General features: G+C 34.8%; 3 protein-coding genes across 7 annotated transcripts; 1 reads left to right on the top strand and 2 right to left on the bottom strand.

The window, feature by feature from the left end:
* Positions 1-4567: 4567 nt before the first annotated feature.
* Positions 4568-5502, bottom strand: LOC131152277 (14 kDa proline-rich protein DC2.15-like). Its single transcript, XM_058104057.1, has one exon. It carries the CDS (start codon positions 5318-5320, stop codon positions 4922-4924), a length of 399 nt encoding a protein of 132 aa, XP_057960040.1. The 5' UTR covers positions 5321-5502; the 3' UTR covers positions 4568-4921.
* Positions 5503-14771: 9269 nt separating this feature from the next.
* Positions 14772-23009, top strand: LOC131150733 (vesicle-associated membrane protein 711). Its single transcript, XM_058101649.1, has 4 exons — positions 14772-15291; positions 17550-17740; positions 20316-20479; positions 22692-23009. The coding sequence occupies exons 1-4, from the start codon at positions 15075-15077 to the stop codon at positions 22780-22782; spliced, it is 663 nt and encodes a 220-aa protein (XP_057957632.1). The 5' UTR covers positions 14772-15074; the 3' UTR covers positions 22783-23009.
* A 569-nt stretch (positions 23010-23578) lies between these two features.
* Positions 23579-53594, bottom strand: LOC131150731 (protein FAR1-RELATED SEQUENCE 6-like). Of its 5 annotated transcripts, none has more exons than XM_058101648.1 (4): positions 53272-53583; positions 47021-47197; positions 46388-46576; positions 23579-25652 (listed from the first exon to the last, which is right to left on the bottom strand). In XM_058101648.1, the coding sequence occupies exon 4, from the start codon at positions 25650-25652 to the stop codon at positions 23643-23645; it is 2010 nt and encodes a 669-aa protein (XP_057957631.1). In that variant the 5' UTR covers positions 46388-46576; positions 47021-47197; positions 53272-53583; the 3' UTR covers positions 23579-23642. The 5 variants fall into 5 exon arrangements, with proteins under 5 accessions (XP_057957631.1, XP_057957630.1, XP_057957628.1 ...); XM_058101647.1 differs by lacking the exons at positions 46388-46576; positions 53272-53583 and adding exons at positions 47316-47502; positions 52717-53176; XM_058101645.1 differs by lacking the exons at positions 46388-46576; positions 53272-53583 and adding exons at positions 47419-47502; positions 52717-53176.
* Positions 53595-72089: the final 18495 nt, after the last annotated feature.

Here is a 72089-nt window from a genome sequence, read left to right as displayed (position 1 = left end):
TTGATTTTGGCTTTCATGGGATATCTGCAGTTGCATCCATGGCCTCGATCCGTTCTCAAATTCTAAAATTTGTTGGCAAAAGTTCAATGTAGTTTTCCTGTCTAGTTTCGATTTCCTTCCTATCCATGGCTTTCTCCTTGCTTTAGTCTGTGCCTTTTTATCCCGAATAAATTCACAATTTAAACCTTTTTACAGTTTGTTTGCAAGATTTTCATGTCTGCTTGCAGGGTTATGGCGATTTTTTACAGTTTGGGAATTATTCCTACGTACTTTTTTTTTGGTATGGTTCTTATCCTCGCCTTTTTTTGTTTGTCCTTTTGGAGTTTCTAAGCTTCTTGCTTGGTGTCTCCTTTGATAATAACATTACCTTTTAAAAAAAATTTATATAGCTATATTTATCAATTGAAATGATTAACACTTAATTGTAGTGTTTCATAATTTTAATATATTTTTTGTGCCTATAGGAGATTAATTGTTACAATTTCTTAAAGCATGATGTATACATAAATCTATTTAAATATTCAATGTTTCTTATCAAAAACTACAACCTGCATATATATATATATATATATATATATATATATATATATAAAACTTTGTTTTCTCTACTATATATGCACTAATACTAGCATTCATCCTTATTGCATGCCCAGATCGATATTTGTTACCAAATAATGAGACCGCAGCTATATATCTAGTTCTTTTGGATCTCATTTATGCATGCCTTTGGTGTATAAATTGGTGCTTTGCATGCTCCAAATACTTGCCATTCAATAATACAACGTTAAGGGGGTTTAAATGACGTAAGATTGTTTTAAAGGAGATCATTGTGTTTTAGTTAGAGCTATATATCTTAGTATATAGTAGATAGGGGTGGCAAAACGGGTTCATGGGCCGGGTCCGAGCGGATCGTAAACAGGTTGGGATTAAATAGGTCGCAACCATGTAAACCCTAATCCGCCCGTTTAATAAATGGATGGATCGTGGGTTACCCGTAAAAAGAATAATTTAATTATTTTAAAATTTTAAAGTAAAGAAATTAAGAATAGATCTCTCTCTTACTCTCTCTCGGTTGAGGAAGAAGAAGAAGAACTACTACGAGAGAGGTGAGATGAGATACTAGGCAAAGGGGTTTGGAAGATGATGTTGGTGACTTGGCGTGCGGTGTACTGGGCAGACGGGCAAGGGACCATCGACCACGACATGTTGGGCATATGACCAGACGGGCAAGGGGACCACAACATGCTGGGCAAACGGCCACCAGACGGGGAGGGGAGTAAATGGACCAGGTCGACCATAGTGTGCTAGGCAGACGGCTAGACGGGCAAGGGCCAAGGGTGCACAACATACTCGGCAGTGGAGTGCAGCTGCAGGAGGACTGGAGTATAGTGGCAGCAGGATACGGGTATATGATTTTATGTGTAAGGAGACTAACAGGGGGCCAAACAAAAAAAATCGGGTGACCCGACCTGAACTCGGGTTGACCCGTTTATAAACAGGCGGTTCACGAATCATCTGTGAAAACCCAAATAAAAGTGGAATTTAAATAATAAAGAGGAAGGGAAATGGAAACAAAAACAGAAAGAGGAAGTAAACTTCATCGACAACATTGCACTTTGGAAGGAATAACAGAGGGGAATCATCAGGGTTTCGTCGACGAATACAGGGGATTCGTCGACGAGGGTTTAAGAGAATTCATCGACGAAGACTGAATTTCGTCGACAAATAGATACCGAGAGAGGTTTTGAGCCGAATGAATTTTGTTGATGAAATTATTAAAGGATTCGTTGACGAATGATGTGGCCCGTCGACGAATCTAGTTCTATAAATATAGAAAAATTTAAATTTTACTTCACAGTTAAGCCATCTTTTATTTTCTCTCTCTCCCCTTCGGTCCTCTCTCTCTCTCTCATTAATTTTGGATCAGATTTACGCCGGTTCGACAATCCGAAGTCACCACGACGCTCCTGGGGAAGTTTTCTCCAAATCTGCCGGAGTGGATCATTGGTGAAAGCAAGTTGGAAATCATCCCTGAGTTGAGGTAAGACTTTTTAAGCCAAATTTGGTCTTGTAGTAGTTATAGGAAATGATATACACACGAAAATACTGAGGTTTAATACTAGAAATTTTCAGTTTCTTGGTATTGATCAGGAAATCTTACGGGGGTTAGACTAGGATATTTTAGGGGCTTTCTCAGTAGTCAGGTAAGGGAATAAACTAAAGCAGTTACTTTTTACACAAATTACTATTATTTATGAGCAAATTGATTTCCTGAAAATATTTACGATATTTGAATATTATGGAATAAATGCACGTTAGAGAAAAATACTGCTACTATGTTGAAATGTATATATATGTATGAGATGCCAGAAATCATGATTTTTAGAATGCAATGTATGGTTTTATACAACAAATGTGTGGCATGAATATTATTTTACATGGAGAAATATTATGATATGATAATGATATGAATGCAGTATGATTTGAGAAAGTTATGGAAGTATACAGTACATTATGATTCTGAAAAATGCATGATAAAATTATTATTTTCAGAATGACGTATTTATGAATGATTTTGACGCGAGGCTGTATTTATGTATGATTTCGGCACGAGACCATATTTAAACGATCGTCACGAAGCCGTATTTATGAATTGTTCGGCACGAGGCCATATTTATGAAATTATGAAAGATGATATATTATTATGTACTATATGTTATCAGAACCAGGATGTTAGTTTAGTTCAGTTCAGGAGCACGGTACCGTAGCTATATAGATCAGATATCTATGCTTAGATTAGTGCTAACCACTCCACGAGGGGGTGAGAGATGAATAGTCGATGTGGCTTTCAGTAGAGTGTGGATGTCCACCTGGCAGTTTGGACCAGGGTGTGGTGAGCCCATCGTACGTACAGACATATTTGACTTGGCAGTGGTCGGCCAGCCATTGTCGGGTCCCACCTTCGGGCTGCACAACCTGTCATAGGGGGTAATACATGACATTAGCTAGCTATTCATCTTGGGTATATTTTCAGTATTATCAGTTATAACAAATGTTTTATGTACGATATGACTTATTAGAAAATATGAAAGCATGTGATTATTTAGTATGATATGATGAACGTTTACGAAAATATGAAATGTATTGTATATGTATAATTGCATTAAATGTTCATGTTGCCACACAACTGTCTTTAGTTTATTTTCCCTTACTCAGAAGTGTCTCACCCCCAAACTAAATATATTTTTCAGGAGACTTGGAGTGATCGACGGGTCGTGGCTGCCATTGAGTTAGTGATATTACCCTGTTAGGAGGGTAAGATTTTGTACTAGGGTCAAAATTATTTGTGTTTGATCCCAGAGTTATTTTGATATTTATGAGGACGTATATAAATACAGTATTATGATGTTGTAGTAAACTCTGGTACTAAGTTTTATGGATGGATGATTTAGATTTTATGTTTACTGCTGCGTAGGTTTCCACTGTGATTGACAGGTGTCCCCGTTACCCACGGGTTCGGGTTGACTTTTCCATTTATTATGTTACATTTTATGTTAAGGAATTTGAGGCCATTACATCATCCGTTGGGTTTTGACCCATTTTGATACCCCTAATGGTAGAGTCGCTGATGGTTATATATATGTTATAAACCTAATTGCCTTTGTTTTCATTCTCTTTAGAGTATCATTAATTATATTAATTCCATCAAAACCCTCATATCAATTTAGCAGTTAGCATCGATTTTTTATTAGAGGCTCACTGAATATGGCCTATCAATAGATGTACCTCATTCTCCAAACTTTATCCTTGTTGGGTCATACATGCACCTCTCTAATTTTGAAGGTTTATATATATATATACTCCCGGGAACTCCAGCCACCATCGCGCCGCTTTGGATATTATGGTGCGGCATCAAACTCGGGAGGATGAAAGTTGTCCGCCCATTGACGTATGCCTAGCAATTCACTGGGGTAAATTCTAAAGGGGGAACCAAATCTGTATTCTTGGGGTCATCAAAGTCACAAATCGCCCTTACCAATTGAGCCAACCCGACCGAGCTCCTTAAATTTGAAGTTATGATCCAATAGTTAGTACGAATGAATTAATAGTGGAATGGGAACAAAATGAAAGGAAAAATTTTATGATGATGAAAATGTGTAATGTAAAATTGTAATCATTAATTTTGTTTCATTTTGTATTATTCTTGTACATCAAATAAATCATAAGCACTTTCGGTCTTTTAAGTTAGAAATCTCATGTTCTAACGTATATAATTAGTAAATTGTTAGGCCTGTTTAGATTTATTTCTTATTTACTTTTGTTTGGATTTGTAGTCCTATTTGGTTGGTTGTTGGTATTGTTTTTGGGAGGCCTTTATTTTTTTTATCTATAATCTCCCAATATTTGTCTTATAACCACGGTATTTTCCCCCCAAAAGTGAGGGCATATCAATAAAGTTTGTATTTTTTTTAAAAAGAAAAAGAAAAAAAAGAATGGACATATTATTCAATCGAAAGGATTGAAGAATGACAAGAAACAATAAAAAATTATTAAATACATCAAGTAATTAAACTTTGGAAAATTACTTGCCAAATTATGAGAACAATTAATTAAATCTTGCACATTACGTACCCACAACTCACTATCTAAATTCCTCACAATCACAAGACATTCCTATAGACTAGTGCTACACTTGACACCCAAACATCACATTTTAATTTATTTACCCATAGTGTACCAGAATATGCACTGTGAGTAAATAAAAGTATGATATTTAAGAGGTAAGCGTGGCATTTTTGTTCCCAACAACTTACAACCCAAATGACAAAACATAACATAATGCAGGACTAATTAACACTACCGACATCCATCGGCTGCCTACTCCAAATCCAAAACGCCATGCCTTACACTATGTTAAAATTTACGTGCATTGGAAGCCCGGTGGCACCGTTTTGCTGCATGCGCTGAGCAGCAAGCTGAGCGCCACTGGGACGTCCAGGTTGATTCCGAGCACATTGGCCTTAATGGCGGTGCAAAGGCAGGCTGCGACCTCCAAGTCCACCAGCCCCGCCACCAGTGCGCAGCACTTGTCGGAGGGTGGGCTTCCGATCGGCAGATTCACGAGGCCGAGGAGGTCGATGCATGCCCCCAGCTTCAGCGCGTCCCTCGGACAAGACAGCGCCGCAGGAGGAAGAGCCGGAGGAGGAGCCTGGGGATGGCATGGGTCACAAGCACTGGAGACTGTGGAGAAGAGGAGAAGAACCAAGATTCTTAGGTACTTAATGAGGCAGCTGCTGCCGTTAGAGTTTGTGGAGGCCATGGTTGTAAGTGTAGTGCACTGGGTGTAGCTAGCTGGGGCTTTAAGTGGTTTTAAGGACTTGGTGCCCTTGTTGTGTAGGGCGGGGCGTGGGGAGCCCTTAGCCTTTTTTCAAGAGGGTTTGTGAGGTGGGCGTTGGGAGTGTGAGTGAGTGGAAGAGAGTGAAAATTGAAGATAATGTGCAAGTTGTAATTTTGTAAGCTTGTGCCCAGAGTAGATGCTTGTTTTGTTTTCTGCTTGGATTTGTTTTCTGTAGTGTCCCTGTAGGCCGTGGGAAGGTAAACAGTGTTACAGTGGTCCGGTGTTTATTTAGTCCATACCCAAAGTATAAATTAACGGTATAAATTCTGGCCCGTAAGCCATAGAGCAATCCCTTTAATCTAAAAATGAGTTTCTGGAATTTGCAATATTGTTGCTTTGAAAATGAAAATAAGAGATCTAGCTAATCGTGTGATGCTCGTGATTGTATAAAACATTTTCTATGATTTTTAATAAATTTATGATATATTTTTAGAACAAATTAATAATAATATATTGTCATAATTTACTTCATAAATATTAAAGAGTGAATGTTCAAAGTTATATATAAATATTGATACTTTATTTACACATTATATATAAATTGCAAACATTGACACAAAATATTGTTGTATCATTGCATAAATGCAAGGACGTGAAACATCTTTTAAAAATATAAGATACGATATAATATAAATACTCTAATTTAAATTATGATAAATATTGATTTTTCATATTTTCATTATTTTTCATTTTATAAAAATCTCAGTATTTGACTTGTTCCCTTAAAAATATTTTTAACTACTATTTTAAAATTGTAATTTGCTATCTAAAATCTTCATTATTATATATATATTTTTGTTCACTTAACAATCATTTAAAAGTTTTTTAATATTTAAATAAATTTAAAGTTTATTATTTGGAAGGTACTGCTAGATCTTCAATTCCGTTTCTAAAATTATTATTTTAGATATTATATTATTATTATTTATTTAAATGATGCTACTAGACACTTCACAATAATTTTAGAAGATATCATATGAAGTTACCTATTTTGTTTTTGAGATGTATATTTTGCTTAACATTTACAATACTATTTCATTTATTTTATTTTTTAAATTAACTAAAATTTTTAGGTTTGAATCTTGACCTATTCAAAATAATTTTTTGAATGTATATTTATTTAATGTTATTGAATTCATTTTTTTTAAAAAATTATTTTACTTCTAAATAATAATAATATTTTTGCCTACAAAATTATTTACACTATTTGTACTTTTATATTAATATCTATATACATTGCCTTTTTTTAGGGCTACATAAAGTTTTGCTTTTAGGCTGAGTCTTTAACATATTGAAAATAAATTTTACAAATACTTTTTTTTTTTTCCGTTTTAGGTTGAGTCTTTAATATATCTAAAATAGATTTTACAAATGCTTTTTTTTTTTAATCTAAAACTGGGTAGAATTTCTTTTTTTTAGGAACATTTTGTACTGCTTTTAAAATATTGGATTTTTTTTATAAAAATAAATTTAATTAAAATTATAAAAATAATTTACGTTAGTCATACTTTTATTTATTTATTATAGTATAAATCTAGATGAAGATATATAATATTAGTTTTTATTAATATTTTTTATTTTTTAGCTAACTATGTTTTTTCGTTTAAATTTAAACATTAACTTTTAGGCATTCTAAATATAATTTTATTTAGATTTAATTTAATTTATTATATATATATATATTATAAAAATTTATCTACTTTAAAATTATTTGGCTATATTTTTAAAAGATAAAAATATTTTTATCAATAAAATGATGAATACTACTTGATTAGTTAGGCGCGTGCACAATGAAACCGTGAAGTGTAAAATGGGCCGAAGGTGGCAAGGGCCCAAGCCTAACAACAGAAAAGCAAATGGACCGATACGTTGGCTAAGTGGTGGGCCACGTGGGCGAGGCGTGCCAGCTTGTCAAATGTCAGAAGTGGACCTTGAGTACAGTACGCCTTTTTCATTTATGTCTGGCGTTTTGTCCTGAGTACTATCTTTTTTCATCCAATTATTGAGAAGAAGGCCCATACTGCAATACTGAAATGTAAATTATAAGCTCCTGTCCTGTGTGTTAATTTTGTACCCTTTACTTTCAATCACATTACTATTATGTGGAAGTTTCATTCTAGGGCTTTAGTGGAAAGGGAATGATTAGAATACAAGTGCATGCAAGTTAAAATGGCATGATGTATGTAAACCAATAAATGAAGGTGGTCTTAGGATAACGTTGTTATCTAAATGAAAGACAAGTGATGTAATTAGGCTTATTTGGCATATTGGCACCCCTAATTTTTTTCTTTCGGTAGTTGGACCCGCACTTACAAATTGAAAGATAGGAGTTTCTAGGCTATTAAAGAAACACATGGATTTGAAAGAAAATTTTCAAATTCAAAGTTTTCGCCTATCCTTTTATCAAATTAATATGTTGATGGATTTGACAAAGTTATTATTGGGTCACACATGTGGTTGCAATAAATGAGAAGATTGTATCCTCATAATCAAGGATTTGTAGCTTGCAAATCTTGGTTCAATAAATGCTATGCATGCTTTTGCCTCAATAAATACTACGTTATCTCCATGTCTTTTCTTCTCCCCTATAAAATGAGTTGTGTTGTAGAGAAAGATAGACACAAGTAAAATCGATGGTGTAAGCAAGTGAGCTATGTGTTGTAAACTGTGATTGAGAAGTAGAGAAGTTGAGTTTAGAGTTGAGTTTGAGTGTGTTACTCCTCCTCCACCGCATTTCCTATTAATATAGTGAAACTCCCTCTCTCCCGTGAACGTAGATCGAGTTTGGTTGAGCCACGTAACTCCGGTGTTCCTTGTGATTGCTTGCTTGTATTTATATTCTAGACCATCTCCAATCCCTAACAACTGGTATCAGAGCAAAAGGAGAGGGTAAGGAGTATTCAAAGTGGTTTTTTGCGCAAAATCCAAATATTGCCAATGAAGGTCCAAATTTTCAAAGTGCTCTGATAGCAAATTTGAGAATACCATAAGGTCAGGGACGATGAGACAGAGTTGGGACAACAAACCACATCGCAAAACTCATCCCGAGAAGTTTACAAGCGCCTAACAGAGGCTGAACGTCATCTTCACGCGCCATGCCATTAATTCTTCTCACTTGCTAGCTCACTCTTATATACCCAAAGGTTGAAGAGAAGCAAGTTTTTGACACGTCTTTGTTCTTTTCAAATCAGACATAAATTTTGCTTTTCTGCACCAATTATTGCATTAAGTGTCTCCCTGTCTAATGCGCCACATCACTTAACACGTGGAGGCATATGATTTGTCCATGTCATTTAGTGGGGCCCATACGCCACATCATCAGTGGGGTTCACATTTGCCAAGTCAGCATTAATGGCGTTATAATGCTGCCAGTTCGAAGGATTACTCTGTTATTGAGTTAACTTGTTCTAGAACAGATTTTCATCAAGTCATACCCATTCCTAGATTTTTTTTTTTGTAGTTACAAACGCACTGGTGCGATCGATTTTGCCAAAATTGGTCTCCAAGTTGTTATTTTATAATGGATAATAATTTATCCCCGTTTGACATGGAGAAATTTGACAGCCAAAATAATTTCAATTTATAGCAAAACACAGTCAAGTAACAATTAAAAAAAGTTGATTAAAACAATAATAATTAAAGAGAATATAAATTTAAAAAATATTATAATAAATGTTATAATAATCAAACTGTTTTTATTGAAGATTGGAATATTCATAATAGTCTTCTATTGGAAGTCGTTTTAATGAAGGATTTTGATTCTATGCATTCAAACTCTATATTTTGTTTAAGATCATGTATTAGGACTCTTGAAAATTTGATGACTAAAAAAATGCATTTCTACTTCTTATTACTCTTATCAATGGTTCTTCTAAGGGGTTTTCCAAAGGCAAAAGGGGTATAAGGCAAGATGATTCTATTTGTCCTTGTATTTTTATAATGATGATGGAGATTTTTACTAGGTTCTGAAGCATTTAACTTCACATGGCAGACTATAATTTCGCTCTAAAATGTAAGAAAGTTAACTTGTAAAATTTTTGTTATGTTAATGACTTGTTGATTTTAGCTCGTGGAGATATTCCCTCGGCTATAAGGATAAGAAATGTTCTTTCTATCTTCTATTCTATGACTTGTTGGGATATGAATTCCGCCCAAGATCAAATAATACACACACAAATAATACACAAGATTTACGTGGTTCGACCATTTTAGCCTACATCCATGGGAGAGGAGTAACTAATATATATATATACAGTAAAGGAGGAGGAAGATTACAACACACTCAACTCACTCACTTTAGTACACACTCACAGTTCCCTCACACTTATTGTGTCTTCACTCACTCTCACTCTCTCTGTATATATAATGGAGGGGAAACACTCCTTTTATAGGAGAGAATGAGGAGACTACCGCAACCTAATTCTCTCCAAAAGTCAGCATCAATTGTCCTTCTTTTTCAAAAAGGTGGGTGGAGTTGCTGCACCAAACAACAGCCAATTTTTGACCACTGAATTGCAACCCATCTTCCTTTTCCATGTGAGGCCACCGAATTGCAGCCATCAATATCCTTGCCTCCTTTTCAATAAATGAAGCGGGTCCAACAAATCTTCCCCGCTCGACTCATGCAGAGAGTTCCGCCAAACCTACTGCGGTTCTACAAGCTTCGAGCTTTGACTTAAACGTTATCTTAGTCATCATGTCTGATGCATTGTCATCAGTATGGATCTTCTCTATGTTTAACTGTTTTGACTCCAATGCTTCACGAATCCAGTGGTATCGAACATTATTATGCTTTGACTTTAAATGAAAACTTGGATTCTTGCTAAGATGAATAACGTTCTGATTGTCACAATAGAGAACATACTTGTAACGATAAAAAAAAAATATTTATACAAGATTAGTGTAGTCATCCTGAAAAAAAAAATTTATTATATTAATTAAAATAAATAATATTATAATAATAATATAAAACTTATTTGTATAAAGATATGTATGTATAATATATATGTATATATAAAATAATAATAATAATAAATTAATAAAATAATATATGATAAGATGAGAAATCAATCCTCATCTTCTCCTTCATTCTCCTGCTTTCTGGAGACCCCCACCCCCTAAACTCATCTCTTTTTCACCCTGTGCAATCCGTTCTCTCTCTCTCTCTCTCTCTCTCTCTCTCTCTCTCTCTTTCTCTCTCTTCTTCTCAATCCTTCTCTTCTTAATTTTCTCTGCAAATCTATGAAATTTGAAGAACGAACATCATTCCTAGGTCCTAACTCCACTCTTCAACAATTTAACCGAAAAAATTTCATCATCCGCATGCTGTAGACAGTAGACACCACTCCAGGATTGGGGCATGTAGACTAGATTATGTTAGGTTTTATTTTAAAATATTCATGATTAAATTTGAGTATGTGAATTTAATTATATTTATGTTATTTAAAGATATGTCTGTGTTAGATTAAATCACAAGGATTTGATCATATCAAGTTATTTTGGAATATATTAGAGTTAAATTGAACATGTGGATTATTATATATTTTCTCTGGAAATTTATTAAAATTATAATTATTATACAAATCGTGTGACATGAGTTCATTTTATATTATTGTATAATTGAGCAAATTTTGGATTTTTGCGATGTTATGTTTATTACTTGATTTATTGTGAATAATGATGATATTTATGTACAAATTTTATATTGGAAAAAGTAGTGAGTTTATTTTATTATGAATTTTATGTTGGGAAAATGTTTAGATTATTATATGGTTTAATTGCATAAATTGTATTATATGTTTTAAGAACCCTAATGGTTGTAGTTACAGATTAATATTAGTGCAACCACACTATTATAAGTATGAGGATGTGACAGGAAAATTGATCTTACATGTTGGCCTAACAAGACTTAGAACCTTATTTTGATGATACCAAACTAAATGAACTTAACATGTTTTGCTAAGACAAGTTTCAGGGCTCAAATGATTGGCGAAAGAGATTAAGCTCAAAAGTTCTTACAAAAAGACCAAGTTCTTAAAAAGATCAAGTTCAAGTCTTTTTAGAGATGCCCACATGAAGAATATACTTAAAGACTTGGCCCATAATAAAGCAAAAGATAATTGAAGAAAGGAAGCTCAAAAGAATGGAAACCACTACATGAAGACTTAGTGTTTTAAAAAGTTTATAATACTAAGAGTCTCAAGTAAGTACTTCATATTTTCAGTATAAATGTTTTAAACTCTTTAGGAATGATTATAGACTTGGAGACCCATTTTTAAGACCTTGGAAAATACATTTTTGAAGTTTCAAATCAAAAATTCCAAGATTAAAAGCTAAAAGAGTTTTTAGAAAATTCTTAAATAAAGTGATTTGCATGCTTAGGCGACTCACCTTTTATATGATTTTTAAGAAATGCAAACAGAACTGAGACGAGCGCTTCACAGATCCTTCTCAGGCGACTGACTGGTTTTTTAGGTTGAGTTAGGTGACTGATTAAACACACTCAGGCGGCTGACACAGTACTAACTTTTAAAATATGCTGAATTGTTAAAGTGAAAGGCACCTAACACTTTTCGACAGGCGATTGACTTTCGTAAAATTTGAAATAAAGCAGTTTGATTATTATCAGGTTTAGTAGTATAGAACTGCTTCCCTTTGAGTTTGCATACATTGCTATAGTATCAGGTTTAGTAGTATAGGATCCTCCATGTCCAGCATTCTTGTGAGACTCTTCTTGAAGAACTAATGCATAAACCTTGTTAATTGAAGGAAGAGGCTCATACATCAGAATTTGAGTCCTAATGGTTTCAAAATTTTCATTTAATCCTATAAGAAACCTCATGACATAGGCTTTGTCATGATTAATACTTAAGGTATTGTTCGCACCACATGTAAACTCTGGTAATGGTTCCAGATTTAGCAATTGATCCCATAACCTTTCGAATTTCGTAAAATACTCAGTTACTGACATCTGATTTTGAGTAATATAACAAAGTTTCTTTTGAAGATTGTATATTTTGGGACCATTGCCTTAAGAAAAAACATTTTGCAATTCCAGCCACATCTCTTTAGCAGTTTTACAATACATCACACTGCCATATACATCTGCGTGCATTGAATTAATCAACCAAGAAATTACCATCGTGTTGCAGCTCTACCAATCTTCATAGAGAGGAGACTCTGGATCAGGTACAATAATTTTTCCATTGATAAAACCTATCTTTTTATTGGCAGTGAGAGCAAAAAATCATGGCTCTTGACTAAGAATGATAGTTTTTCATGCCAAGCAGTGGTTGTGTAACCAAAATGCTACTTGGATTTTCGTTCGAATGGAGGAAGAATGGATTTGAGAGATTCGGTTGTGAGGATGGATCAGATTGATTGCTTGAATCTGGAGATGCCATAAATATACCTTCAGACTCTGATACCATATAAAACTTCACGGACGGAAGATCTAAATAAAACTCTGAATCTTATTTCTTGAATTCAATGAAGCTTACAAGCATAAGTAACTAAATTCAATCATTAAATCTCCTTATATACAAAATTTGTTGAGGTAACTAATAACTAACTTCCTAAAGAAAAGAAATAATTACAAAGTCCAACTAATCATAACCAACAACTAACTCTTCCAAGTCACATGGCAATAACTGTTCACAATTGTGTATGAATGAGTCCTTACAGGGCTTATCAATTTTAACACTTTCTGACTTAACTTATTTTGCCTTCTCCAGTCCTACATTATGCAATACCAGAGCAGTTAATTTTTTGCTGCTTTGCATTACTACACTTGTAAGCAAAGGCCCATGTTTTTCCCTTTCTAGTATATAGTAATCAGATGTCAACCCAACTGTCACATGGAAGGTTGAGTTGAGTTACCCAAATATCGCAAGCAATTTCCTCGTATTTGGTCCTTCATGAAATTCTAAAATTCACTTTTAGATTCAAGCTTGCATAGACCACCATGTTATATTGCGTTTGAGAGCATTGAATTGAGTCTTAAATTTTGCCATGACGTGAAATTTGATAAGCATTTTAAACAAATTTTGTATTGTATTTTATGGAAGAGAATTTTGTATTTTGACTCTAAATGGAATGGCTACGTCTAGAGACCTTTGATGCGTGTCCTACAAAATTACTTCAATACATAATTTCACAACATCCTACATTATGTAATTTCTTGAAATTTTATTATTGAATGATACAACGTTACATGATTATATCATCATTTCTTTCTTTTGGCCAAGGCATATATGTTCTTTGATAAGTTTTCTTTATATTTAAAATATTTAACATTGGGTTTGCAATATCAACTATAGCTTACTTTTATGCAATTAATCGGGATTAATTTCAATAGTATTAACAATCATTTTTCATACTTTTCTCAACAGGCTAAGCTAAAGGCTTCTTAGTTTCGACATGCACCAATTAAAAAGATTAACTTACTGGATGAAATATTTGGGAAAGATAGCTATTGGAAGTCATGCAACTGGTTCAAAACAAAGGCTACTTTAGTGGGTTAAGGAACATAATGGAATTGATATAGATAGTACTCATGTGAGTCATGTGAACAACAACAGGATTTCATTGGAGTTGACGTGGGGATGACTTAAATGTTAATGCTACATCTTCATCTAGAGTTGTCTAGGTCTACATCGAAACTAGCTAAAGAGATAAAGAGGGGGAAAAAAATGGCAGATTTTTTGATATTGTGAGTGAAGAGATGAAAAATATCAAGGCAAGTTTGGATGTAGTTGTCGCAACATTGGATAGTGGTAATTCTCGAGAACTATTCTAAAGAGCAATTGTTCAGTAAGATTGTAAAAAATGATGACATGAGTTACACATCTCACATGAAGGTTTATCAATCTCTTACAAAGGATGAAAAGGTTGTTCGAACATTCTTAGCTTGTCCAATTGAGTGTCGTAGTCTTAGGTATTAGTAAAATTTGAGTCTTTTTTATTCGAGGCCTAGTATTTGCATAATCAGAGATTAATGCAAGAAGAATGCTTTTTTTCCCTCTTTAATTGTTGGATAACTCATTATATGATATATTTTAGATGAATTCTTATTTGTAGATAAGTTGAATTGAACACCTTATGACTTTAGGCTCCCTTCCAAACTTATAAAATATTAGGGAAAGTAATGAAAAATATCAAGAAATCCACATTTTCATGCTTGGTTATCAAGAAAAGTGAAAAAGAAAATAAAAAATATATCAACTTTATAAACAAAAAATTAATTTTACGCATCATTAATTTTGGTTTTTTTAATTTTAATCCTATTAAAATAAATTCTTCCTAAAAAAAAAAAAAAAAAAAGGAAAAAACAAATGGAGAGATTTCTTAAATTTCCCCAGCGTGGCGCAAGGCCGGGGAAGCCACTTTTGTGTCCTGATCCCAACTGTAAAGGCGGCCCCACTCCCCTGCTACGGTGCTTCCTCTCCCTTCTTCTTCCTTATTCAATTCTCTTTCCGCCAAAATACCATCCCTGATTTTCATTTCCTCCATTCCCAGGGCAAGAAAACAGTTTCCATTTTTTCAGTATCTCAAAGAGGGAGAGAGGGAGGAAGCGAACGACCGTCTCAGATACCTATTGCTCCATCCAACCCGATCTTCCTCATTCAAAGTTATCTCTTTCTTCTCTCTTCTTTCAGTGAGAGAGAGAGTGAGAGAGATGGCGATTCTGTACGCGCTGGTGGCGAGGGGATCGGTTGTGCTGGCGGAGTTCTCGGCGACGTCGACGAACGCCAGCGCGATCGCGCGGCAGATCCTGGAGAAGATTCCCGGCACCAACGATAGCCATGTCTCCTACTCGCAGGACAGATACATCTTCCACGTGAAGCGCACGGACGGCCTCACCGTTCTCTGCATGGCCGACGATACCGCCGGAAGTAATGCCTTTCTGTTTTCTTTATCGTTGACTCGCTGATTTTTGTGTTCAATTCGCTTGAAAGGTTGTTGTTCCTTTGTTTGTCTAGGGTTTTGAAGGTATTTTTATTGCTTTTAAATTAAAAACAAGGGTGGCCTCGGCTTGAAATCAGCAAAGCAAAAATTAAAAGATAGTCTTGTGAATTGTTTGAATATATCTAATCAATTACCTAAATTTCGTTATTTTTCAAGCAACTTGTTGCATTACGTCAACAAATAGGGATATTTTTAGAAGATCATGCATGAGACGGGGTTCAATATAGTCTTGTGAATAGTTTGAATATAGCTAATCAATTATCTAAATTTCGTTATTTTTCAAGCAACTTGTTGCAATACGTCAACAAATAGGGATATTTATAGAAGATCATGCGTGAGACGGGGTTCAATGGCACACGCATGCCCCCAGAGAGAGAGAGAGAGAGAAACGGAGAGCGAGTGTTGTATTTGACAATGATGATTTCCAGATTTTGATGGATGTTTTAATGAATTGGACATATATGAGTGTAGGATGTGTTTATTATTTAGGATTGTCTTGTTAGGCTACCTCATAGTTGTTAGAATCATATGATTTGTGTTGAATCATAAAATTTGAATTGATTCTACACCAAATCAATAATTGCTCCAAATCATATTGCAAAATCAAAAATATCCTGAATCATAGCTGAATTGATCTGAATCAATCAATTCCTTTGATTCTGAACCTAGTAGGTCGTGCCTCAATCTGTTTCGAATCCAGTTGGACCTAACTGGTTTTACACCACCACCCCCCCCCCCCCCAATCCCACACACACACACACACACACACACAAAGGCTTTTGTAGCTCTCTTTTTTTTTTGGGTGCATTCGCCTTCCATTTCCTCTCTCTACATGGGTTCTACCCTGAAAAAATGAAGAAAGCAGACAGTAGCCTCCTTTTTAAGCACATAATACGAAAAACTTGAACATTGGGAGAAAAAAAAGCACAACTATTTTTTCATCCTTGGAGGAGGAGGAGTGCAGGATTCTACCATTGAGAAGCAGTGGCTGCTGGGCTAAGGTGGTATTAAGTGCTACCTCATGTAGTTTACAACCAGTTGGGGTGCCTCAAAATTGAAGCATATCAGTTTTGCAGTTTGACTGGTTTCTCTTAAAAGATAAAAGTATTAGTTGGGCAAAGTAAATATTGTGCTAGTTCTGAAAATGTTGTGATTTGGATGTTCTCTCCGTAATAATATGGTTGATGAACATTAAATCATTTCCAGGAATTCTTGCAATGTCTCATTGTGCTACCAGATTATCTTTCAAAGTTCCTAGATGAATATGGATGCATCTGTGTGTAATTATATCTCTTTTTTGATATAATATTGTGGAGAATTTTCTCCAAGGTGATTATGAAGTATGAAATGCGGAATTTAGGCATCTTCATTTTCCACATTAGATACTTTGATAACCCCTTTTCAATGTCGTCTATTTGAGAATCATCTCTCAGATGCGAAGTTATGTGCACAAAAGATTTTGTCATCTCTCCTTTTTGATGAAATGGAGTTGAGAACCATCTCCAAGATGATGCTCTCGAATCTTTATCTTTTGCATTGAAGGTTTTATTGTGTCTCCTAATGCAATTTGTAATCCAACATTTTTTTGACTCCATGAATATCCTTTTGTTGTACAGATTGATAACGAGACATGGTTGGATCAAATTTTGATCTATAATTTATTCTACTTGTTAACCCTTCGTTGGATTGAGAACTATTGTTGATTGATCCTCTCAATTCTCGTAAATATCAACTAAAATTTGTGCATGAAAATTATTTTAGGCCAGTCTTGAAGATTCAGAGACAATTTTGAGTTGGTCTGGGTGGTGGTGTAATTTTTTGTGGTTTAATTTGATAATTAATGCATGAAAAATCAGAGATTATAACAGAAACAATTTCAGCAGGGATTCTGTTTGAAGACATCATCGATGGCATTTGATTTTTTGTTGTCCTCTTGTATTTAACTTTATCTCTTGGTCTGTTTGGATCACTATTTGTCTTTAGGCTATGATGAATTTGCTACTGAGTCCTGATGAAGGTACTTATGAATTCTTGCAATTCTTGCTTTTATTTTTGTGTAGTTAGTGGGTGTGCATATGTATACTGTAACTCAACATTATATCTATGGTTCTTATTAGTGTTATTGGTTCTTCTACTTATTATGTATTGCATATTTATATCACATTTTTTGTATTTTTTTCTGCAGGGAGAATTCCTTTTACATTTCTTGAAGATATTCATCAGAGATTTGTTAGGACTTATGGTCGCGCTGTTCACTCTGCACATGCATATGCCATGAATGATGAATTTTCCAGGGTTTTGGGCCAGCAAATGGAATATTACTCAAGTGATCCAAATGCAGATAGGATGAATAGATTAAAAGGCGAAATGAGTCAGGTAAGTAGACATACCAAGTTCTTAAGTTCAATATTCTTGTGCTTATTTTGCCTGCTGTCCATGCATGCTGCTTTTTGTGCGTGTAAAACTGAAAAAATTTTCATTCTTTGGGCCTTCTAGGCTTCGAGGTTAGGTAGATCATAGAGTTCTAGATCTTATTAGCACTTCAAATTTGTCACATTTGGTCAAAGGTTTTGTGTGATCCAATCTGCTTGGATAATGAATATTATGCATTAGGCTCATATTTGAAAACGGTTGATGAAAGCTCAATTTTCTATTAAGCATGCATATAAATTGTCACATGCTACTATGCTCGACTAATTTTGCCTTATAGTTTTTATTTGTTATTCAAATGTACCTTGTTATAGGCTCATGTTAGCCTTGGTGTATTCCCAAGAGAGGGGGTGAATTGAGTATTTTAAAATTTATTCCTAAGTTTAGCTAATCTAACAGTATATCCATAACCTAGGGTCTGTCTATACAGTTTCAAATGCGCAGATAAATAAAACGTACGGAAAATAAATCATGCGCAGCATTCACAATATAACATACATGTGCGGTAAATAAATTACGGAAAAATAAAATGCACACACAATATGTTATTGGAGTTCGGCCAACTGTGCCTACGTTCCTGCTTCTAGTTCACAAGTCCGAGGATTCCACTAATGCTCACTTAACGGGTAGAGCGGCACTGTTTACAATTAGGTCAATTTACGGGACTGACCTCAACCTACACTTTTCCAGGATGGTGCACCTAATTTTCTTAACCGGTTCTAAGCCAATTCAGGACTATTCAACAGGGTAGTCACCCTCTTCAAGCCCACGCCTAGAATACAACAGATATGAATTTACGTACACGGAATGTACTTCTCAACTAAGCAGGTATGTACTTCAATAAGTACAGTATACTCAATCAACCACACATCAACAATATAGGAAATTGTAAGTTCGGTGATGTGTATCTTTGTGCAAGCAACACTCAACAAGATATGATAACAAGTATGCTCAAAAGTGTTCTAATCAAGTTATATCTTTGAAACAAGTTATATCAAATCTCAATAACAAATCAGAGTTTCAAAGATGCTAATCAAATATTTAAACTAACTCAAAATATTTTCCTTCAATGAAATGGGCACAAGAGTAGTTTGAAAATACTATGACTTGGAAAAATATTTGCACAACAAAATCAAAATTATAGGAATCTTGCAATAACAATGTAAAGATCCTTAAGTTTGTTAGTTTATCCCAACACAAGATTTATAATGTTTAAATCTGTGGGATAAACTTAATTAAACTCCCTCAAAATTAATATCAATAAACAATCAAGGAAATGAGAGTATTAGTAATATTTAACAATCACTAACACAACTAATATGCTCTCACAATACTAAAATGTATCAAGGGAATGAAGAAATGAGAGTATTTGGGCAAAATAGGATTTTGAAAATAAAGAGGATTTTTCCTAATGATTTTTTGCTAATTTGATGTTAATCCTCACAAATGAACCCTTATATATAGACCAAGATCTAATTATGACCATTTAGGACATGTAGGGTATTATTAGGAAAGTTTTAAAACACATTAGGACTTTTAACCCGGTTTAGCCTGTTTAACCTCGGTAAATAATTAACTCGAGAAGATTCGGGTGGCTGAACCTTAGTTCGGCCGCCCGAATAGACCGAACACAAAAAGGCTTTTTAAATGGTTTGGGTGCTTGAATTCAGACTCGGTTGTCTGAACAAAAGTCAAAAAGTTTTGGTGTGCGGTTCAGGTGCCCGAGAATAAGTTCGGTTAACCGAGCAGAGGAATTTGGTCGCTCGGGGCCTGTTTTGAACTAAAAGGTTCGGCAGCTCGAGTTGGTGAAAAGTAACCTTCTAAGGGTTCGGTCACCCGAAGTCTGGTCAAATTGCTGACTTTCCAGCAGTTCGGGTGCCCGAGGTATTTTGTACACCTAGGGTTCGGTTGCCCGACCTCACTCATTTTGTGTTTATTATGTTCAATTTCATTTCAAGTTGATCCATTGATTGAGCAAGTTATTATGGGGACTGTTTGTTCATGTGTGTAGGGACCTAAAGTCTTTTCTAAGGCCATTTTGAGATAGTCTCAAAAATCCGGCATCGGTCAACCGAAAGGTGCCCTAAAGTCCTTTGGCACCCTATGGTCAAATTACAATCTTGTTAAGCTTACAATTACCTACATGTATGACATGCAGAGATTATTACAGACCGATATAGATTATTACAGACCAAATTTAAAACATAAATGCATTTATAATAAGAATCTTATTATTCTTTCTTCTACTCTTCGAATTCTCCATGGAGTATGCTAGGAGTATGATCTTTAAGTCTTTCAAGTTTCCAACAATCCTTTCTCATGTGTGTGTACTGAATTAATGACCTGTTCAAATACTAGGCACACACATTAATAATAAGCAGTTTGTCATAATCAAAATTAGAGATCGGACTCAAAAAGTCAACAGCTTACATTGATAGCATTCCACTTTGGGTGTTTCAATTTTAGTAGGTCCTTGGTGTCATAATATGTGATTGTATGCTGATTGTGTGGTTTTTTATAGGTTCGCAATGTCATGATAGAGAATATTGATAAAGTTCTAGAGCGAGGTGATCGCTTGGAGTTGCTGGTTGATAAAACTGCAAACATGCAAGGAAACACGTTTCGCTTCAGAAAGCAGGCTCGCCGTTTTAGAAATACTGTGTGGTGGAGAAATGTCAAGCTTACGTATGTTCTCCGACCAAAACTAATTTTTGTTTGAGCACTTGCATTAGGTAGGAATCATTTTTATCTGATGTTGCATTTTTTTTAGCAAAAGAACTGTTTTAAGTACTCGTACATGGATGAATCTGGGTAAATATTTTTTACAAAATATTTTCGGGATGGTTTTTCAAAAGTTACTCATACCAAAAGATCCAATATATGCTGTACTATTACTTGTTCATGTTACCATTATTAAAAATGGCATACTCTAGTTCTGCATGCAATGAAAGTGGTTTCTACAATCTTCTAATCACAATGCAATTATTCACATTTCTTATATATTCCGTTCCATTAGATAATGCTATATTTTTGGATTAGGAGTTCCTAGGCACAGGCCCCTGTTTGTTTGACAGAATGAGAGAGGGTAGGATGTGAAAATATGAATAACTTATCTGTCCTCATCCCACTGTGTTTTATATTCAAATGATTATATATACCAGATCCATGTATACAGGATAAAATTATCCCATTGAAGGGATGATATATGATATCTAAGCATGGAGGGAGGGATAAGTGTTAGATGGTGGTTTATTTTTTTGTGGATAGGAAAAATAGGATCCATTAAAAGTGAAGAAAAATTCAAAGGGGAGGACAATGCTTCCTCCTTAAAAACAAGAGGACAAAACATACTAAAAAAATATAAGAACAAGAATAACATCAAAACAGCTCGCGACTCATGTTGCAAATCACAAAGGGAATATCCCCGAAAGCATGGGGGGAAAAAGCCCAAAATGAGGGTCAGAACATGAACAATGCTTCCTCCTTAAAAACAAGAGGACAAAACATACTAAAAAAATATAAGAACAAGAATAACATCAAAACAGCTCGCGACTCATGTTGCAAATCACAAAGGGAATATCCCCGAAAGCATGGGGGGAAAAAGCCCAAAATGAGGGTCAGAACATGACTATGTCCCAAATTGAAAGAGAGTAAACTTATCCTAGAAAATCCTCTTATTTGTTTCAATCCATGCTTCTTTAAGAACAGCAAACCAAGCAAACCTCCACAAACTAATGGCTTGGATCATGAAATTTCTGTAATATAAAATGAGCATGTATTGAGTCATGTTGTGTTCATTTAAGTGTCTGCTTTTGATTGACTTCAGGAATTTTTCGTTAAAAAAGTCATCATGCTATGTTGATAAGATAACATGTGGAATACTCCATTTGTTATCCCAGGCAGGACAAACATGATATAATACCTCATATCCCACAATGTGCTATGCCAGGAAAATGTGTCCTATTATATATCATCCCTTCTCATCCTATCCGTTATCCCGCCAATCTTACCAAACAAGGCCTATTTGCAATTATTCATATAGGGAAGCTGTAGAGTTGAGGCCTTTATCAGCCTTGAAACATTCAATGTTCTACTTTCAAAATGATGCAATACCTTCCAAGCTATCATTGTAAATAGAATAGACAACCTGCAACCCCTTTGCTCAGGCCTGCATTTCTTTACTAGCTTGATCATTTGCTTAACCAAGCTTGGATTGGTGAATTTTTATTTAATATTATTTGTTTACGGACTTGACATATCCGAAACCAGTTGAAGCAATCTAATTTGACTACGTCTGAAAAAAGTAATATGTGCTTGTATGCACCTCCACTAGGAGAAGATTGTTGAAGAGATGGACATTTTGTAGTCATTTTGTCAGTGTGGCCTGCGTTTATAAACACATGTATCATATTTTCATTTGAATTTTCATTTGAAACGGTGCAGCAGAATTTCTTTTTTTTTTTTGGGGGTCAAGTTTTACGAAGTCCAGAATCATATAGACATATTGTATCTCCATTATTTGATAATCTGACAGCATTTTCAGAACACCAGAGCCATTCCTCATGTGTATAACTGAGGTCATTTCACTACTTATCAACTTATTCTTGGAATCCACACCCCAACCCAAAAAAAAGAGCTATTGTGGGGCCTAAATATTATTGAAATCTTAAATTTTCTTAAAAAACAAAAAGAAAAAAGAGGGGGTGGGGGATGTCCGTGGGCTACAATGCTCGCGGCTTGGCACGGGTAGCAGGTCTTCATAGCGTACCCAGACTTTGCCCCAGTTTTTATGCAGAGAAGTATGGTTTAAAATTTAGCCTAACCTGAGATGAGATTGAGTAGAGAGAACAGTTTGCATCGTACTCTGCTGGCCACTGATGAGTTTTTAATCTTGCAGTGTTGCGCTGATTATTCTCCTCCTGGTGGTCATTTATGTTGTGCTGGCATTTGTTTGCCATGGGCTGACGCTGCCTTCGTGTCGGAAGTGAGAGTTGTTGGCATCTGAGATTTGGTTTGCTTTTGTTATTTGCCTACTTCAATTTTCTCTACTTACAGATCATGATAAATGTAATTTGAGATACTTGTGTGCGTGCATACGTGCGCCCAAGTGGAGACTTTTGAGTCAGCTTGGGAGAAAGCGTAAGTTTGCTGTATTCGGGACTACAATTTTTTCCTGGTTTCCAAATTTTAATTTATTTGCTGTTTCATAGCTAAATGAAGATGATATTATAGCGCCTGGGCAGGTGAAAAGGGCTTTGCAGAGACCGATCATTCTTGTAAATTATGTTCAAACTTTGTTCATGAACACACCAGGTCCTTCATGTCAAGTTAATTGCTGACGGGCAAACGGAAAGGCAAAATCATCAAACCCAATAAAAATAAAGAAGAAAGAGAAATCAGGAATAATTGAGTATGAAATTTCATATCCTTGACTTGGAGAGCTTAGCATGGAAGATAGATTTGGGAGCTGGTGAGTATTGCGACTTTTAAACTACACAAATCACGTAGTTACCATTTAGGCTTTAGCTTTGGTTCGGAAGGCTTGTCATATTCTTCAAGATGACATGAGATCTTAAGTGAAACCCTTAAAACATTGAGTGTTTCACGCAACACAAGTATCTGTAAACATTTTATTTGATTTGTGGTTCTGATTTAAAATCGGTGCATATTACAGCCGCATCTGTATTAGTCAACCCCGAGGGAAAAGCTTAGATTTGATATTTCTCTTCTTGGTGGGGGGGGGGGGTGGTTGGTGTGGGGGTGGGAAGAGGAGAGGAAACTTGGTTTCATATAACATACATATACTTCTTGCCAACTTACATTGGATTGGGCAACTTAACATTCCACATTACAATAAGTTATCATCTACAAGATTAAACCTGTTCAATAACTCCTGCAAATCTTGAAATGCAACCTTATAATGTTCCCGAGATTGGGCCCCTTCTTCAACAATCTGTATTGCACGTTTATACAGTTGACTATACAAATGCACAGGATTATTCAAATCAACATCACTGGAGCCATGATCCTGAGGATACCTACACCTAAAATCTCGATTCCACCGTGGCAAAATGTAACGAGAGGGGATTTCCTCCACACCATTGTAATTGAGGACGTTCAATGCATGCCTGCACAAGTAACCCTTATAGTTGAACAAACTGCAAATGCAACGAATATCTGCCTGAGTTGTTTCATACAAAACCTCATAATACCTAACTTCTTTCTCATTTCCCTCAACTTGAACTCGTTCTTTAACAATGTATGTAATGATGGGGCCATTTACACTCACTTGCTTCGTGTTAAAGCAAGAGTACATCCCCTCAACTTCAGATTGAAACTTCCTAAAAATGTCTTTTGTGTACACCTTAGAGAGCTGCACCTCAAAATTACATCTTGTTTTCAAATCAAAGCTGGAATTTCTCGACTCCATATCTGCCATGGCTTCCTTCAGATGCTTCCTATGTAGAGCTAGATCATACTTATCAACAAATTCTTTAAAAGATGTGTGTTTATGTACATAACCATCAAAGAATGCATCCAAACCCTCATTTTCTTGGATGGAGATCATTCCTGCAAAAAATGTGTCTTTCAAGTAAACTGGAACCCATTGTTGCCTATCTTCATATAATGACTGAAGCCATTTATTATCCCCAAGCCCATGCCTTTTGATCATGCTGCTCCAAGAAGTTTCAAACTCAGCTATCTTTAATGAGTCATAGACTGCTTTATTCAGTTGCCTTTTAATTTCTTCGTATCCATTCAATCCTCCCAATTTCTCTGGAACTCTTTGCATGATATACCACAAACAATAACAATGACAAGCTCCTGGGAACACCTCAGAAACTGCACTTTGCAAGGGCTTGCACCGATCTGTGATAATAACGCGTGGAGGGTGCCCTAGCATACAGGTAAGCCATGCCCTAAAAATCCAGACAAAATACTCAACTGACTCGTGCCCAATGAAGCCACAGCCCAGTAGTACAGACTGTCCATGGTGGTTTACTCCAACAAATAAAATCAATGGGATCTCATACTTGTTTGTTAAGCTGCTTGTGTCAATTGCAACTGTGTCACAGAAGTAATTGTATGCAGCCCTAGACCTGGCATCGGCCCAAAACACATTTCTCAGATGCCCTTCGTCATCAAAATCCATCAAATAAAAGAAATTTGGATTTGTCAACTTCATGCGACAAAAGTAGTTATAAACTGCATGTGCATCTCCTTTAAGTTCCAAGTGCTTTGAGTGATCCACAGAATTTGTACTCTCTTTTTTGTCAACATCTGAGCAACCATCACACCCAATATCCACAACAGCTGTTCGATACAACTTAATAGTATGTACTTCCATAACAGGCTGTTGTGGCCGCTGTGCTTTTTTGGCTGCAAGAATCATTCTCTTATGTGACTTGAAAAATCTTTTGATCTGTGGATTTAGTGGATGGTTGTGTTCCAGTTCTACTTCCACTATTCTCCATCGCTTAGAGTCCACCAGCCTAATAACTATCATTGCTGGGCAACCAGTTCTTGTTTCTGGCCTCGGGTGGTTTGCTTCGCTCTTTTTCTTGAACCCAGCACTACTGCAGCTGAGTTTTGCCCTATATCGTTCCTTCCTCTTTGATCTAAACCACGAATTGCTTACTCTGATGCCAAAACCCTGCTGCTTACCATAGAAATTGTAAAAATCATAAGCTTCCTCAAACGAATCAAATTCCAAACCAACAGTAGGTGGTGGGGGTTCCTTCTTTGTCAGTGTTCCAACTGTTTCATCGTCATGTTCCACCACATGGCCATCTCCTTGCACATCATACTCATCGCTTTCTTCAAATACTGGCTCCCTGTTGAGACAAACTTCTTCCATCTGACACACAAAACTGAACCCAGTTATTATTGAAAAAAGTCAAGTAGCAAATCAAGAGGAGCAATATTAGTGATCAAATGTGTTTCCCATTATTCTTTCAAATGTTGTTTCAGGAAAATATTGAAGCCAAAAGAGCTTACTTTAGTCATGGAGATGCAAATTAAATTGAAGAAGAAGCAAAAGACGATCGGGAGGATGATAGTGAACTAATCAGAAAATGAACTTGAGCAGATGCACCACACAGGTAAAAGCCTTAAAATTTCCAGAAACCCCTCCCTAATGTGTTTACGACCCTTATAATTAGAGAGAATACTTTCCTAAATTTAAGAAGACATGATTGCATAAAATAAATAAATGGAAATGCAAATAATATCAAATAAACCAAAAATAAAATCTCCTCCTAAATGAGGATAAGGCGTTGAGACTTGACCACTTCTCCACAATGGACTATCCCCTCCATCATACTCCCCAATAGAGGTTGTGCCACAGCAGCATGGGCTTCAATGGCTCTGATCTGATACCAATTGTTCCAAACATACCATACAGGTAAAAAACTCAGTTCAAACCATAGTTTATAAAACCAGACCGGACCGGCTGGTCCAACACAGTTGGACTGGAACTGGTCAACCCACCAGCACGGCTAAGGGTATAAAATTGGAAATTTACTGAACTGGGGTCAACCTGGGAAAACTCGGTCCAACTCGGTGAGTCAGCTGCGTTGACCCAGTTCTAGTAGAAATCATAACAAAATGCAAATTTTGTGCGTCTGGATGGATACAACCCATGACCTCTCTCTTGTATAGCAGGCACCTGACCAGGATACCTAGACTGTTTTGGTGAATTTTTAGCACAGTGAATTATATCTAGGATACATCTAAAAAGTCAAGCTTTAACATGGATATTTGTAATAATTTATATATCTATATACACAATAAATGCACGTATATAATTGTAGAATTTATCAAATTCTAAACTCTATTATCTTGTTTGGAATGAATTCAAATTTTCATACTTGATTATTGAGTAAAGTGAAAAATAAAATAAAATTATAAAAAATTAATCAATTAATTAAATTCGATTTTACATGTAATTAACATTCAACTTTTCTTAATTTTGAATCATATAAGAACAAGTCTTCATTTTTAATAAATTTCTTTCTTTCTTTCTTTCTTTCTTTCTTTCTTTCTTTTTTTTTTACATTTTCTTGAACAAAATCTTTGACCAAAATATAATCTAAATAAATTTTAACTAAATAAAATTCAATCTTATTATTATTTAATATTTATTAAGTTATCAAATTTTTTACTCTTGAATAATTTTTTATAGAGGCGAAATATTAAATCCCCCTCTCACTATTATGTAATATTTATTTAATTTTTAAAATAATAATAGTAATCCTCGGCATCAAATTCATCATAATTATTAAATCCACTATGTAATATACACACATACACACATATATGCCATACATATACATACAAAAAAAATATATATATATAAACGCACACCACCTGTCCGACCACCGTTTTGACCCACTGGTCCAACCAAACCGGTGGTTTCACCGGGTCGATCACCAGTCTGATTTTCAAGACTATGGTTCAAAGACTCAAATCTTCAAATTCCAAAAATAACTCCCTAATGTGTTTCCAACCCTTACAAATAAAGAGAATATTTTCTAAAATTAAGAAATATTTGTGTATAATAAATAAGTAGAAATAAAAATAAAATCGATCAAAATGAAAGTTAAGATATCCTAAATGAGGAATAGCGCTTCCTGGCACTCTTCCCCATGATGAACTATCCCCTCCTCCATCAGAACTTCATACTTTACTTCAACAAATATACTGTCCCCTCCATCAGATCTTCATACTTCAACAAATATATTCTGTAGTCTGAGTGATGATTATCGCCATTAATTAGTTCTCCCACTAATATCAAGGGGATAATATAAGAATGGAATAACATAATCATCACTCCATATCAATTACACCTAGAATCTTGAAACAAAAACCCAATATCAACATACATGGATAAGGCAAACCAATGAAAAACAACCAGCAAGGACTTATTAGCATAACAAGACGCCAATCCTCAAAGTAGTCAGCATGTATACATGATATACTGCATCTAAAACTATCTAAGTTGCTGTGCTGCTCATTATTTTATGAAAGATTTACAGGTAATAAAACACAAAATGTGCCACATGCCAGACGAATCCAACCAAATAGCATAAGGAGTTGTATCTTGCAGGAAAGGCCATCCTCCTAAAATCAGAAATTGTCAAACTAAATCCCTCAATCTCACTCATAAAAGGTTTGATAAAATGAATTAAAGATAAAACATATTAAAAGCATTGGTCCAAAAAGTTCTGCTACTAAAAATTCTACAATTCAAAAGCACTAACTCAAAGTAACAAATTGAAAAATCCCAATTCAACTCATATTGATTAGGGGAGAAAAATATGAATAAACATCTCCCTAAAGATCCAATATAGTCATCAGGACATGCCAGTTCCAAAAAAAAAAAAAACTAACATTGTTCTCAATAAACTCCAAATTCTATATAAAATTCGTAAATTCATATTACCAATATCAAAATTAATAACCAACATTCATTTAATCCACATCCCTATTTCACTCACAAAATTTTGGTTAAATGAACTGAGGAGAAAAAAAATGTACAAGCATATTTCTAAAGAATTCAATACTACCATCAAGGACATGCCTACAAAAGAAATTAGAGTGTTCCTGTAAAAATTTCAAATTCTATAGACAAAAAGTTGAAGCTTCATCATGTCCATAGGCCATATCAGAATTAATGACTAACTTTATTTAATCCACGTCCAAGCTATAAAATTGTTAAGGCTTGATCTATATTGCAGGTCCACAACTCAAATGCTGAAGCATTTAGGTAAAATAGTAACCTAACATGGTATCAAACATGATTACTAGGAGGTTTGGTACAATTATTGTTGCCTGCATTTATTGTCAATTTTAAAAGTTAGAACTACTAGAGACTGACACGATGCACAGGATATTATAATCTCTTAATCTATCTCAAGAGCCAATTGTTCAATTTTATTAAACTAGTTAATCTCATTTAATGAATGTATTTACTGTTTAATCCAGCTCTCTCAAGAGTCAATTGCTCAATTTAATTTTACTAATTAATCTCATGTAATGACTGTTTATTTTTTTAAAAGAGCAAAATAAATATGTATCTTAAATTATATGGACCATTACAATAAGTATATTATTTTTTATTTATTCATTTAACTGTACAAAAAAAAAATTCTTTGCTATGCTTACATTATATATATGTATACGCACACACATGCAATTAACTTATTCCCCATTACGAGGGTTATTTATTTTTATATATCCACATAAAATTGGGCTACGCACGCAGAGTGTTCAGGTTTGATAAATATTGTTGGCAACAACTTTACAACTTAAACTTCTAGGCAAAGCGATGATTCAACAAAATAATAAAAAATAACATAATTTTAAGTAAACTATAACTATTACTACTACTACTACTAGTATTATTATTATGTTACTTAAGCAAGACATGTATTTTACATAACTTGCCCCATTTACAATGTAATTTTCTCATCTATTAGAAATTTCATTTGCAAGAGGTGCATCTTACTAAATTAAACAACTAAAAAATCTCTATAAATGTACAAATGTGTTGATTGTTGACAGTTTTAAACTTTATATTACAATGATACAATTAGTTTTTCAAAATAACCTATACTTGTCTATCACAAAACAACCTACTACCTGTATTATGTATAGAAGTATGAATAGTGTAAATCATTTTGTACACAAAATTATCCTTATCTTTTTAAAGTCAGGCAAAACATTCTTGAAATTAAGTAAATTCAACCACAATAGATAAAATTACATTTAGAAAGTCCATTTTAGATAAGTTAACCTTTGACACCTACAATATGAAACTTCAATTAATAATGAAATAACCTGGTACATATATACATATCTATACTATATATAAAACTACAAATGGTGTAAATCATTTTGTAAAGAAAAATATACCTTTTCTTTAAAAAAAAAAAAACAAAACAAAAAACAAAACATAAAATCTGTAAATCATTACTATAGATTGTCCAGTTTTGCAAAAGCTAGCATAAAAAAAACAATTGAATGTAATACAAACTAATAACATTTAACAACCAAAAACTTAACATGGAAACAGCAATAAACAGCAAACAAGAATTAAGTCCCACTAGGTGGGGTTGGCTACATAAATCATTCTCCACCAATTTACACAATCTTGGAATATTTCCTTTGACAATTTCAAGTCTGTTAAATCCTTATTCACTATCTCATTCCAAGTTATTTTAGGCCTACCTCTATCCTTTCCATTACCACTAATAATAAATAGCTCACTCCTCAATGGTGCACTTTGACCTACATTGCTAGCACCAAACCATCCCAAATTCCCATCCCTTATCTTATTTTCTACAAGTGCTATGCCAAACTTACCATGAATATGTCCATTCCTTAATTTATCTTTTAAGTAATGCCACTCATCCACCTTAGCATTCTCATTTCATTAACTTTTACCTTTTAGATATGTTGTTATTAAGTTGAGCAACATTATGATAATCATCCTATAAAACATTCCTTTTAATTTTAAGGTATACAATCACACCAAGCTTGAAGCACTTCCCCATTTCACCCAACCTGCTAGAACTTTATGTATTACATCTTCAAATATCTCCAAACTTTTACAATTAAGTATCCCTATATCCCAAGTTGCCAATCTAACTATAGTCCTGAACTACCTTCTTTACCTCCTTATGTCTAGAATAATGTGAAAAACCTTGCCTATTTAACACCAGACCTAAGCATCGACACATCGCATCATATCCAAACAACAACCTAGCCCACCCTTGCCCATTTTCGCTACATTCGAGTGGTATAAGGGCAAAGTGTCACTCATAGGGGACGTCCCAACAAATAAACGACAAGAATTTCGTATCATAGAGATATGACAAGTTTTACAATGGTTGTTAGCTACCTAATACAACGCTCCTCCTATACATAAGCTGGGGACCAGCTGTGTGAAAAGAATTAGGACATTGAGTACATCACAAATGGAGTTAAAATTTTAACATAGATAAAAAGATTTAACATAAATTAGCAATTAGAATTTTGACAAAAATAGCACTCAAAGTAAAGCAATAACATTAATAGATTAAAAATCAATTTTACAAAATAAATAAATAAATGTTTTTCACTTCATCCTAGAGTGAATAGCAAGGTTGTTAATTAAGTATGGTTCTTCAACTTATTAAGTAAATTTATTTTTTGTAATACATTATTGAATACTTGTAATTATTAAGCAATAAAATACTTTTTGTGTAACACCCAATGCAACACAATTGAGGGTTTATGGAGAGTAAGACATATGAATTAATCTTACATCCATACTTGATGAGATTGTTTCCATGATTTTAATGTTTGATGTTTAAGTTTGGATATCACACCCTTGCCGTTGAGTTCAGGATTACCTTTATTAGGTTATAATTTATAGATTTATAAAAATTAAGAATATGTATGTGAATTAATAAAATATAAAAAGTAAAGGCACACGTCATAAGTTTGATGGATTGATATATAAATTTAGACAATATTTTAGCATTAATTATTATCAATCAGTATTTCTATAAAATATATATATATATATATATATATATGGCTAAATATACAAAAATAAAATCTTATGAAAATAGTATACAAAAAGTTATAGAAGTGAAATCTCAAAGAAAGTAATATATATAAAATTAACTTTCTCTTGTTAAATAGTCTAATATGTATGTATGTACATATGAATGTATATTGTGAATATTGATGAAAGGTTCAAGGATGATGTTACTTGTATAGTAAAACTCATTTTGTTTAATTTTACTCATTTAAAAAAAAATTACTAAATCAAATAAAATAATGGAATAAGATAAAATATATATTTCTAGTTTTTATCCATAAAACAAAAATATTCCTCACCCTGCAGTATTTCTTATAGACAAACATCATTGTGTTGAGTATAAAAAAAATTATTGACACAAAATATAGAGAGGCTTAATGCGAAAATAGACCACAAAAAAGTAAGTTATTGAGCAAAAGGCCAAATAAAAGCATAAAAAAATGCATACATATTCAATTGATAACAAGGAGAATAACTAAAAGAAACTGATCGTTATATATATAAGTAAGAAGTTCTATCCTAATAATTTTTCAATTTGTCTTATTAATATTTTTTCTTACAATTTTACCTTAAATACTTTATCAACTTATCTATCTAGTATTGTAAATTTCATTAATCAATTTTAATTCATATGTTTATATTCCAATTAATTTACCATTATTTTTACTATTGTCAACTAGAGCTTTCTTATAATCTTACATATTGTAAAATACATTCACACTGTGTTTGGGAGCATGGATTTCAAGCCTTGAATTTGGAAGAAACTTACTGTAATTTTATATTACATTTTATCCAAATCTAAGACTTCTCCCCAACATAGGGTCATATATATGTACAACACAACAATAATGTCGAAGTTCAAATACTTCTCAATATTTCTTAAAAGAAATAAATACATTTTTGTTTTTTTATTAATAACCATGATTATGCATAATATTAATCACATTTATTTTTAGGTGTTTTTTATTCCTGCGCAATGCACGTGAGAAAAATGACTAGTATATATGTCCTAAAAAGTATTGTATCAACACATCTATCACTAATAGCCTACTTTGTCTATACTTGTGTCTCTCAAAATAGCTTAACCATAACTTGACTTTTTGTATGGGTAAGGACAGTCTCATATGACTTCTCATTGGTATTTGTTTAAATTGAAGACTCAAGAAGAAAATGTAGCACTTAGGGTTAGAGGAGGAAAAAACAAGAATGAAGGGAGAAAGCCCAGTCAACAATTTCCTTGAGGATATAGAAAACACCAGGTGTCTACCCTCTTAAATATTAATAAGAAAAAAGGCACAAAGGGAAAAATACCCCCACTCTCATCATCTAATTACTAAAATAACATATTATCTTCTCACATTCCCCCAATCCCAAATGGTTAGAATCATTAGTCAAAGCAGGCTTAAATAAAGCATTCTTGAAAAGATCAACTAATTGACCACAGATTTCACAAATGAAGTCCTCAAAGCCTTCTTCAGCACAACATACACAAAATGATAGTCAATTTCAATATACACTAGGTTGCTAGCAATATAAACGGCAGCTTGATTATCAACATATCTATGGGTTTCATTATCTTTTGAACAAAGACTTCAACTATATAAGATCACTCATAATATGGCTATATCTCAATATTCTGCTTCAGCACCAGACGTTGCCACAATAATTTTTCTTTTTTTATTTGTTACGCAAGGTAACAAAATTACCTCATACAAAATGTACAGCATTCAATGATATCACATTTTCTTTTACATTTATACATCAAACATCTACCAAGAAATCCTACATACCACAAAATACTATAAAGAACATCCTAGTGTGCCTGTTTGGGATTTTCTATAAAGTGGCTCACCATCCTGCAGCAAAGTATGTCAAGTCAAGTGAGAATCAAACATATCAAATTGCTAACTATCCATATCTCCAAAGATGATCCAACAACCCTAGACAACTTCACATTGGGATCTAGATTAGCTCACAACATATCAATCTCACCAAGCAAGTATAAGGAATATTTCAGTGAGCCAACACTTTCTTATACTGTACAATCTAAGTACAAAGAAAGCAACACAGACACCATGCCAAAAAAACAAAAAAGGTTATAGAGAGTATCCAAGCCTTTGATTTAAAACTTTGCTTGAAGCCACTCATTGACATATACTATCCTGCTTCCGTCAGTAGTAATGATGGCAATATCAATATAAACTATTAGAAGTACCACACCTTGTCGCAACATGCTGGAGGGCCACCACCAACTGAAGTAAATCTCCATACCACCTTGTATTGAATGGCAACCTCAAGTTGAGAAATATTGTATAGGGATCAGATGTGGGTTAAAATATAAACCAATGGCATTGCCACTAAATTATCTAATCCTAGGGATGGCTAGATTTACCTAATTAATTACTACCGGTTAATTGACCTCCTAGCTACACCTAGGGCTAAGAAACTCATAGTCAAGGTCTGCACAATCAGAGTCGGGTTTGGGAGTATAGTTATGCAAGAGAAAGGTATTAGTGCCCCTTACACACTCGTTCCACGAACAACGCTTACTCAACCATTTATGATTACCAAGAATCCTTTTGTCCTTTAATTAAAAGATTATTACCCATCCATTTAAGTATTTGGTCACTTTGCATTCCTCAAGATAGTCTGATATGGAAATACACAGATTCCTTCACCTAAAGAAACCTTAGGAGGGTGCTAGTGCGTCCCTCTAGGGAATCCATCTTCAGATTGATTAGTTTAGCGTTTTCAAAATTAAAGGCCCCAATCACATGAGAAAAAACAAAATAAGGAATAAACATTATCAATCAAGCAAGAAAAGCCCCACCAAGCTCTAAAGCATGCATAGTTAAATAGTAAGTAGCAAATATGGTTCATCACCACTTAGATAAAATGAGACTATTTTCAAAACAAGCAAGTACAATACCCCAATAAAATAAAAAACTAAAATAGAATACCAAATATAATCCTGGCAATAAGAGGAATCCATTAAAACGCACAACCCTATTTTCCTTAAAAATTTGTTTTGCAATTTTTTATTTTTTTTCATTTTTTAATTTAAATGATGAAATTGAAAAGCAAATAATTCTAATAAAAATAACAGTAAAAATAATAGCCTTATTCTAATAAATAAAATGGAAGAAACCCAATAAATGTTTTTTGATTTTTTGATTATTTTCCATTTTTGTGGATTTTAAGAAAAATGAAATAAATAATATTAATAATAACAATAATAATAATAATAAAAATAATTGTTGAAACAATCCATTCATTTAGGAGGAGGCATCTAAAGTCCCTCGACTTTTTCAACATAGCCCTACTTGGGAAATGGTTATGGAGATTCATGATTGAGAAGGAACATCTTTGGTGGGGAATTCATCGCCACAAAATACGGGCTTGATCATAATGATTGGACCTCACAAGCTAGCAAAAGACCACACAGTGTAGGGTGTGGAACTTCACAAGAGAAGGTTAGGATTATTTCTTTTCCTACACCAGATTCCATGTGGGGAACAGGGACAACATTTACTTTTGGCATGAAAGGGAGGCCCTTAATATCTTGTTCCAGCCATTTATAACTTGGCTTGCGACAAAGATATCTGCATCGGCCAGCACCTCCAAACTTCAGATCAGGGGCTCTTTTGGATCATCCCTTTCCTTAGAAATGTGGAAGATTAGGTACTCCACCAGCTCACAGACTTCTACAGCTATCCTTATAATTTCCAGCATCAAAATAGCACAAATCAGCCAGTTTGGACCTTCGATAGGAAGGGGGTCTTGACTGTTCGATTTTTTACAGGATACTCTGTCCTCTGGAGTCTTAACAGCAATAGTTTTCCTTGGGACTCAAATTTGGAAGCCAACTGCCCCCACAGAAGTTGCCTTCCTTGTTTGGGAGGCAGCCCATGGTAAGATCCCTGACTTTAAATAATTTGCAGAGAAGGAGACTACTCATCGCCAATAGATGCCCCCTTTACATAGATGATGCTGAATTAGTTGAGCATATCCTCCTTCATTGCACTAGGAACCTGTGGAATTGGGCTCTGAATTTGATCAGACAAAGATGGGTCACCGCCAACTCTATTTTTTCTTTTTTTTTTTTTAGGGGGGGGACGACTTCGGGCCTGGAGAGGGATTCAGGTAACAAAAGCAAAGAAAAAAGCTTAGTCTCTCATTCCCCTCACAATTTTCTGGTGTGTTAGGAAAGAGAGAAACAAGAAAGAGTTTAGTAATTCAATCTCAGCACTTCAGACAAGCCAAGAGCAGTGGTTTAAGGCAGTTACTCGCTAACATAGTGGAAATGTTGTATATGATTATAATGTAATCTTTGATCTTTGTGACGCCCTTCAGTGTGGTTGGTTATTTTTTGTATCTCAGGCTGGCATCCCCTTGATGCCCTTTCAATAAATTCCCTTTAGTTGTCAAAAATATATATATTGAAATACTTGGTGTGCTTATGAGTTTGTTTTGATGATTTCTAAAATACTAGGTTTAATGTTGAAATACCTTGTAAGCTAGTGTTATTCAAATGATTTCATTTGATTTTCTCCAAAACACTAAAGGTGTATTTAACCTGTGATACAAATTGTTTTAATAATTCAAGTTTGCATGAAAAGTGTTTTCAAGATTCCCTTTAGATGCAGTGGGTTTGTTGTTTAATCTCCACTAAATCCACCATAATGCCTACAGACACAGCCTGTGCCTGTCCATTAAGCGTGTAATACCTATCTGTAGACGCAGACTTCCCTTAGACACACTGATAGGCATAGACTTCCATTAAATGCATCAACAGATGTAATTTCCCTTCAAGCACCTGTTTCGCATCTATTGACTAGTCATTCAGAAATTGATATGGATCTTGTTGGAATTCGAGTTATTATGATTTATTAACTTAGAAATGATTATTAAGAGATTATATGAGCTGATATTTTGTAAGATTACAAGATATTTCAAATTGTATTGACTTTGAGCTTCATTGTCTTGGAAATGAAATTAGTTGTCTTGGAACAAAGCTCTTCTTGCTGTCCATGCACAGCAGGTGCTTTTATTTGTGTTTCCATAAACTTCAAATTTTAACTTAAATTACCTTGTGCACTAACTACTGTTGTTGGCTCTCGGAACAAATGTTTTCTTATTGCACATGTGAAGCATACTTTACCCTTCGAGTTTCAAAGCTCCAAAATTTGAATTTTAAATTTGTTGAGCATTAGCTCTGGTTGTTAGCAGCCCAACGGCTATGTGTTGTGTTTCCTTTATAAATTTGCTGGTTGTCTTCAAGTGAAAGAGAGAAAGAGAAAACAAGTGACTAATAGAGAAATATATTGAGCTGTGTTTTTACACTAACAAAGAGCCAAGAGAGTCCATCTTTGAGAAGAAAAGAGAATATCCGAAAGTTGTGTTTTTTTTTTTCTAAAGATCTCAAGAGCTCATATGATCTTCTCCATAAAATAAAGTTGTGTTTCATTCTCTTCTGAGAGCTCGTCCTTGTTCTTATGCTATGATGTATTATCTTGTTAAGAACTGTAGTATTATGGTGAAGGATCTTGTGATCCGATTTGGGTTTCCACACAATTTAGGAAAGGTGGTCCAAGGTGCTTTCTAGCACATTTGAGTGATACTTCTAGCCGTGTAAGTCTTGAACCCAAAGGTTGCTTGGACAGGTAGGCTAAGTGCTTTCTCACACGATTGGTGGGTTTCTAGTCCAATTGGGTTTTTACACAACATTTGGAAAGGATGTCCAAAGTGCTTTCTAGCACAAGTGTAATATTTTCTAATAGTGAATCCTCAAGTTGTTGCTTGGGGAGTGGATGTAATTCACAATTAATCAAACCACTATAAATTTCTTGTGTTCTTGCTTGTGTATTTTGTTTGAAAATTTGCATAAATTTGCTTCCACGTATCATCTTTACCATTACATTTGAAAATTAATTAAAGGTGATTAAAATATTATCACCTAATCAACCCTCCCTCTTGGGTGCCATATATTGGACCAACAATAATACACAAGTATAATATTAAGTAATAGTAATAATTATAACAAAGATCAACAAAAAAATATAAATAATAACTGTAAACAAAATCTGATCTCTTCCATTTTGTTTCATTTTTCTTTTTTGTTTTTTTACTAACCTAAGAATTATAATAACAACAGCAGAAGCAACAACAACAATAATAATAATAATAATAATAACTTGCAAACTCACCAAATAAATATTCCAAAAAAAAACTTTAGATTTTTATGGATTTTTCCTAATTTTAAACTAATTAATACTAATAAATCCAATCTAAAAAACAAAGAAACTTCAAAATTAATAGACTGCGCAACTAGGGAAGGGCGCATGCAAGCACATGGCATCTTCTTCCCCGCAAAAAGATAAGGGTTCCGAGCAGTAAGCTCCATGGACGCTGCCTGCAAACCGCTTTCCCAGTGGGCGGCCTGGCCCAAGCTGCTTCCCCACCCCCCCCCCCCCCCCAGGGCACCAGTTTTTGCACAAGTCCAGCCGGCCACTTGATCATAAGCCATCACCACCTTGGAACCCCAACAGTCACCAGAAAATCACCATGATTATTGCTCTCACTCCCTTGCTTGCAGCTATGGAGTTTCCCCAAAATGGCCTGTCCCTAGCAGCTGCCTATCACCGGAGAGCTCGCCAAAAACTAGTACCTCAACAACTTCTCTACTGGAATTGTATAGGAGATGAAGAAGAAAGGGGAGGAGAAGGAAGGGGAGATTATAGGATGATGATGAGGGGGAGGAGAAGACAATGATCAAGAATGGGGTTTATGCTTAGGCTTGGCAAATATGAGGTGTAGCATGCATTCGTAAGAAAAATGAAGAGAATCTTAAATACAAAATCATGGCATCAAAGTACCAATCAACAAGGAGACTTTTGATGTTCAAAACATGAGAATCAACGTGGAAGATTAAAATAATAAAGCATAAATATGAATAAGGTGCAAGAACGCATGAAAAAAAGAATTATATTTATAAAGTACAACAAAAAGGGAGATTGGAACTAGTTCATTCCTTGAAATCTCACCCAAGATTTCTAAGAGTACCCCCACAATACCTAGAAAACCAAGAATACCAAGAACTTTCCAAGCTTCCTACTCCTTTGTCTTCAACATATGATTCTCCTCCAAGCTCCAAGATCTGTGAGCTATGTTTTTGAACATGTATCTCTTTAGAGAGCCCAAGCCTCTCTTTTATAGTCTTAGGAGCTAGGACTCTGCCCTAATAACTCCCTTCTCCAAAAATGCTCCTCAAGATGCAAGGAGCTTCCTTCATTGTCCAAAAAGCGCATATTGGGACAACCCTCAACCTATATTCAACAAGAAAACCCTAATTAGACTAGGGATACCCTCTTATTCCAATAAAAAGGTGGCATGGGCCTTAAAATGTGAAATTGAAACTTGAAATGTGCTAGCGAGAGTTTAGAAAGAGATGAGAACCCTCAATAGTTGCTCTCAACTCATTTTGTTTTCCATTATTTTCCCAATTAATTGAAAAATTCAGACTATAATCAAATTGACCTCGAACAAAATTGAGTGTCACACACCTATCTCCTTTTTGTAGACAAAGACATTAGAGTTACATAGGATAAAACCAGTGTTTTGAAAGGTGTTTTTGAGGCCCGCCTCGATGCGTTTTGGGACAAAAAAGCCTCAAGGCGTATGTGTAAAGGCGTAAATCCAATAAAGTGTATGCCTCAGCCAAAAAACCATGCTTTTTTAAGCCTCATATGCAAGGCGTACGCCTTTCGGTATTAGTAAGTCCAGAACCCAAAACACTGAAACCCTATCCTCCCTCTCTCTCCCGCGAAGCTTCTTCTCCTTTGCTCTATCACCGAAGCCTGACGAAGCCTTCGCTCTCACTTTGAAGCTTGGACGAAGCTCGACGAAGCCTCTGCTCTCTCTCGAAGCCTTTGCTCAAAGCTCGAAGCCTTTGCTCTCTCTCTCTCTCTCTCTCTCTCTGTGTTGACTAAATGAATATTAAAAATTATTCTCATTTTCTCATGAAAGTTGGGTTCAAGGCTGGAGAAGTTTCAGGCGTCTCCAAACAGCCCCTTAACAGGCTAGAGAAATTTATAATTTGGCTTTTTTTCTTTTGTTTGAAAACTTATGGCTTATTTTTAATACTTAAGAATTATATTTTTATTTTTTTCCATTATTCTAATATTTTTCTCATTTTTATACTATATATAAATTTTTTTATTTATTAATTATTTAAAAAAATACAATCCCAAAATGCTTACGAATTTATAATTTGGCTTTTTTTCTTCTGTTTGAAAACTTATGGCTTATTTTTAATACTTAAGAATTATATTTTTATTTTTTTCCATTATTCTAATATTTTTCTCATTTTTATACTATATATAAATTTTTTTATTTATTAATTATTTTAAAAAATACAATCCCAAAATGCTTACGCCTCGCCTCGTCTCGCCTTACGCCTTCGCCTTTTAAAACACTGGATAAAACCAAATGCAAAAAACACCTTATCAAATCAAGCTCGAGGAAACTGCTTATGACCTGCAACCTATATACCTTACCATCCTCCCCCTGAGCAACATATGAAGGAGGTTGCTCCATGCATACCTCTTCTACAAACCTCATTGTTCATCCAACTAGTAAAATCGCCAATCAAAATTAACTACCAATAAGATCAATACACATATAGTATTTATTCCAGCAAAAGGAGAGAAGCTTGTAATATAATCAATACCATATGCTTCAATGTACCGCTTGGCAATCAAACAAGCACAAAGCTCATAGAGCCCGTAGGAAGGCCCAATAATACCTAACCAACTCCTTACCTGAAGGAACATCCACCAAGCCTCATGTACCTCAAGTAGTCAAGGCATCCATTAATCCATTGCATGTTTACACCAAGGGTTAAGAAGAACTTCAACATGTGAGGAAGGGATAGAAATAGAGGAAATAGACGAGACAAAAGAATGCATAGGAATAGGAAGGAGAATAACTGAAACATAATGAGCAATAAAATAAGAAACTAAGAACATGCTCGGGTACCTTTCCACTAAGCATTAGGTAAATCCAAGTCATGAAAGGGTGGATCTCCATAGTCAAAACAATGAAAGGCAGAAGAGGCAGCTGCATGGTGACAGTGATGCGTATGCTTGTTCCATCATTCACAATCCTCAATTCTTTCTCTAGGTCAATAATTAATGGATTAGGAAGAGGAGCGAAAGTTTTTTACCTAAGAGTTAAGGGTAGTAATAGGAGGATCAAGACACACAAGGGAACCAAAAATAATTGACAGACAAGATTTGTCAAAAGAGGACTTGGCACTAGAGAAATAAGGTGTCCCCTAAAAAAAGGTAAAATTTGCTCTAACATATTTCCTGCGAGTGTGAGGATCATAATATCAATATCCTTTCTGAGTTCCCAAGTGGCCATCAAAGACACATTTCACAACAAGAGGACAGAACTTTTTTTTTAAAAAAGAAAATTTCATTGATAGGGAAAAAATTATAAGAGGGGGAGAATGAGAAATCTCCCAATTAAAATCTGGGACAAACCAGAAAAAAAGAAGAAAAATAACAAAGGGAGAAAATCATCAAGCCAACAAGTTCCTCCAATCTATTTGTAAATCTGGAAAATTGGCACCCGTAAAAAATTCCAAACCCAACACTACAAAGAAGCCATGCACTGAATCTTTTCCCACACTAGTACCCATTTTAACTTCTTCCCAGAAAAAATCTGTGCATTACACTCCAACAGTCTAACCATAATCCCCACAAAACTACAAATATGGCACACTTTTACAAAGCTGCCCTATCCTCCCTTCTTCCAAAACCTGCGAAGGAGGTGGCTAACATATCCTCCACCAAAGAAGGGCAAACCAACTCTCATCCATGATACCGAATAGTTTGTTCCAAATCCTCCAAGCAAACTCACAATACAAAAGCAGATAAGATGCTATCCAGAAATTCCTATGACAAAGCATGCAAACATATGCAGAGAGAGCCTTCAAAGGTCTCTTGATCTGCACCAAGTTATTGGTATTAATTTTGTTAAGTACAACCAGAAATGTAAAAGAGTTCATTTTTGGGGGAACATTGACCTTCCAAATAATAGGTTAGAGAGGAAAATAAGAGTTGGAACAGGTCAAGCATTCAAAGAAAGATTTGCAAGAAAACACCCCCAATTGATCCAAAGGCCATGAACAAACATCCCTACCCAAGGACAGGTTACAATTGTTCAATAAGGACAAAAAGAATGACAGCTCCACCATCTCCCTATTAATGAGAGGTCTCCTAAAATGGAGATTCCGAAAAACCAAAGAACTACTCAAATTGCCAACAAAGAAAGAAATAACTCTATTCGGCTCAGAGCTCAATCTATAAAGACAGGGAAAAGATGTGGAAAAAGAAGCATCCCAAGCCAAGGGTCTTTCCAAAAACAAATCCCACCTCAAATTTAATGTGAGGAATGAAAAGAAAATAAATCTGAGAAATAAACCTCCGACTCCCCAAAGAACATCTCAAACTAGCATTGTTATCCCAACCATTCTCATCCAACCCAAACTAACTTCTTATAACTCTCTCCCAAAGGTGATCTTCTAGGGGGAAATGCCATAATCATTTAGCTAAAAAGGTGGTGTTCTTAGATACCAAATTACCAAGACCCAGCCCTCCCTTCTTTTTTAGACCTGCAAATCTCCACCCAACTCATTAAATGGTCCCTACGACTCCCCACACCAGACAACAAGAAATCTCTCATGATTCTCTCAAGCTTACTAGCAATTCCATTGGAATCTTAGAAAACAAACAAGAAATAAAACAGGATGCTGGAGAGACAAGCCTGAATAAGAGTTATTCTACTCTTAAAGAGAAAAGAGCCCCCTAACAGCCATCTAATCTCTTTGTCACCTTTCCACTACCAAATTCCAAAAATCTGCAACTCTAGGATTTACTCCTAGAGGAATCCCAAAAAGGTCAATCCAATAATCCACACCCCACATCAGTAGTCCATTCACTAGCTCGCTCGGCGAGTATATTTAAGGCAGCTAAACCACTCTTCTCCATATTAATTTTGAGCCCAAACACCCTCTTGAAGACTTGGAGAATACCCAATATTCTCCTAAAAGAGGGGCTATTATCATCAAGAAAGAAAATGGCATTGTCAGCAAATTGAGGATGAGAAACCACCACTCCTCTTCTCCTCATGTCTAACCCTTCCACCAGCCCCCTCCCCACTGCCTTATCCACCATCTTGCTCAAAACATGGGCTGCAAGGACAAACAAGAAGGGAGATAAAGGGTCTCCTCGTCTAATGCGCCTCGAAGCACTAAATCAAGATTTGGGTTCACCATTCATAATCACTGAAAATGACATGTTATACAAACAGCCCCTAATGCACCTCCACCAATGCTCACCAAAACCTTTCTCGCAAAAACCTCATCCAAGAAGCTCCAACTCACTCTATCATAAGCTTCCTCGAAATCTACTTAGAAAACAAAATCTCTCTTCTTCTTCCTACAAATATCCTCCACCACCTCATTGGCTATTAGAATAGCATTCACTATATGCCTACCCCCACTTTGAGTAATAGAAATAGTTTTATTAATCACCATACTCAACGTATTAGCTAACACTTTATTGATAAGCTTGTACACAGTAGAGAGAAGATGTACTCGAAGGCACAAGGTATAAGAAGGAAAATGGGTGATTCTAGGTATATGATGGAGAAGGGAATTTGCCTCCCTAGAACATTGGAGAGCATATTGTTAAGAAGAAAACATGTTGTATGAAGAGCATCAATCCTACAAGTTTTAGGAACATGCATATAAAAAAGTAGAGATCATGCTATATTAAGTGAATATCTATTTCTTCGTCACTGAGGGCGGGCCTTGGATCAACAGTAAGGTGGCTCCTTTGTGACCGGTTGGTCATGGGTTTGAGTCCAAGGAAACAGCCTCTCTACATAAAAGTAAGGGTAAGGTTGCGTACGCTGTGACGAGCCTCCCCTGACCCTCACGAAGCGGGGAGCCTTATGGCCCGAGGACACCTTTTTTTTTTATTTCTTTGTTACTCCATTATGCTAAGGGGTACATACACAAATGTTTGATGAATAATCCCTCTGGCGAAGCCAAAAGGCTGAAGCTCATTTTGAACAATTTCAACTGAAACATCAGATCAAAAAAATTGAAGGCCAATGCTAAACTAAACTTTTTTATTTTCTTGTAGAATTGGGCACATACATTAAGAAATTCATACTTGTCTTTTAACAAATAAATCCATGTCATGTTGCAAAAAACCATCTACAAAGGACACAAAGTATTGATGATGAGTCAAATTCTTGACTCTATGCAAACCCCAAATATGCGAATGAATAAGTGAAAACAACGATTTACTATGAAACACGAGCCTAGATGGAGAAGATGTCTTAATATGCTTTTCTAGCACTCAAAATGCACCAAAACAAGAAACATACTTGAACATTGGGAAAACTTTTTTTGTTTTTAATAGATGGATGACCCAAACCAGCATGCCACTAATCTAGACTCCAGAGAAACACCAAGAGTAGAAATTGAACAAATCGTATGATGAGAATCGGATCAACCGCTGCCATCATCAAAACAGTGCAAGCCCTCCTTCTCAAGCCCTCCAACGATCATCTTCTTCATCTAGAGATCCTAAATAATGCAATCGAAGGAAAGATGGTTACGGACAATTACTTGCTCAACGAAAATTTAGAAACAAAAATAGTGGTTTTAGAGGATTGAAATACATCAAGATTACTTGTCATATGGGAGGAGACCCTAGAATCAATATCCCGAGGTGAGGATGATGATGAGGCAAGAAGCCCAATTGTACCTTAATCGGCCATAGTAGCACTAGATGTAGGAAATTGAGTTTGGAGTTGTTGAACCATGTGAACAAGATGGTTATAATCCTCTTGAGACACAGTAGATAATTTACTCAACTCCCCGGTGGATTAGCCATATGCATTTGAAGTTTGAACAGTAGAATCATCCTTGAGAAGAAACTTATCATCCCAAGTGGATTCCCTATCAAGATCCCAATAGCGACCTATTGTCCTTGCCAAAATGCATGCAAATGCAAGAATTGCCACGACAAACTCCTCGTCTTGATACATGACTTGGCCACACTGCCATCCAAACCTTGTTCTTGGCCTACAATGCTTCCCCTACCAAGATTAGAGTCAGCGCTCACCATGGCAAAACTATCACAAGAAGAAGCTTGAGAAGAAGACTCAGAGCCATCTTTGGTAATCTGTTGGATTCTAGCATATGTTTATTCATCGATAGTATGGATTCACCAGCAAGAGTCACAGATGGTTGAAGCCTAGGGTTCAACCCACAAAGAAACTTGGTAGCCAATTACTCTGCCCATTGACTTGTTTATCATCTCAACATCAGCACTAACTATTGATGGATATTGACTTTCTCTAATATACCCTTCAAAGTTTCATAATACTCACCGATGGACCAACCTTCTTGGTAATATTATCAAAAACGAAAGTTTTATATTTATCTTATGAGAAGCTTTCACGAAATCATCTATTCATCTCATACAGCCTTGGCTGCTTTCTGAGACATCACATTCGCAACAATTTGAGCCTCAAGCTACTACACAACGACATGAGCAATATATCACTCTCTATTATCCAATCTTCATAACTTGGAGAGAATGCAATACATACTTAGACTTCCCTTTTGCATTAATACACACGCACTACCTAACACCCCAACAGGCAGTTGGAGGATCCTACGTTAACAATATCTGCCAAAGCTTTCGCTGTAGAGGCCATCAAAACCACCCTGAATACACTACAATCAACGCACACTAGCATAGATCAGCAATACAGAACTCTAATGGTCCAGAACTTCAAAAGGCAGCTAGAACCAAGAACTGAAGTTACAGTATTTTAGGAGGAATCAAAGACAAATAATCTCTCACTCATCCTGTCAAAGTTGGTTTTGACCACACAAAACAATGCAGTACACACTTTGACTGTAGAGAACAGCACATATCACAACAGAATAATCAATGAAGAAAATACAGCACTTGGAGATGGAGAACAGAATAGAAGAAGAGAAGAAAGGGAGAAAGCCTACTAGTTTCCTGGAGCATATGTAAAGCTCCAGGTCTGCCCTCTTATAAATTAATAATAAAAAAGATAAGAAGAACAAAAATACCTCCAATACTATTTATCTTCTTCTTTAAAAATTTAAATTTCAAGAAAATAATATATATAAATATCAAAATCAAACGAATTTTAATCACAAAAAATATTAACACTTTATAAACTACACTTGTTCAATATGTTTACTTGATATTATTGACTTGGAATCACATACAATGCATGTGACATTTACAAATACAAACCAAAGGAGGATAACATAACTTTAAAAAAAAAAGAAAAAAAACAATTCTTAATAGCATAAAATGTCTGTAATGATGATACCACCACCACCCCCTGCGTGCGGGCTACTCCACTAGAAAAAGCACAAACAGTGTATTGTTGGTTAGGGTTCGACTCCCATCCCATCACCTAGCAGAGGAAGATTTTTCTTTTCTTTTTCTTTTTTTTTTTTTTTTTTTGGTGGTGGGGAGGGAGGGGGTTGTCAAACAAAAGATGATATCTTTTCACCACAACTTCATCTTATGTTGAAAAAATGCCAGCTTCAGGGCTTCACATCATATAAAGCAATTAAAACCATTCTTAAGTTGTCACTCTTTAATATAGAAGATAATATGTTTTCAGAACACCATGGAGGAAGTTATAAGTTATAACTGATTATTCCATGGTCTGTTGCATCAATAGATTATTGAGATTCCCAACACTCCCAACCCCACCCCACTCCCACGACTCCATTTGAGAAGGGAAAGAAAATCTGCTTGCTATGGCATATAATAGAACCTCTAATGGTGAACTATTTGCAAATATGCAGCAAGAAACACCCAAACTTCAGCTTGGCAAGGCAGCAGGACTCATTTGCTACATACCTTGATGACTTGAAAAGAAGAAACAACTTTTCAATCTACGAAGGCGCAAGAGAGAAATTCCTTGACTCCTTAGTGAGAGACAACCAAAAAAACGTAGCCACCTTAATTCACCCAACAGAAATCAATGTCCCATATATGTCTCAGATATTCTCTTTTCTTCTCTTCCCATCCAGACAATGGCTGCCATATCTAGAAGCAAGAAAGAATATGGAAATTTTAAAGACCTTCAATGAAGAGTGGAGAGAATGAAATGAGCACAAGGCACAAAGGTAGCACAAATTGGGTGGCACATACAGATATAGTTGAGTACTCTATAACGAGCAAATTACGGAAATGATCACATATATATATAGGCAGTACAGAAGCAAGTCTGTACACTGAACGGGTATTTTTTATAAAGGAAATGTCAGATCAAAGCAATAAGAATCTATACATTCATAAGAACTTTGAAGAAGTGCCAATTGTTGCCAAAGGAGAAATTAAGTTGAGAACAATGCGTGCTGTGACTGTCGTAAAACAAATGGCTACTTCTATTATTCAATTTAAAGGTACTGCAAGTATGAAAACAATGATAAACATTTAATGAAATATGGTTAAAAGAAAATAAGGGCTTCATAAATCAGAACAGCATACCAGCAGTCATATATGAACCCCAATAAACGCATCCATCCACCAAATAATTGCACTGTGTAGAACTTCTTTATTCGCATATGCATCCCAAAAGTGACTTCAGTATATTAAGCAGAAAATGATGATTAAGTTCTTTCAGCACAAGAAATGCAGATGTTCAAAGTGTCACCATGCAAAATCCTACACACATATAACACTTCAAGAGTTAGGAAATCAACCCAATTGTGAGCCTTGGGGTAGAAACTAGAAAGAGAGAGCACTTTGCAGGCTATATTATTTTGAGAGTGCAGAAACAGACTCTCTGCATGTAGAGATAAGGCAGCACACATCAGACCACCCTCCCCAGCTTGGCAGGAGGCTCATGCATTAGTTTGCCGTCTTTCAATTTCTTTGGAGGTTACCTTCTCTAATTAAAATATGACCATAAACAAAATTCTGAAAGTAGACCACTTGATCTCTGTAAGCAGAGCTGCAGATTTTGTTTGCTGAAATAGAAGAAGAGAGAGTAGATCATATGTGTGCACATTTCTAATCATATTTCAACATGGCATAATTAATGCACAAGAAGGTGCAAGACTTCTAAAGGGTATTGGCTGATAAGTGTTCGTTTGGATTAAAACTTGACCCTTTCCAAATCAGATTCACAGATGGAACCATTGGATGCCTGAGGACCACAGCTTCAAGTGCTCATAGATTTATTGCATTTTATTTTTTGAAATGTTTGTATAGTTGTTTTTAATGAGCTTTTTGCCATAGTAAAAACTTTTTATTTAAAGAATATAGCCATGTACAATGCATGTGCAATGCCTTCATGCAATGGTTACTTAAATGAGCTCGGTTTTTTTATTCCTTGCCTCTCTCTATATATGATTCACTAATATAAACATACATTTTTAGAGCAAAATAAAAATGAAAAATAATTTTTCCATCATAAAATAAATTTTCATGTTTTGAACCGAAACAAATTATCATTGTGAAAAAAATTTAAATTTTAAAATAAAAATTTAAGCTTCATAAAGAAAAACTTTATCATTTTATTAGTTAAAAATGACAGTTAAGTGTGGGAAGCTTCGTAACTGAAAACTGAGCTCAATATTGCATTTTCAATTGGCAAGCTTAGTAACTATACTAGTATCCCAAATAAATTGCATTATTGTGTGGTTCATATAATCCTAAACACCTAAGAACTATGTATCTTAGCATAAGTTAAAATAAGTATCCAATGATTCTAGAAGATTTTGCATGTGTTACTTGGTTATAATAAAGAAAATCACGCATCCACTAATTCGTGAATTTCACTCTTGATGGGGAAGCCCTATCTTGGGTTTCAAGAAATAGAGAGGCATAACTAATTCTAATGTGGCATTCACTGCTAAGTCTATATGTACACGAACCCTTCCTTTCCACATAAACCAAGCCTGGGGGGTGAGCCCTCTACAATAACAAAAGGGCGTAGTGTCATTGCATTGTTGTATGAGGCCGTTTTGCGATTTCCACATGGGGACCATGTATATATGTTTAGGGTTGAAACCTTAAGACAGTTTCTTTGATGACATGGTGGAATTGAGCAAAGGCTTTATGATGTAGGCACACTGAAACACGTAAATCGTTATGTTCTTGTTTTCTTCCATTTTTCTCTCGATTTGCCTTGTGTGTACCATTGAATGCATAACCTAGGGCATGTTTCCATAACCCTATATGTGCCACCAATTTCTTCACATTGTGATAATCAAACAACTTTGACAAGAGCTTGTAGTCATGTTTACAATTGTATGTCTCGACATATTGGCCTTTGACATTCTTATGTAAGACATTCAACATTTAATTTTGTTAGATTGGGCTAAGATTTGGTGGATCACTTAAAAAAAGGCTTGCAAGGGAAAGGGAATGGTTTTACAAGATTATTATGAGAATGAGATTAAATTCAATAGCCAATATACAAGAATGATGAAACCCAAACCCCATTCATAAAAACTTCATGCCTTAGTTTAATAAGTGATAGTAAATTCCATAATTGGATGCAGAGATAGCATGTATTGTCATACCAAGGAGAGTTGTTTGGTTTCTCTAACGAAAAAGCAAGGTACTTTATATGCTCTTCATATGCCTAAAACTTATGAGCATGGAAGTCGACCATTTGCAAGAGTTTAAGTTCTTTAAACTCATGAAAGAATATGGATGTAAGGCCTTTATAATGTCACGTAATGCCAAAAAAAAAAAAGTACTGCTAAGGGATGAGGATTTTGTGATTGACCAATTAATGAAGTAAGATTGCTAGTTGAAATATTTGTCTACTATGCAGTCCATGGTTTTAAATCGCAGTAGCGGGTAGCGTAACGTGACGGTAACAGCTGTAACGGGAAGCGGGAGTAGCGGATGTTACATAACGGGAAGCGGGTGTAACGAGCATGAATTTTTTTGAAGCAAGCATAACCTTGTGCATATTAGCGTACTTGTATGTTTTAAGCTTTTAGCCCTTCTTAGAAAGAGTTTTAGTATGTTTTGGATCCTTTAATTTGACTAACTAAATTATTTGGTAAGGGCAACAAGTTTACATTTGTTTTAAACCACCATTGTTAGGAAAATTACATGTGTGTGCATATTTATACTTCTCATTGTTCTTATATGTGATAAATTCTTATGCGTGCTAAATTAATTAATAAAAAATATACATTATATACTCCATTAATCTATTAGACACATAGGACGTACGAATAATACAAATATAAAATAGTTAGAAAAGAAAGAAGGTTGAAGTTTGAAAAATGTAGAATATATACATCACACTACTAATATTATCAAAATAAAATATTTTCCTAACAAGTTAGTATTTTCAAATTGTTAATTAATGCATCTCTTGTGAGTATTTAAAGAAATAGTACATTTTGTATCATTGTCATCCTCATTATAACCTTTTCCCCCTCTCACTACATGGTATATTGAGAATGATTTATGAAAGAGGGAAAAAGTGAGAAGATAAAGTAAAATATAAAATAATTTTTTAAGCGTTACAGCCCTGTAGTGGTTACGTAATGGCAGTAGTGGCCTTTACGTAACGGTCGCGATCCGTAACGGCCACTACAGCCGTGATTTTTCTTCCCACTGATCTTGCGGTGTGTAACGATATCAGTAAGTCAAAAAACTGTTACGTAACGGCGTTACGTAACAGTCGCGGCTGTTATTTAAAACCATGATACAGTCTTAACCAGCTTTGATGAGTAACTACCCTAATCAGAGGTTCGTTTAGTAAGAGACCTTCATTTATGCAAAATGCTTCCACAACAGGAAGGAATTGCATTATGGAATTGTGCTTTATTTGCAGTGTTCTAGGGCTTGTGGAAGGAACGTAACTTGCATATTTTTTCAGGGAAGAAGTTACCATATTGGTTGGAGTGGGAAAAGATTTTTCTAATGGCTTCTTTATGGTGTGTGAGCTACGGAATTTTAAGGGGATGTGCATTTCAGATGTTCAGCATGATTGGCAGCCTCTTCTTAGCGCATGCTAATTTTCAGTTGCTGTTTTTTTTTTGTGTTTTTCTTCTTCTTTTTTTTCCCCGAGGACTCCCAGATTTCATTGAGATGTCTTCTCTCCTGATTGTACGTTCTTTCTATATCTAATGAATTTGTTTTATATCAAAAAAATAAAAATATTTGTTTTGATTAACTTTGAAAATCGCGGGCAATTGTTAAGTTTTTTTTTTTTCCCAAAAATAATGCCTCATTTTGGGGTTTCAAAGAAGAAGAAAAACAGGTAGTGGGACTTATCCCACATTAGAAGACAGAAAATTTTAGGGGCTGTTTGGTTAAGGTTTCAGATACTGTGTGATACAAAGAATACACAAAATTAATGTTTGGCCAAGTTTTTATAAAAAACCATTTTCAAAAACATACCAAAAGATATTCCTAAAAGATATAGGTTTTCAGGGAACACCTTTAAGGTGTTTCTTGTATTTGCGAATGCAATTTTCCAAATATAATGCAAACATTTGAGTATGGGACATAACCCACTTTTTAATAGTACTAGTGATATATATTATTATTATTATTAATGAATTACCACTTGGATCAATCTTAATCTAACATGATTACTATATTTTCATTTACGAAAATAAACAGCTAACCAAATGTGTTTTTAGCATTAAAAAAAAATACATGATAACAATAATAACAACAAACTAAACCTTCTGTCCCACTAGGTGAGGTCGCTACATGAATCCTTTTCCGCCAATTTATACAATCATGGGCAATTTCCTCTGACAAATTTAGGGCCATTAAATCCTTCCTAAAATTCAGGACTATTAAATCCTTACTATCTCATTCCAAGTTATTTAAGTCTACCCATTTCCCTTCTACAACCCCTCACACTCTCACCATAACTGGCTCATTCCTCCTCACTAGCCCACTATTAGGCCTGTGTTGCAGATGCCCAAACCATCTGAGTCGCCCCTCCCTTATCTTATCTTCTACAGGAATTACGCCTAACTTACCACAAATATGTTCATTTCTTACATTATATTTTAACGTTATACCACTTATCCACCTTAGCATTCTCACCTCGACAACTTTTTCCTTTTGGATGCCATTTCTTAGTCGCCAAACATTGTGATCTAGATAGCATAGTTGGTCTTACAGTTGTCCTATAGAACTTCCCTTCTAATTCTAACAATATTTTATGATCACACAGCACGCTCACAATACTTCTCCATTTTACCCAACTTGCTTTAACTCTATGCAAATACTATAATTTCTTATTTTCATTCTTAGAAACAACAATATTAACTCATTTTTAGATCTTTAACCAAATAGGCCTTTAGTTACTCAATATATACACACACAAACAAACTCGCTACTGGAGAACTAGTTGAATCTAGGCTCATTGCAAAGAGGGTTAGGAGGAGAGTCTCTTAACGTGGCTAGAGCTCATGCATAGTAGTCAAAGGCGCAAGGTGCACCGAGGTGCAGAGAGCACTTGGAGTTGAGGTGCAAGGCGAAGGCATGCACCTCACGAAGATGAAGTGCACAATTATTAAAATTGTGTACAATGCCTATTTGATGGGTAATTGATATAAAAGCACATCAATAGTTAGATTAGAATTTAAAATGCCAAAATATTCAATAGTAATTATGACAATCAATACCAAGTTCCAAGTGAAACAAACATAGTTCAACATAAGTAATTGGCATGCAAGAGTTCAAGTTTCAAATTAGAAATGAAATGAAATTGCCAGGATGAAGGCCCAAAAGCATCTTCAATATCAAAAGAAAAGAGTAAAATAAAACAGCAGCTAAATTCAGTAAAAAAAAATGTTACATATTAATATATTTCAGAAAAATGTATAGTTTGTATGCTGCACTTCCAAAAAAATTACAAAATAGCAGTTAAATTCAGTAAAAAAAATGTTATATATTAATTATAAAGTATAAACTTGCATTGAACTACATAATTAATTACACATTATATAATATTAACTTAGAGGCTTAACGCAAGTTAATATTATAAGAAGAACAGCCAGCAGGAGGCAGCAGAACTGAAGAAGAAATGAAAAAGAAGAAGAAGCAGAAGAACTGAAGAAGAAGAAGAAGAAGAAGAAGAAGAAGAAGATGAAGAAGAAGAAGAAGAAGAACTGAAAAAGAAGAAGAACTGAAGAAGCAGAAGAACTGAAGAAGCAGAAGAAGAAGAAGAAGAAGAAGAGACTCACGAAGGCATGAACCTTGAAGACAAAGGGCTCCTGCTGGTTTGAAGGCTCGAAGATGAAGAGCTCCAGACGGTTCGAAGGGTTGAAGACGAAAGCCTTGTGCTGGTTCGAACTTCAAAGGGTCGAAGACGAAGGGTTCCTGCAGGTTTTGTACTGATTCGAAGGGTTAATTGGTCAAGACAAACGGCTGCTGCTGGCTTCGTGTTGCTTCGAAGGGTCGAAGATGAAGGTGGTGCGAGTCAAACTGTCGAAGGCCTCTGCCATTAACGAACCAATCGGTCGTAGTGAGTCTTGTGACAAGGGAAAAGCTGAGAAGTCTCGGTGCTGACAGGTAACTAATAACTTTCCAAAAAAATTTCTGGAAATTTTGGGAAAGAAAGAAAGAAAACTGGAGGGGGGAAATTTCAGTGCTCCTCTCTGACTTTGTTTTGTTTTCCCCACGTGATTTCTTGCTTCATTAAGAGGCTGAACGCCCTACCAAAAAAGATATCTACACAATAATACAAACAAAAGGAAATTTTTTTCTATAAATTAGCTAGCATGCATAAGCATACATACCTTGAGGTCCTGGACAAAAAGGCTTCTTCTTCTTCCATCTTCCACCTTCAAGCTCCAAAAACAACCAATCATAGCCTTCAGCTTCCTCCACAGCTCCACCTTCAAATTCCAAACAAAACAAACCCTAGCCTGCGGCTCCAGTGCTCCACCCCTTCGACTCCTTCCCTCTAGCTTTTGGCTTCACCCTCCACCTCCATCTCCCAAGTCCCAGCCGGCAGCGCCTCCACCCATCTCTGCAATCTCCCTCCCGCACGAGCAGTGAGCGGAGCACGAGCAGTATCAGGAGTCGCAGGACAGCCAACAGGCGAAGGGCTCCCTGGTTCAGTTACTCATTGTTAAAGTGTTCCTTATTTACATAAAATCTCCCTTCCCCATCTATTTACGAGATTGCCCCTCCAGCCCTCCGTTCATCGTTAACCCCTCCCATTTATGATTTACCCCCATAATTCTAGACTACTAGTAAAAAGTAAAAATAAAATTAAAATAATTTACTACTTATTATCTATAAACTATTTCATTTATTTAAATAATTTAATTTCTATAATTTATTAGTAATTTGGTAATTTATCATTAATTTCATAAGTTTAATTTAATATTTTGATATTTCTCTTATTTATTAATTTATCATGATTTAGCATCTAAATATTTTTCTTTAAAATTATTGACTAATTTAACACCTAATTATTGTTGACTTTTAACTAAATAAAATTAAAATAATTTACTGTTTATTAGCTTATTAAAGTATAAATTTTTTTCATTTATTTGAATAATTTAGTTTTTATAATTTATTAGTAATTTTGTATATTATCATTAATTTTGTAAATTCAATTTAATATTTTAATGTTTGTTTTATTTATTAATTTTATCTTGATTTACCATCTTAAAAATTTTCCTTTTAAAATTATTGAATAATTGAGCATCATTGATTTATTCTAGTCTTAGGGAAGTAAAATTCTCTGCAAAAATGTTGAAGGAATAAAATAAGATCCAACATACGAACATAAAAACCCAATGCACAACGTAAAAGAATGGATTTATTTTGCAAATATTGCAAAATACAAATGAAGAGCAATTAATGGAGCAACAAGATTAAAGGTACACTCGGCAAATTATAACTCACAACATGATATAAAATTCTATGATAAAGTACCTCTAAAGTAAAGCAAAAAATTGAAAATTGTTTTAAAAATAAAAATGGCAACTAAAGCAAATAAAAGAATAAAAAAAAATGGAAGAAATAAAAAAATGAGTTTCATGAGAATTTGATGCAACCACAATAAATTTACAAAGAGGACAATGCTGATGATATTGCATACTTGTCTAACATTTCTTCTTATGAAAGGTCTTCATATCGTCGAACATTTTATGCTTCAAATAGACAGAATAGGAAAGAGAACAATCTCGTAAGCTTGCAGATACCTAATAAGGAGGCAATTCTGGGGCTAGCGGCAATGGAGGGTGACCTCCAATTAGGTGATCCCAAGTGTAAGATAGTTAAAAATAAAATCATATATTCCAAATTTTCCTCAGCATTACAAGTCACACGTAGAAAAAACAAAACAAAACAAAAAAAAACTTGAATTTTTTATTAAAATGAGGTAAAATAAAAGTAAAAAATAAATAAACTAATTTCAAAGTTTTTTATTTATGACAATGTTTCACCTAAAAAGGCAAAATCACCTCACTTTAAAAACATAGTGTGGGATTACCAAACAGCTAGAGCAGGAATCGATCAATTGACACTCTATGAGATTAGAATAAAATATCTTGATTTAGAGGTAAAAGAAATGGAAAGTCATGTAAAAGAAATGAAGAAAAGGTGGGCCACTTATGGCTACACTATAATGTGTGATGAATGGACAAGCCCTACAAACTTATCCATCATAAATTTTATGGCTTGCTTCAAAAGGAGTATAATTTTTCTATATTCAGTAGATACTTCTGACAAAATAAAATACTATTAATACATATATAGACTATTAGAATATATTATGTAAGAGGTAGAATAACAACATTTGGTCTAGGTGGTGACAGATAATGGTAGTGGATACAAAAAAGCAAGTTTAAAATTAATGAAAAAATTCAACTTGTATAGAACTCCTTGTATTGTCCATTACATTAATCTCATTTTTTAGGCGATCGAAAAAATAAAAAGATAAAAAAAAATAAAAAGAAGACAATAAGCACAATAATTTGTAGAAGAGATAGATCACTAATTCTATATATAACCATGGACAGATAGGACAGTTGCTTTCTAAAATAAGGGAACACTGCCAAGGGTATATTGTGTGTCTAAGGGTTACACAGTTTGCTAAAAATTACATTGCCCATTATAATCTACCAAAAAAAGTAAGCTTAAAATCTCTATTCATATTTGATGAATGGGCTAAGCATTCTCTTAGTCAAACAAAATTGGATTTTGAAATTAAAAGCATAGTCCTTAACCATCAATTTTGGGATAGCGGCAAAAGTTTGTAACATTTATAAGTTTATATATCGAGTATTGCACATAGTAGATAGTGAAGTGTGTAGACACCCCATTTTGTTCGGGGCCCAATATAAAAAATTAGGCATTCTCGTTGTTCAGGAGGGATTCGGAATCCTGAATTTAAGGAAAATACAGCAAAAAAATATCGTGGAATACAAGAAAAATTCAAAAGGGAATATGTCGAAATATTCAATTAAATTGAATGATTTATTTCTCAAAATAGAATGATTTGCAATAAAGAATGATAATTTGTTTCATAATTCAATTGACTTGCTTGAGATTTGCTTGGAAAGAAATTAGTAGGAGACATCCATTTTAGCCTATGATGGAAAGTCTCTGTGAATGGAAAGCATGTGCATGGAAGGAAAGGAAATTACCTCAGATGGTTTGATTTGCTTTTAATGATGAATGAAACCTAAACCTATAAATAGGACATCCACACACAAGAAGGGAAGAAGCAAGAAAGGAGCCCAGTTGGAAAGAAAGAGAGAGGTACAACTACTAGCTAAAGGAGAGAGTAAGCCTTGAAAAAAAATATAAGTGAGAGAGAAAGAGAGAGGTACGGCACAAAAAACCAAAAAAAAGTGGGAAAGGGAAAAGCCTAGGGTAGCAAGCTAGGGTTCATTGTTTCTTCTTTATTCTTTGCTTCTCACTTGTAGTAACTTCAGTAGCCAGCCCAAATAGCAGCAAATTGCAACATCAATAGCAGACCTAAATAGCAGCAAACTACAGTATCAACAGCAGCCCCAAACAGTAGTCACAGTAGCCCTAAACAGCAACCGCAGCAACCCTGAACAGTAGCAAACTGCAGCCTTAATAACAGCCATAAACAACTGTCGTAGTAGCCTCAAATAATAGCAAATTATAGCCTCAACAACAGCCCCCAAACAGCTGCCACAGCATCCCTAAATAGCAGCAAATTGCAGCCTTAACAGCAGCCACAAACAACCGCCACAATAGCCTCAATAGCTACAAACTGCAACCTTAACAGTAGCCCCAAATAGCAACGACAACTATTGGATATGTATTAGTTATTTCGTTATGTAGTTAGCTGGTTAGTTAAGGAGTTATTTTATTTTTATTCCTTGTATATAAAAACTTAGTTTTACAACTGTTTTGTACGATGGAATTTCATCAAGAATGCAGAGTACATTTTCTCTCTGTTTGCAACTTCTTCCTCTTCCTTCTACATTGATCTCAGTTTATTTTTCCCACATGGTATTAGAGCAATTTGAGATCAATTGTTGCACTTCCTCAATTCTGGAGTGATGAAATCTGGCGATTGAAGCCAGCCTCCTCAATTGAAGATCTCAGGAGTTTCTTGAAGCTTGAACGAAGGTAACTTGATTTTCATTAATGGCGTCCTCTTCCTTTGCCTCCTTTGTCAATCTTGCATATGATTCTTCAAGTCCTCTTGCATATGATTCTTCAAGTCCTTATCATCTTAATAATGCTAATAATCCTGGCATTCAGCTGGTTACACAACTTTTAACTGGAGAGAATTGTCATGCTTGGAGTCAATCAATGCAAATTGCTCTACGATCGGAAAATAAACTTGGTTTCATCGATGGAAGTCTTACCTTGCCATCTAATGTTTTAGATCCAGCACATAATGCCTAACGCTACCTGCAAACTAATGCACCACGAATTTTTCAGATTCAAAAAGAAATTGGAAATCTGATGCAAGATGATCTCTCTGTAAGTGCATACTTCACTCTTCTGAAGACTATTTGGGATGAATTGATGAATTACATGCCCTTGCCTCCTTGTGGTTGTTCAAGAAATTGCAATTGTGAAGTCTTGAAAGTTGTTCTTGAATATCAACAACAAGAATATGTGATGTGTTTCATGATGGGACTTAATGACACTTATGCAAGTGTTCGATCTTAGATTTTGCTAATAGAACCACTTCCTGACATGAACAAAGTTTTTTCTTTGATCCTACAACAAGAAAGACAATGTGGTATTCAACCTAATGGAATCTTGATTCAGCTGCTTTGGTTTCTACTACTCAACACTAGAATTTTCAAAAAAACAATTCAAGATATAAGGCCCTTCGAAACTTAGACCTGTGTGTAGCCACAGTGGCATGATGGGACATACCAAGGAGAAATGCTATAAGCTTCATGGATATCCTCCTGGTTACAAATCTACAAAATCTCAAATTAATTCTATTAATGGTAATTTTTCTGATTCTATTTCATAGGTAGCACAAATTCCTGAAGGATCCTTTTTACCTTTTGTAGACTCTATGAGTTTGATCCCGTTTTGATTATGACAAAACCAATGTTTCTCACCTATGTACTGATCTTCTTGAACAGATTTATCCTTAGCATGCACTATTGGTAGGAACTCAAGCAAGTCATATGGACTATGAAAATTAAGCTTCATTTATGGCGTCTGAAGAATCGAAAGAATAAAAACATATTCTTTATTGTATTTGCATTCTTTTTTAATTGGTTTGTAATAATTTATATGGTCTGTAATAATGCATCTGCATGCATGATAGGATTTAATGTTCAACATGACTGTAGGTTGACCATAGGGACTGAATGACCTTAGGGCATCCTTCGATCGATCGACGCCAGGTTTTTGGGCGTACTTGAAAAGACCTTAGGTCCCTACACATCACTTGAAAATCAAATGACCTTAGACAAGGGTTGACCGACACCGAATTTTTTCGATGTCCTCAAAAAGACCTAGAATGACCCTAGGATCCACATGCATGCTTAAATATATATGCTCATATGAATGGCGTTAAGGTATAAGTGACTTAGAACCGAAATGTATGAAAAATACATGTTTGATCGACAGAACTTAAAAGCATAATTTCTCACGGTCAACCAAACCGGCCTGGGTCAACGGTTTGACCACAAGTACGGTCGACCAAACCCTACCTAGTCAATATGTCCCAGTCGACCGAACTCCTACCAAGTCAAAGTTTGATTTCACGGTCGACTGACTAAAACCTTAAGCCAACTACTTGGTCAACTAAATCCCCATGTGGGTTTTGCTAACTGCCCAGTCGACCGAACCACTTAGTTAAAAATCACCTAGTCGACCAAACCACGCTAGAATAAAAAATTGCCCTTGGGACCCTTAGTCTAGTTGACCAAACTTTCAGTTCAAATTTCTCCTAATTGACTGAACTTTGTCACTTGGTCAACTGAACCTCACGTCTGGTCGACTAGTGCTCTTGGGTTGGACATTATTTTTACCACAGTTAAAGTTTTTAAACAGGGTTAAAATATTAAACTCATTTAAAATCTTTTTAATAATGCCTATTAAGTCCCCAATGATCATAATTTTGCCCTTGCCTATATATATATCTTCTCATTTACAAAATTAAGCATTGATTAGCAAGACCATTAAGGAAAAACTCTCTCAAATTTTTTAAATCCCTTTTAGCTCATACTACTTCCATACACTCTTTATTTTGCTATTCCCTTGGTAGATCAAGTTCCCAAGAGTGTCATTGAGTGTTTTACTTTGCTAAAACTTTCCTTGTTTGTTGATTGATTATTTTCATGGAGAGTTCTTAGCTAGGGGTTTTCCCCCGATTTAAATAATAAATTTTTGAGCGGGAATACCCTTATAGCTAGTGAGTCTTTACATCTTGACTGCAAGACTCATCAAGCTTGTGGATTTTGATTTGAAAAAAATATTATTTTACACAAGCTTGCATATTATCTTTGATATTATTTTTGCTAGTTTCAATCCAAAACATCTATTGATCTTTACACTTAGAATATTCTTGAGGTATTTGATTTGGATTGTGTTAAAATTCCTTTGATCATTTGTGTGTTGAATATCTTATCTTGAATCAAAGGTTGAACTCTCACATATACATACACTCACACATCTTAAAGAGTTTACATATTGGATCTCACATGAGCATTAAATTCATATCATCTGTGAGTGCATATTTGTTTGTGTTGTATTCTGGTACATATCTACTTGACTGAGAAGCATAATCATTGTATCCTATTATATTAAGAAAAATATTGTTGTACTCCAGGCGTGGCTTAAGGGGGCGGTAATCCAGCCCGGTAAGGATTGTCTGTAAAGGTTGAGGTTAGCCCTAATACTAATTGACCTGATTGTTTAGGTACCGCTCCACCCATTAAGTGAGTCTTATAGTGTAATCCTTGTGCGGGTGTGCCAAGGCGGGGACGTAGGCAGGATTGGCCGAACCCTGATTTCATATTTGGTGTCACTTTTACCTTTCCTGCATTATATTCTACTGTGTGCTTAATTTAATTTCCTTACTGAATATACTGTGTATCTAATAGACACAGAATTGCATTAAGTTGATAAATATTAAGCTTGCATTGTATGCTTTGAATATTGGAAAATATTTCATATTTGCAATTTCATATATACTTAGACTTCCCTTAGGTTGTGTAAAACTGTTGTTAGACTGATTGACTTAGGAAGGAATTTTTAAATACCAATTCACCCCCCTCTTGGGATTGCACCAAAGTTAACAATTGGTATCAGAGCCTAGTTACTTAGACTTAACAATTAATTAGTAAAAAATCATGATGGCTCGTGTTGGTGCATCCCTTTTATATGAGGGAAGATTAGTGATGAACCCTCCAGTATTTAGTGACGAAAATTTCACTGAATGGAAATTTAGGATGACTGTATTTTTTAAAGCTTTAAATTGGAGGTTCTAGGAAGTTATTGCACAAGGAGATAGTATTCTAGTAAAAATTATTGATGGAGTTGATGTTCCTAAATCTAAATTTGAGCTGAATGATAATGATAGGAATTTAGTGCAAATAAATTTTGATGCCTTGAACACCTTGTTGCATACTTTAGATTCTAATGTTCTTTGTGAGGTTATGTATGTAATAGTGTTAAGGAGATATGGGAGAAACTTGAAAGGAGATATGGAACAACTAAGCAGGAAAAGGCGATCACTTTTTGTGATTCAAGTTCTATGGATCTTGAAGGAAGTAAATCGTGCTTCATAGCTCTAACCAACGATGAGGTAAACCCATCTCCTTCTACTTTATTAGATAAATCTGGTAATAATTCATGGGATGAATTGAATTATGCATCTGATACTGAATCATATAATAGTTCTGATAATGAGAACATGCCTACTTATGAGGAATTGTAAGTTGAATATGTTAGAACTCACAAGTCTCTTGATAAAACACTTAAACGCTACAAAATTTTGAAAAACAAGAATAAGGCACCATTGAAAGAACTTGAATCACAAATTCTTGTTAATAAAGAAAAGGATTTGAAAATCACAAATTTGAAAAAAAAAAATTCTATGTTTCAAAAAGAGCTTAACAACGTAAGATCCCAACTTACAATTGAAAATGAAAAGGATTTTCATATCCTTGATCTTGAAAATAAAGCAAACAATATGACTAAAGAATTTATGAAACTTCAGAATGTTTGTAAAGGTCTAGAGACTTGAAAATTTAAGATCTAGAAAAGAAAAAAGAAGACCAGTCTAAGATCATCCATACATTCACTAGAGGTAAAGAAAACTTTGACAAACTCTTAAGTCCACAAAAGATGACCTTAGACAAAGAAGGTATATGTTATAATGGGATTGAAAATAAGAAAAGAAAGAACCTATACATGGGGTACTTTGTACGAGCATCAAAACACTATGCTTGTACCTCCTCTAGTCATCATACTCACACCACATGTATCTTATGTAAAAAGAAGGGGCATACAAAATTTGATTGCTCGTTTAAAAGGAAAGGTGTAAAATGCAAACAGGTTTGGAGAGTTAAAGTACCACCTTGTCATAACCCATCAAGACTCAAAGATAGAAAAATGGTATGGGTTGTAAAGAAAGGAAACTCATTAGAACTTAAGGAGGAACAAAGTCCAATTGGAGTCACATAAATTCTTTTCTTAGGTTATAGGCTTTGGGGGAGTGATGTCTATTGGCCTATGAAGTCGTCTATTCCTAAAATGTCAAATCTTATCATATTCATTCCACATTTGATATACTAAGATCATTTGAAAATCAAGCCAATTTGCAAATCCAAGTATATAATCAATTTGAACTTAATGCATATATTCTTTGGTTAAAATATGAAATCATTGGTTTTAGCTTAATAAAAATCCACTTCCAAATCGACAAAAGTATCCCTGGTTGGTATCAAATTTTTAATGCTTAATTCATGCTTGAATAGACAAATCTTAAGTTAAGCATATCTTGTCCATTGCACATGTTTGAGTTTTAGGGAATCCATCTCGATATATATCACCTAAACTCATTTTTGAATATAAAAGCCTTAACCTTAGGTTAGTCATCACTCTATGTTTAAGCACTAATGATCATTAGTCCCTACTATAACTAGTGCTTACTTAAAGACATCCTTCCATAATCAAAATTAGAGGCAACCACTAAGGGATTCTAGTTTCACTGATTAATCAAAATATTCCCTTTTGTGCTTAAAATATAAAAATCTTCTAATTTTGGTTCACCGTATCCTCCATAGGGAATCTTTACCAACCATGATGACATTCGGTAAAGTTTTCATCCTATTCCATGGTTCGTATCCTTACTCAAAATAGTGGTCATATTCAAAGGATACTTTTTAATCACCAAAGAGCTACAGTCCAAATTCATATACTTTACAATGCTCTTTGCCAAAATGGATAGGACATAATCTTTAGCTTGCCTATTTTAAATAATATCATGCTTTTCAAAAATACTCTCCCGAACTTAATAAAGATTTAATCTTTAAGAGTATTTATTCTTCTTTCCTTCATAAGCTCTCAAACATTAAATCAAATCCATTAGAGCTTCATTTCTTTAGTAATTAGTTAAATGACTAAGTTGGTTGTAGTATGTCTTGATCTGGATGAATGTATAAAATTTAAGTAGACCTATGCACGCACATGCGGTTTAAATCGAAAGCCATTTCAACTTGGTGCCTCTCACACACATTGAGATTCATAAGAAAAGAGGCATTGTAGGCTTATGACTTTGAAAGAAATATTTATTGTAATTTTTTAGTCCTCTAAGCCTATTCATCCAAAGTCAAGTATATATCATTAAAAATCCAGATCTCTTGGCTAAATAATTTGAAAAATAAGAAAAAGGCATTAAATGAGTTAAGTGCATAATTGAGGGGGAGCATTTATCTTTCATATTCATATACATTAAAATGCCCTCATTGCTTATTTATACTTATATGTCTGTATGCTCTTGTGAGAACAACTCTGCACTAATCTCATAATTATCCATCATTAGTTATTGATCATAACATCTATTGGATAGTTCATTTCTTTTATGAGTTGTTGATTGAACTATTGGAAAGCATGCTTATGTTGAAAGCCTCCTACATGGCGGATGCAGTGGTATAATTTGCATGCTAGTTGTGGATATTAGGTTGTTGCTTGCTTTATATAATTTATCTGTTGAAAACAACCCACTATCAGGTATAGGTTTTATGAGAAAATGTCCTATATACAAATGACATGCTGCCGAAATTTCGCTAGAATTTTCCTATATAAAACCTTGTGTTAAGGATGATTATGATAAAATTAATGTTAAAATATTTTTTTGAAAGGATAAGTGAAAACTAATTGAAAATTAAATTTCATCCTTGCATAATCATCAGGTAGTTAGAGGAGCTAAGCTCCATCCCTAGAGAAAGAGCTTAAAGATTTTATATACATCACTGTAATTTATTGAAATATTAAGGCTTTTTCAGAAGAACCTTGAACATCATATCCAGTGCTTAAAGGTCTATGAATAGATATGGATTGTTCTAGGTTATGAGTATTAGTTTATGCCTTAATATATTTTCTAAGATGCATTTGTGGCCTATAGGGATGACCATACTAATCATAATATAGTTGATAAATCATCAGTATGGTTGGATTAAAGGATTTAAAATGAATGGCTTATACTGTAGGCAAAATGAAATGAATCTTGATTTGTGTAAGCAACTCGTTTTAATTAAGCCATATCTTCAAATTATTAGGGGGAGCAACTTAACTTAAAATTCTCCGGCTCTGAAATTCCTTAACAATTCTAACACTTACATTCATGTTCTTAATATATGTTGACTTTTTGAGTTTGATCCCTAGTTTTGATTATGACAAACTACATATTACTAATATGTGTGCCTGGTACTTGAACAAGTCATTATTTCAGTACACATACATGAGAAAGGATTGTTGGAAGCCTGACAGACTTAGAGATCATACTCCTGACATACTCCATGGAGAATCTGAAGAGCAGAAGAAAGAAGAAGAAGATTCCTATTGTAAATGCATTTATGTTTTAATTTGGTCTATAATAATCTATATCGGTCTGTAATAATTTCTACATGTCATGCATGTAGGTAATTGTAAGCTCAACAAGACCATAGATTGACCATAGGGACCAAATGACCTTAGGGCAGTCGATCGACGCTAGATTTTAGGGACTATCTCAAAACGACCTCAATAAGACCCCAATATGACTCTAGGCCCCAACACTTATGCACATATATCATACAAAATTGAGGAGTGTTAAAAATGAATAAAATTGAATAATATAGGAAAATTTGAGAGAGCTTAGGTGACCGAACCCCAGGAGTTCAAAACTCCTCGGGTGCCCAAACTGTTGGAAAGTCAACAGTTGACTTAGTTCTCGCGCGACATAACCATTTTTGTGCATATCTTCCACGGGCGCCTGAACCCTTTGAAAAGGACCCCTCACCAACTCGAGCTACTGAGGAATTTAGTTCAAAATAGGTCTTGGGCAACCGAACACGTGCGTTCGGGCTACCAAACCTAGGATCAGGCACCCGAACCTACGAACAAATGTTTCTAACTTTTGTTTGGGCTACCGAATCTACACTCTGGTTGTCGAATTGTTTTAAAGACTTTTTAAAAATGTGTCTGTTCAGGCGACCGAAGCTCGGTTCAGCCACCCGAACCTTGTCGGGTTAAAATTATTTAATCGAGGTAAAATTGAGTTAATGTGGGTTAATAGTGCTTAAGCATTTTGAAACTTTTCTAATAACACCCTGAAGGTCCCAAAGGGTTATATTTTTTTACCTTGCCTATAAATATAGGCTCATTTGTGAGGATTAGCAATTAATTAGCAAAAATCATTAACCAAGAATCCTCTCTACTTTAAAATCCTACTTTGCTCAAATACCCTCAAATATTCATTCCTTTGATATATCTTGGTATTGTAAGAGCTTAGTGAGTATGCTTGTAATTGCTAGATAGTGCTGAAACTCCCATTTGCTTGATTGATTATTGATATTGTTTTAGGGGAGTTTGGCTAAGTTTTATCCCACATATTTCAATATTATAAATCTTATGTTGGGATAAACAAGCAAGCTTAGGATATTTGCATTGTTATTACAAGTGTCATATAGCTTTGATTTTGTTGTGCAAGATATTTTCTACAAGTTAAAATATTTTTCAAACTATTCGTGTGCTTATTTCATTAAAGGAAATCTTTTGAGTTAGTTTAAATATTTGACTAGCATATTTGAAACTCTGATTTGTTATTGAAATTTGATATAACTATTTCAAAGAAATAGCTTGATTAGAACACTCTTTAGCATATTAGTGATAATACCTTATTAAGTGTTGCTTGCATAAAATCACGTCACTGAGCTTACATTACCTATACTGTTGATGTGTGTGCGATATATTATATTGGGTACATATATGCTTTACTTGAGAAGTATAATCATTGTACTAGTTATGTTGTGAAACATACTGTTGTATTCCAAGCGTGGTCTGAGGGGGCTGTAATCTAGCCCGTAAGGATTGTTAGCATCTTCTCTGCCTCGCAAGGAGAATTTGTAAAGGTTAAGGTCAGCCCTATGCTAATTGACCTAGTTATATTAGGTGTTGCTCCACCCATTAAGTGAGCATTAATGGAATCCTCAGGCTTGCAAGCTAAAGGCGGGGACGTAGGCAGTGTTGGCCAAACCCCGATAACATATCGTGTGTGCACTGTTTATATTTCTGCAATTTATATTTACTACATATATATGTTATATTGTGAATGATTGGGTTTATTATTGCATAGACAGACTCTAGGTTGTGTAATATTGTTGATCTAGTTTAACCTAAGAAGTAATTTTTAAATACCCAATTCACTCCCCATCTTGGGAATACACAAAGCTAACAATATATATTGAGTTGTGTGCTTTATACTGAACATGAATGTTGGATGTATTTGAATCATTACATGCACTGTTTTGGAGTATATTGAATATCTTGCATGCATTAATAAGGAGCTATTCTTGTAATCATTCAGGTCTTTGATTTATTTTTGGGAACTGCTTTATTTTCAAACGACATGCTACCGAAAATTCAAAAAAAAATTTCAAAATTGAAACTTATATATGAATGTCTTGTGTTTAATTTCCTACCTTAGCCTTTCTTGCTGATGTCAAAAGGGGGGAGAAATGTCTAATGCAAAATTGGGAAAGCTAAATACATTTAAATACATATCAGAATTGAGCTTTATTGACAATTAAAATTGAATGCAAAATTCGTGTTAGTTGGTCTTCATTTGTCATATGCCTGTACTTCAAATTTGAATTCTATGCATATACTTAGGAGGAGCTTGTTGGCTTTGCCCACTTTTGCAAATTATTTTTGTCATCATCAAAAAGGAGGAGAATGTTGACTATGAGTCTAATCCCATTTTAATTATGACAAAACCAATGTTTCTCACTTGTGCACTGAGCTTCTTGAACATGTTTATCCTTAGCATGCACTGTTGGTAGGAACTCAAGCAAGCCATACGAACTATGAAAATCAAGCTTCATTTATGGCGTCTGAAGAATAGAAAGAATGAAGACTTATTCTCTATTGTATTTGCATTCTTTTTTAATTAGTCTGTAATAATTATATGGTATGTAATAATGCATTTGCATGCATGATAGGGTTTAATGCTCAACATGACCGTAGATTAACCATAGGGACCGAATAACCTTAGGGCACCCTTCGGTCGACCGATGCCAGGTTTTTGGGCGTACTTGAAAAGACCTTAGGTCCCTACACATCACTTGAAAATCAAATGACCTTGGACAAGGGTTGACCGATGTCGAATTTTTTCGGTGTCCTCAAAAAGACCTAAAATGACCCTAGGATCCACATGCATGCTTAAATATATATGCTCATATGAATAGGGTTAAGGTATAATGGACTTAGAACTAAAATGTATGAAAAATACATATTCAGTCGACCGAACTTAAAAGCATAATTTCTCACGATCGACCGAACCGGCTTGGGTCAACGGTTTGACTACAAGTACAATCGACCAAACCCTACGTAGTCAATATTTCCTGATCGACCGAACTCCTACCAAGTCAAAATTTGACGTCACGGTCAACCGACCAAAACCTTAAGCCAACTACTTGGTCGACCGAATCCTTATGTGGGTTCTGCCAACTGCCTGGTCAATTGAACCACTTAGTTCAAAATCACCTGGTCAACTAAACCGCACTAGAATGAAAAATCACCCTTGGGACCCTTAGTCTGGTTGACCGAACTTTTAGTTCAAATTTCTCCCGGTCGACCGAACTTTGTCACTTGGTCAATCAAACCTCGCATCCGATCGACCGGTACTCTTGGGTTGGACATTATTTTTACTGCGGTTAATGCTTTTAAACAGGGTTAAAATATTAAACTCATTTAAAATCTTTTTAATAATTCCAATTGAGTCCCCAACGGTCATAATTTTGCCCTTGCCTATATATATATCTTCTCATTTGCAAAATTAAGCATTGATTAGCAAGATCATTAAGGAAAAACTCTCTCAAATTTTTTAAATCCCTTTTAGCTCTTACTACTTCCATACACTCTCTATTTTGCTATTCCCTTGATAGATCAAGTTCTCAAGAGTGTCATTGAGTGTTTTACATTGCTAAAACTCTCCTTGTTTGTTGATTGATTATTTTCATTCAGAGTTCTTAGCTATGGTTTTTCCCCCGCTTTAAACAATAAATCTTTGAGCGAGAATACCCTTATAGCTAGTGAGTCTTTGCATCTTGATTGTAAGACTCATCAAGCTTGTGGATTTTGATTTGTAAAAATATTACTTTACACAAGCTTGCATATTATCTTTGATATTATTTTTGCCAGCTTCAATCTAAAATATCTATTGAGCTTTACACTTAGAATTTCCTTGAGTTATTTGATTTGGATTGTGTTAAGCTTCCTTTGATCATTTGTGTGTTAAATATCTTATCTTGAATCAAAGGTTGAACTCTCACATATACATACACTAACACATCTTAGAGAGTTTACATATTGGATCTCACATGACCATTAAATTCATATCATCTGTGAGTGTATATTTGTTTGTGTTGTATTTTGGTACATATCTGCTTGACTGAGAAGCATAATCACTGTATCCTATTATATTGAGAAAAATATTATTGTATTCCAAGCGTGGCCTGAGGGGGTAGTAATCCAACCCGGTAAGGATTGTCTATAAAGGTTGAGGTTAGCCCTATACTAATTGACTTGGTATTTTAGGTACCGCTCCACCCATTAAGTGAGTCTTATAGTGTAATCCTTGTGCGGGTGTGCCAAGGGAGGGACGTAGGCAGGATTGGTTGAACCTCAATATCATATTCAGTGTCACTTTTACCTTTCTTGCATTATATTCTACTGTGTACTTGATTTAATTTCTTTACTAAATATACTGTGTATCTAATAGACACAGAATTGCATTGAGTTGATAAATACTGAGATTTGTTGTATGCTTTGAATATTGGCAAATATTTCATATCTACAATTTCATATATACTTAGACTGCCCCTAGGTTGTGTAAAACTGTTGCTAGATTGATTGACCTAGGAAGGAATTTTTAAATACCAATTCACCCCCCCCCCTCTCGGGATTGTACCAAAGTTAACACCTTTTACTCAAGAGCAGTGTCAACAGCTCCTCTCTATGCTTGATTCACACAATTCTTCAGCTAAGCCTACTATGGTTCATCAAGTAGGTACTCAGCAAAATTCTTAAACACTACTTAACCAATTAGGTATACTTCCTTCTTCTCAGCATAATATTTTCACAACTATTAATTTTCAACATTTCTCTTCATTCACCAACAAGGTAGAACACAATTTTTCTAATGCACCTTGGATTATTGATACTAGTGCAACTGATCATATGGCCAGCTCTGTTTCTTGCTTCCATTCATCTTCACCTGTTCAATATACTTTTGTGACTCTTCCAAATGGTCACAAAGTCAGCATTACACACATAGGCATAGTCAAAATTTCTGATACTTAATCTTGACTAATGTTTTATATGTTCTATCTTTTTCATTCAATCTTTTATTAGTTAGTAAGCTTGTTCATTCTAACCATGCTGCTGTTTTCTTGAATAAATCATGCTTCATTCAGGACCTGTGTGCATGGAGGATGATTGGTCTGGGTGAATAACAGGATGGACTTTATTACTTGCTGCCATCTAAGCCATCAGCATCTGCTGTAGCTGATGTTCCTGTTCCAAATGCATTTTCTGTTGCTGATATTTCTGTAGCTGATAGAATTGTTTCCAATTCTCAATCGTTAGACGTGTGTCATTATCATTTAGGTCATTCATCACATGCTAGACATTGTTTGTTGAATAAACAAGATTCTATTATCATTTATCCTTATGCAAATACTTGTGACATATGCCATTATGCAAAACAAGCTCGTTTATATTTTCCCTTAAGCAATTCTGTTACTACATCACCATTTGAAATCATCCATATTGACATATGGGGTCCTTTTTCTACTTCCACTTTGGAAGGCTTTAAATATTTTCGTATAATTGTAGATGATTTTTCACAAGCAACTTGGGTCTATATGCTGAAAAATAAATCTGAAACTCAATCTAAGCTACTTTCTTTCTTTGTTCTTGTTGAAACACAATTCAACTATAAAGTTAAAACCATTAGAAGTGATAATGGTCTAGAGTTCAATATGACCAATTATTATGATTCTAAGGGTATTATTCATCAAAGGAGCTGCAATGCAACTCCTCAGCAAAATGGGATTGTGGAAAGAAAACATAGACATCTGTTGGAGGTGGCTCGAGCCCTCAGATTTCAAGCTAATCTGCCATTATGCTTTTAGGATGATTGTGTTTTAACTACTGCTTATCTTATTAACAGATTACCCACTCCACTTCTTTCAAATAAATCCCCCTATGAAGTGCTCTTTTCTAACAAACCTTCTCATTCTCATTTCAAGGTTTTTGGGCGCCTTTTTTTTGCTAGTACTCTTTCTGCCCATAGAAGCAAATTTGATTCTCGAGCTCATAAGTGTTTGTTTCTTGGTTATCCTTTGGTGTAAAAGGTAATAAACTCTATGACTTATATTCTCATATAATTTTTTTTTTGTCTCGGGATGTTATTTTTCATGAAACCATTTTCCCATACAAGTGTAATCCTGCTCCCTCTTCTTCACACCCTGCTGTTTCTTTAGATTCTTTTTTTTTTTTTCCAGTTCCTTTTTCTAATCCTATCTCAGATTCCAGTAATACACATCCACATTATTCTTCTCCAAGTACTGATTCTACCACTGATAATGCTCCTTCTCTTTGAAGGTCCGCTAGACAGAAACATCCCCCAAATTATTTGCAGCAGTATCATTGTCATCTCAGCAGTTCTACTTCAAACCTTGGTTCTCCTACAGCAGCTGATCCTTCCAAGGTATGTACTTCTTATCCTTTGTCTTCTTACCTTTCTTACTCCAAATTTTCCTCTGTATACCAAGCTTTTAGTGTTTCCTTGTCTTCCAATATTGAACTTAAGACTTTTTCACATGCTATGCAATTTCCTCATTAGCATCATGCTATGTCAGTTGAAGTAGCTATTCTTGAAGAAAATTATACTTGGATTGTCACTAGTTTGCCCCCTGGTAAACATCCTATTGGTTGAAAATGGGTGTACAAAATTAAATATAAATCATATGGTACCATTGAGAGATACAAAGCGCACCTTGTAGCGAAGGGGTACACTCAACAAGAAGGTTTGGATTTTCTTGATACTTTTTCTCCTATTGCTAAACTCACTAGTGTTTGCTATTTGCTTGCTATTGCTGCTATGAAAGGTTGGTTTTTACACCAATTAGATGTCAATAATGCTTTTATCCATAGAGATTCAGATGAAGAGGTGTACATGTCACTTCCTCCAGGTTATGGAAGTGAAGGGGAGACACGAGTATGTAAATTGACTAAGTCCTTATATGGACTCAAGCAAGCTTCTCCCCAATGGTTTCACAAGTTATCACATTGTCTTTTGACTCATGGTTTTTCACAATCTAAGTGTGACTACTCTTTGTATACCAAAGTTACTACAAGTTCCTTTATTGCTTTGCTTATTTATGTGAAGGATGTGATAGTAGCAAGCAATGATATTCAAGCTGTGAAAAATATCAAGAATGTTCTTCATGCTGAATTTAAGATCAAAGATCTTGGAGAATTGCAATACTTCCTTGGATTGGAAGTGGCTCAAACATCTAAAGGCATTTCTATTTATCAAAGGCACTATGCTCTTGAAGTATTAATTGATTCAGGTTTCATTGGTTGTAAACTGGCTAAACTACCTATGAATCCTAACTTGCGCCTTTCTAATACAAATTATGGTTTATTAGAAGATCCTACTATCTATTGAAGGTTAGTAGGAAGGTTGCTTTATCTCACTCTTACCAAACCATACTTGGCATATTCAGTTCATGTTCTGGCTCAGTTTATGGATAAGCCAGCATAACCTCATTTGGATGCTGCATATCAAGTGTTGAGATACTTAAAAGGGACTCCAAGACAAGGCATATTTTTATCTGCATCTTTATGCTTACAGCTAAAGGCTTTCACAGATTCGGATTGGGCAACATGTCCTAAAACAAAAGAATTAATTACGGAATTTTGTGTTTTCTTGGGTGATTCTCTTATTTCTTGGAAATCAAAGAAACAAAACACTGTATCAAGATCATCAGCTGAAGCTGAATACAGGGCTCTTGGTTCCACAACATGTGAATTAACTTGGTTGCTTGCTTTTTTTTAAAGATTATGGAATTCATCATACTTCACCAGCTTTGCTTTTCTGTGATAGTAAAGTTGCTTTACATATAGCAGCCAACCTTGTGTTTCATGAGAGAACAAAACACATTGAGATTGATTGCCATTTGGTTAGGGAGAAAATCAAAGCTGGAATACTACATACTCTTCATGTGAATTCAAAGCATCAATTAGCAGATTTCTTCACCAAGGCTTTAGCATCACCACAGTTTATATTTTTCCTTTCCAAGATGGGAGTGATAAACATATACATTCCATCTTGAGGGGGAGTGTTGGATATGTATTAGTTATTTGG

This window comes from Malania oleifera, chromosome 3 (genome assembly GCF_029873635.1).
Source record: "Malania oleifera isolate guangnan ecotype guangnan chromosome 3, ASM2987363v1, whole genome shotgun sequence".
NCBI classification, from domain to species: Eukaryota; Viridiplantae; Streptophyta; class Magnoliopsida; order Santalales; family Ximeniaceae; genus Malania; species Malania oleifera.
The sequence above is the reverse complement of the archived record's forward strand: the minus strand, read 5'-3'. Positions and strand labels throughout refer to the sequence as shown.

What these genes read in the sequence shown, in the direction of transcription:
- LOC131152277 (XM_058104057.1), bottom strand. Translation starts at nt 5,320, where the DNA reads ATGGCCTCCACAAACTCTAACGGCAGCAGCTGCCTCATTAAGTACCTA.
- LOC131150731 (XM_058101644.1), bottom strand. Translation starts at nt 53,343, where the DNA reads ATGATTGGTTGTTTTTGGAGCTTGAAGGTGGAAGATGGAAGAAGAAGA. An exon ending in TTTTTGTCCAGGACCTCAAG is followed by an intron (nt 25,653 to 53,271) that starts GTATGTATGCTT and finishes TTTGTGTGTCAG; the next exon opens with ATGGAAGAAGTTTGTCTCAA.
- LOC131150733 (XM_058101649.1), top strand. Translation starts at nt 15,075, where the DNA reads ATGGCGATTCTGTACGCGCTGGTGGCGAGGGGATCGGTTGTGCTGGCG. An exon ending in TAAAAGGCGAAATGAGTCAG is followed by an intron (nt 17,741 to 20,315) that starts GTAAGTAGACAT and finishes GGTTTTTTATAG; the next exon opens with GTTCGCAATGTCATGATAGA. An exon ending in TGGAGAAATGTCAAGCTTAC is followed by an intron (nt 20,480 to 22,691) that starts GTATGTTCTCCG and finishes TTAATCTTGCAG; the next exon opens with TGTTGCGCTGATTATTCTCC.